Source organism: Dendrobates tinctorius, unplaced genomic scaffold, assembly GCF_039654945.1.
Source record: "Dendrobates tinctorius isolate UK_male_01 unplaced genomic scaffold, ASM3965494v1 ptg000007l, whole genome shotgun sequence".
Taxonomy (NCBI): domain Eukaryota; kingdom Metazoa; phylum Chordata; class Amphibia; order Anura; family Dendrobatidae; genus Dendrobates; species Dendrobates tinctorius.
In genome coordinates, this window is record NW_027361675.1 from 26,652,049 (window position 1) to 26,724,137 (window position 72,089).

General features: G+C 42.7%; 1 protein-coding gene and 1 long non-coding RNA gene across 2 annotated transcripts; one reads left to right on the top strand and one right to left on the bottom strand.

The window, feature by feature from the left end:
- Nucleotides 1–5,266: 5,266 nt before the first annotated feature.
- PITHD1 (PITH domain containing 1) lies at nt 5,267–49,422 on the bottom strand. The gene is made up of 6 exons (XM_073572930.1): nt 49,197–49,422; nt 34,944–34,987; nt 34,797–34,874; nt 22,786–22,890; nt 10,037–10,145; nt 5,267–5,890 (listed from the first exon to the last, which is right to left on the bottom strand). The coding sequence occupies exons 1-6, from the start codon at nt 49,386–49,388 to the stop codon at nt 5,789–5,791; spliced, it is 630 nt and encodes a 209-aa protein (XP_073429031.1). The 5' UTR covers nt 49,389–49,422; the 3' UTR covers nt 5,267–5,788.
- Nucleotides 35,423–36,030, top strand: LOC141086874 (uncharacterized). Its single transcript, XR_012231651.1, has 2 exons — nt 35,423–35,653; nt 35,803–36,030. It is a non-coding gene; the product is annotated as an uncharacterized lncRNA (long non-coding RNA).
- Nucleotides 49,423–72,089: the final 22,667 nt, after the last annotated feature.

Below are 72,089 nucleotides of genomic sequence, written 5' to 3' on the forward strand. Positions count from 1 at the left end.
ACAGGACTGAGAAGGGGATTTCCAGAGAGAGGAAATATAAGGAAAGACTCCCAGGGGGAAGTGCAGACACCCAGGAGGAAGAGAGAATCTGGAAGAACTCAGGAGAGGACAGAGGAAGGAGAAGCTCAGGAAAGACAGAAGAGAAAGAGATGGCAAGCAGGAGAAGGGGGTGGCCCTGCGAGGAGAGCTGCAGGACGGGACGGCAGTGACTAACTGAGGTCTGGGGTACAGGACGGCTGGACACCGAAGAATGAATAGGTGTTGCAGCAGGCAGACTTGGACGGGGGAAATGCTGTGGCCGTGGGCCTAACGGCAGCCACAGTGAAGGAACCCAGGGGTCTTTTCGGACAGAAGCTGAAAGAAGGTGACGGGTACCCAGGCCAGGGAGCAGAAGCTGTTGTGTCTGCTGTGGCTGTCAAGCGTACACCGAATAAAGTTTGGACCTGATTGAAAGGATTTCTGCATCTGTCTCCCATCTGTTCCGCAGCCGAAAGGGTCCACCCCCCCCCCCCCGTCGGCACGTGTACTACACTATTGAAGATGGAGAAGCCCGAGTCTCAACCTCACTATGCTCCTCTTAATCCCTGGTCTGTCCCCTCCACCATCCCATGGAGCCTGGAACAGAAATGTAATGTGAACAAGACACACAAGACAAAACAGGGATAACCGAAACCCTCTAGCATACAAAAGCTCCAGCCAACAATAGACGGATAGGGACAGGGAGGAATAAACTATATTGGAAACAGGGCTCAGGAGATAAACATACACGTAAAACAGAACAGCTCTATAACAAGTTTTCTCCAAAACACTTAGCTTACGCACACCGCCAAGAATACAAATCTCCAATAGCAACAACAAACTCCTATACAGCACAGCATCTCCTAAGAGCAAGGAACCAGAGTTTTCACTGGCAGGACAGAGAGCGTCTGGCCAGGTTTTATAGGACGTTTACCTATTTTAAACCCCTAAAGTGATGATTATAGGGAATAATATCTCCATCACACACCTAAGCGGATTCCCTGCAGATCCATTCGAGGGAGCAACAGTGGACTCAGGCCCCAATTATTTGCATTCTTTTATTATCTTTTTATTTTATCATATACTTGACATTCTTTGCACCAAATTCTTAAAAATGGTTCTCGAATCTTGGTCATTTTTGTAGGCCAGTATTGCAAAATATCACAAAGTTTGCACAAATATGAATGGCATACATAAAGAAGTCTCAGTCCAAGGAGAGACTGAAGGCTATTTATATCAATGTTTTTTAATTTTATAAAGTTGCTTTTGATGAATATGCCAAAAGCATCTGGAAAAGCCACATTGGTGTAAAAATGGTAAAAGTAACCAAACAAACAAAAAAAACAAAAAAAAACAAATCTAATTTGTTGCAAATAAAAAAAAAAAAAAATCAGTTATCTATGCCAAAAACTTGAAAAATGCACTGATGGATCGGACCTTCAATGTTCTACTCTAAAGATTCATATGTGGTCTCATGGCATTATTTGTCGTGCTAGGATATTATTTATATTTTATTTAAAGATGACTAGTCAGCTATCTTGACATATTTAGAAACAAAATAAAAATCATTTTCTGTAACAAATTTAGGAATATCTTCTCTTTGTACCCTAAATGGTGTAATTCCTTTGTTAAAATACATTCACCTTGTCATTTGGGTGCGTGCTTACTCAGATACTGACCAATCAGTGCTGATGTAGACATACCCATTTGGTAAAATGTTATGCATCAATAATAGATTATTAATAAATGATTCATACAGATCAGAGACCATAGGAGGTTCTTCCCACAGATACATTTTGCTATATGAAGACTGAATCAGGAATGAAAGATAAATCAGGAGGCTCTAGCAAACATAATCCGTCTTTTGTATCCTCGCCACTGGATTATTGTAATGCCCTATATTCAGATCTGCCAGGCAAGGAATTAAAGTAACTGCAGATGGTGCAGCCAGATTGTGTAGTAAAGTGTAGCCATATTACAAATAGTACATGAATGCCTCTGGTTAGCTAATCTCTAAATTACATACAAAGGCTCCTTTAGACAAACACTTACTGGATAGACTCAAAGACAAATTTGCTGAAAGTTCTCCCTTATAGAAGTCAGTATTTCAGCAAAAAATAGTTCCGAAAATAGAACAAGCACTTGCCTAAAATTCCTGTGACTGTCACATTACAGGATTATTAGATATCCATAAGCAAACACACAGTGGGGCAGACTTACTAAGCTACATGTACCAGAATTCTGCTTGTGTAACAAGGCAGCAGAGTGGTAGTAATGGGCGAATCCCTTAAGCAACAGTCCGTGATCACCCCTGCACCTTACCTTGCACATGAAGAGATGAGTACTCACTGTGTCTGCTGGAATTCTAGTCCCATGAAGCACCACAGAGTCAGTCTTTGTTCCAACGGTTAAACTATACTAAATGGTACGATATCCATAACATCCAGAGGTACAGTTCACACAGCTCAAGGATTTCCTATGCTTTCCCTGCTGTCTCTGTGGACCATTTGCGTCCCATCTGTGCATTAGGCATCATCAGTTCCCATCCTGGTCTCGGACCCCGAATTCCTTCTGGGGACAATGCCCGTTCCCTACTGCTCGCCAAGCTTGGAGCAACTGTCTTCCCCACAACCGGGGAACTCTTTGCACCCACCCTGCCCTGGCATCTGCCCTCTATGCAGGAAATGCTTCCCTATACCCATGTGGGTCTTCACTGTCACCCTCTTAGTTTACCACTGGAGTGGTGCCATTAATCCAAGTTCCTTCCACTTGGCTGGTAATGAGAATTGTCTTCTGATATCTGCGGGGCTCCGATCAGTCTCCTTCATGTTGTGATCTGCCAGATTGCTCCAGTTTTTGCTGGGTGATCTGGAAGTCACAACTCATTGTACAGTAAATCCTAGAGAACCAGACCGAGAGAAGCTGAAGTTAAAATATGGTTGCGTGGGAGCTGAAATATATATACAGCAAATATACAGCTCTGGCAAAAATTGAGACCACTGCACAGTTTTATAAAAATCAGCTTCTCTACATGTCTGATAGCCATTCCATTCCAGTGTCAGTTGAATTCCAACCAGAGTACACCTCATTCTAGTTAGGCCTGTTTCACACATCCGTTTGTCACCATCAGTCAAAATCTGCAGTTTTGGAAAAAAAAAAAAAAACGGATCCGCTTTTTCCCTCATTGACTTTCATTATCGGCGGATTTTGACTGACGGCCGTCCATAGCATCCGCATTTTTGCGGATCCGCCAATATTTTGGCGTCCGCTGACCGGACGGACCCTGCAACGTTTCTCTCTCCAGATCCGCCATTTTCTGTTTTAACCCGCAATTCTGTCTGGCTGCTGGATGAAAATCTCTCATCGCACGATCTCCATGCTCTCACCCACATCCCGTGAGATGATCGCTCACCGCAGATGCCCGCTCACTGCATCCGCCGGTATTAATTTCCCCCCCCCAGGCACGGCTCCTTTAAATTTCTAACATCGGCAGATCCGTACATCCGACGATCCGCTGACCCCCGTCTGTCAGTCCGCCTGCGGATCCGTTTTCCGCTATTTTGGCGGATTGAGACCGACAGAAAAGGCTGATGTGTGAAACAGGCCTTAATGTGCTTCCGATTAGGTGATCACCTAAGCCAAATCTTATTTAACCAAGGAAAGTATAAAAAAAAAAACCCTGCTATGCTGTTCACAATCCTCTTGCAATAGGACAAGCTGGATGGCAAAACAAGTGCTAGTAATATCCCAAAAGTAATAGGAATGAAAAAGTCTATCAATGAGAAGCAAAGGAGAGCCAGGCTGAAGTTTGCCAAAGACCATAATGATTGGACCATAGAGGACTGGAGTAAGGTAATCTTCTCTGATGAGTCTAATTTTCAGCTTTGCCCGACACCTGGTCATCTAGTGGTTAGACGGAGACCTGCAGAGGCGTACAAGCCACAGTGTCTTACACCCACTGTGAAATTTGGTGGAGGATCGGTGATGATATGGGGATCCTTCAGCAAGACTGGAATTGGGCAATGTTGCCCAACTCGGAGGACTGGTTTTTCCTGCAGGACAATGTGCCATGCCACACAGAAACACAATCAATGTGTGGATGAAGGACCACCACATCAAATTCCTGTCATGGCCAGCCCAATCTCCAGACCTGAGCCCCATTGAAAACCTCTGGAATGTAATCAAGAGGAAGATAGATAGTCACAAGCCATCAAAGGAGAACTGCTTACATTTTTGTACCAGAAGTGGCATAAGGTCACCCAAAAGCAGTGTGAGAGACTGGTGGAAAGCAGCCAAGATGCATGAAAGCTGTGATCAAAAATCATGGTTATTCCACAAAATATTGATTTCTGAACTCTTCCTGAGTTAAAACATTGGTATTGTTGTTTCTAAATGATTATGAACTTGTTTCCTTTGCATTATAAGGTGTGCAAGCACTGCATTTTTTGTTATTGTGACCATTTCTCAAAATAAATACAAACTTTAGTGCTTGGAAATTTGAAGACATGTTGTTGTCAGTAGTTTATAGAATAAAAGAGCATTTTACTCAAATATACAAATAAAGAGAAAAATCAGCTGTATATACAGATTCTGAGCTGTGTGTAACATCACCACCTGCTAATCAGTGGAGAGTCATGACTATATTACAAGGATGCTGCACTAAGGGTGTGTGCACATGCTGCGGATCCGCAGCGGATTTGGCCGCTGTGGGTCCACAGCAGTTTTTGCTGCGGTGTACAGCAGCATTCTAACCTATGGAAAAAGAAACCTGCTGTGCAGACGCTGCAGAATTTTCCGCACGGATTTGCTGCAGTTTCTGTCTGCGGATTCCGCTGCGGTTACCTATCTCCTCCATTGTGAAGATGAAAAACCGCAGGCTAATCCGCAGGTCTTTCGACCTGCGGATTTTACAAAACCCACGCAGCCAAATCCGCAGAGCATTCCGCAGCATGTGCACATACCCTAAAGCTCCTGCAGCTAAATCATTGATTGCAGTGAAACAGCCTAGTAAATTACATCTCTGGAGTCAGGGTATCTTCTCCTACATTATGGTGCTCTCAGATTACATAGCAAAAACCTGCCAACAGATTCCCTGTAAACCAAGTCATTTGCAAAGTTGCTTCACTGTTATTAGATGCATCAGGTCAATACTAAAAAGTGTGCATTTGAAACTTTTAATTTTTTTATTTATTTATTTTTTTTTTTTAAAGGACAACCCTAGGTGAAAAATGTATGAAAGAAATAGGAATCAGTGGAAAAAAGCTTTATTAATCATAGATTTAGATTGCAAATAACCACCATCCAAACCAAGTTTCAGTAAGAAGCATGACACTATATATTTGAATTTTTTCAATTGTATGAGGTGTATGCATGTAAACATCTGCCGATGTCCATTCACCCCCCTTGAAGAAGAAGAAAAAAAAAAAAAAATGCCCCCCCCAGCTACCATTTCTTGGGTCTCCGCCTGGTCTACAGAGCGAGACCATTTTGATGTAGACTTAGCTGATATGCTCATATTGAGACTTCTTCACTATTGGCCAAGGAGACCTGGAAAGTGGCAGCATGGGACAGATAAGGCAAGAATTAGTCATTTTTATACTATAAGCTTTTAGTGAACAGTTTAGACACAGGACAACCTCAATGCGTGCATGTCGCTTCTGAAAATTTTTTAGACTGTTACATTTCTGAGATAATGTAAAAAAATTGGCATTTCTCATGTCAACATTATCAGATCAAGATTTTTTTCCCTGCAGAGTTCCTCAACACTAATCTAGGAAATAAAGTGGGATTGCGGGCTGATGTGCGTTATATCATGATCAGCAGGATTGGCGGCAGATTCATAGTTGCAGATTGTCACTTCATGGCGATGTGCCTGCAAATAGAAAACAGGACAATGAATCCAAACAGTTGAAGCCTTAACCCTGCATGCTGTACGGTTTGGGTTAGGATTCCATTTTAAACAATTGCGGTTTAACATTGGAAACAATAGCATGAAATGGGTTTTATCCAGTGGACACCTACAGTATTTATGCATTTAAAAAAAAAATAAATAAAAAAAAAAAAAAGTAGGTTCGGTCAAAGTGGATTTGAACGGTCAACTGACCAAATGTGAACCTGAATAGGCCAAAAGAAAGTCTTCATAAAAACATAAACCTAAGCCCCTATGCAACTTCATGGCTCACTAGTGGGTCCCTACCATTTCCTATAAAGCTCCGGGAATCTTAATGTGTGTTTTTAAACCACACACAGATGTTTTAGGCAAGACTCTTCTCAGAAGGGACAAAGCAAGCCTTCTTGGAGTTCAGCCACATACTCACAAACAGCCAAAAAACAGCCACCACACAGCACTGGACCATGTGAACAGATCACAAAAGCTCACTGTTGCATGGGCTCCAAGAGAACAGACTGAGACTAAATAGGATTCAACACATTATGAGGGCAAAGATTGTAGTGTCAGGATGCGACATTGCAACAAAAAGTAAATGAGCCCACACTGACTTGCAAGGCACTAGAAATCCAGCAGGTTTGGATTTATGACATGTTGCACTTGCGACTTCCACAGCTTTAGATTAGGCTAGTTTTACATTTGCGTATGGAGGTGCTGCAGTGGTCTACCGAATAAGAATCATAGAATTGTAGAGTTGGAAGGGACCTCCTGGGCCATCTGGTCCAACCCCCTGCTCAAAGCAGGATTCGCTAAATCATCCCAGTCAGATGTCTGTCCAGCCTCTGTTTGAAGACTTCCATTGAAGGAGAACTCACCACTTCTCGTGGCAGCTTGTTCCACTCATTGATCACTCTGTCAAAAAGTTTCTAATATCTAATCTGTGTCTCCTCCCATTCAGTTTCATCCCATTGCTTCTAGTCTTTCCTTGTGCAAATGAGAATAAAGTTGATCCTTCTACAATGTGACAGCCCTTTAGATATTTGTAGACAGCTATTAAGTCTCCTCTCAGTCTTCTCTTTTGCAAACTAAACATTCCCAAATCCTGCAACCTTTCCTCATAAGACAGGGTTTGCAGACCGGTCACCATTCTGGTCGCTCTTTTCTGAACTTGCTCCAGTTTGTTGATGTCTTTTTTAAAATGTGGTGCCCAAAACTGGACACAATATTCCAGATGAGGTCTGACCAAAGAGGAGTAGAGGGAAATAATGACTTCACGTGATCTAGACTGTATGCTTCTGTTAATACATCCTAGAATTGCATTTGCCTTTTTTGCTGCTGCATCACACTGTTGACTCATTCAGTCTGTGATCTATTAGTATACCCAAGTATTTTTCACATGTGCTGTTGCTTAGCCCTATTCCTCCCATTCTGTATATGCTTTTTAATTTTTATTGCCCAGATGTAGTACTTTGCATTTTTCCCTGTTAAAAACCATTCTGTTAGTTGCTGCCCACTTCTCCAGTTTATTTATATCTTTTTGAATCCTCTCTCTCTCTTCTCTAGTATTAGCTATCCCTCCTAGCTTTGTGTCATCAGCAAATTTAATCAGTTTACCCTCAATTCCTTCATCTAAATCGTTGATAAAGATGTTGAATACAGGGCCCAGGACAGAGGCCTGTGGTACCCCACTTGAGACATTCTTCCAACTGGATGTGCAGCCATTTACGACCACTCTTTGGGTCCGGTCACTAAGCCAGTTATGAATCCACCTAACAGTTGCCTTGTCCATTCCATACATAGTCATTTTTTCAATGATTGTATGAGATACTTTGTCAAATGCTTTGCTAAAGTCAAGATATACTATATCTACAGCACTTCCTTGATCCACCCAATCAGTGATTCCGTCATAGAAGGAAATTAAGTTAGTCTGACATGACTTATTAGTTACAAACCCATGCTGACTCTGTTTAATCACTTCATTCTTATCCAGGTACTGACATACATGTTGTTTAATAATTTGTTCAAAGATCTTTCCTGGTATAGAAGTCAGACTCACCGGCCTATAGTTGCCTGGGTCCACCTTCTTCCCCTTTTTGAAGATAGGAACAACATTTGTTCTTCTCCAGTCTTCTGGGACTTCTCCTGTTCTCCAAGAATTTTCAAAGATTATGGAGAGGGGTTCAAAAATTTCTTCTGCCATCTCCTTCAGTACTCTGGGGTGTAATTCATCTGGATCTGGAGACTTGAATTAATTTAGGTTAGCTAAGTGTTTCCTCACTATCTTTCTGTTTATAGATATCCTGGATTCTTCTATTCCCTTAATAGGACAGTGAAGAACAGTTGATGTTACATTTCCTTTCTGAGAGAAAACAGGATGTTGAGAAGGCCAAACTTTTAAATTCCTATTTTGCATCTGTCTTACCATTTCATCATTTTCATCCTGTAAAAATCCTATAGCATCTTTGACTTTTTTTTACTTTTGACATCTCTTGCAAGCCTCAATTCATGGTCAGCTTTAGCTAATCTGATTTGTGCCCTGCAGGTTCTGCAGACAGCATTATATTCTTTAGATATGCCTCCCTCTTTCCATTTTATAAACATTTTTTTATTCCTTTTTAGCATGTGCTTAAGTTCTGTGTTCATCCATCCTGGCTTCCTTAAATGCTTCCTATTCTTCCCTCTTTTCGGAATTGTTAACAATTGTGCTTTGAGAATTTCATTTTTCAAGATTTCCCATCCTTCCTGGACATTTTTGTCTTTAAGGATATCCAGCCATTGGATCCCTCCAATTCTCTTTCTGAATCCCTTAAAATCTGCCTTTCTGAAATCTAACCTTGACGTCTGAGTCTTCACAGGTCTTCCTCCTCTAGTTATCCCAGCCACTTTTACCTCCTCAACCATTTCCTCCCTGTTTATAAGGATTAGATCCAAGGTAGCAGTTCCCCTTGTTTTCTCCCCTACCTTTTGGAAGATAAAGTTGTCAGCAAGAGAGGATAAGAATTTCCTTGACCTGTTGGTCTGGCCTGAGAGAGATTCCCAACAAATGTCTGGATAGTTGAAATCTCCCATGACCACTGTGTCATTTTTTGGAGAACTTGGCCATTTGATGCATAAAGAGTTCATCCATATCTTCAGCTTGCACAGGCGGCCTGTAGTAAATGCCTACAATGGTGTCCTTTCCATTGTTCTGTCCTTGTATTCTTACCCAAACAGTTTCCACAGAACTCCCAGTCTCTGAAGCTTGGATCTCTGTGCAGATATACGCGTTTCTAACATACAATGCGACACCTCCTCATCGTTTATCAAGTCTGTTTCTTGCAAATAAGTTGTATCCTTCTAGTCTTGTATTCCAATCATGTGTATTGTCCCACCAAGTTTCAGTGATTCCAATGACATATTTCTTTTCCTGTGTTAGTAGCTCCAGTTCTCCTTGTTTGTTGCCCATGCTTTGTGCATTAGTATAGAAAACATTTTAGTTTGTGATTGGTTTTAGTTTGTGACTTCCTCCATGTAGCTCCGCCCACTGCCGCACTTCCTCCAGTCAGCTCCACCTACTTCTGCATGCCTGCGTATCCCATCTTTATGATTTGGTACACAGGTCGTTAAGATGTATGTGGATGCCTTCGCATGCGTCGTTTTGAAGATGTGGCGATCGCATCAAATTCCAACATGATGCGTTCGACGTGGGTCGCCGGCGCCGTCAAAACGCATGCGGAGGCATCCGCATACATCCGCAAGACCTGCGTACTCACTCAATGTTAAAGATGGGATCTGCAGGCCGCATGCAGAAGCATGCGGACACAGGCGGAGCTGAGGAGGTGCAGCAGTGGGAGGAGCTTCACAGAGGAAGTCCACAGATCTCCGCAGCGCCTCCATACACAAATGTGAAGCCAGCCTTATCCAGCCATTTTCTGTCTGTAACCTCATGGAATTACAAGAAAACTTCAGCCAATGCCACTATCCTGCTGCTGTAAAACCACATGCATGACAGGATGATGTATAAGATATGCAGTGTGGCAGTTTTGAACATTCTACATACACCACTAATACTTAGATCACACTTATGAAGTTTTTTGTTCCTTAAATTTCAGCAGCAGAAAAGTAATGCAGCGTATTTCAATATCCATTTACCTCTGTCCATTCTCCTCTTAAACCAATGTAGTAAATCTTGGTGTTTTCAGCTCCAAAATTTTTGGAAATATGGATAGATAAATGATATACACTTGAAAAGCGAGAAATTCTGTTTAGAAAAGAAAAAAAAAAAAAAAAAAAAAAAAAAATATATTTCAATAAACCACGAGTAAACCTATAACCCCATCCGTTTGTTTTTTGTTTGGAAAATGTCTCACATGGTAGCCATTTGGCCATGCCACATTCATTTACCAGTGATTACTTCCTAGTTAATTCAGAAGTTAACAGATTTGGACTTCAGTCTATCACCCAATTTCACATATAGGAAGAAGTTTACCCTATCCACTACAGAATTACTGTATAACAGGAATACAATACTTTGGGCTGGTATAAAAAAAAAAAAAAAAAAAAAAAAAAAAAAAAAAAATCCAAATCACGCCTTTAACCTCAAAATAAGAAAAAAAAAAAAACCACATGGTATGGCAGCATTCAGAAATTTCCGCTCAAAATATAAAATTAACGTAAAACTGTAGATTGTGTAATGAGAGGAAATAAAAACACCAGAATTACGTTTTTTAAAGCTACAAGAAAATGCAACAGGCGATGATCAAACCATGGGCATCTATGCCAAAATGGTATCATTTTTTTACTGTCAGCTTGGTGCACAAAAAAAAAAAAAAAAACCCCTCACCTAGCACAAAACGAAAAATAGAGATCAAAACAAAATTTTCCTCCCTTACAAACTTTAGTATCTTTAAGTGGTGGAAAACATACAAATATGCATAGGTCCTTTTTTTATCTTCGAACTCTTAATGACCTGGAGAATTATAAATCACCAAGTTATAATCATTTCGAGAACATTGGGGGAAAAAAAAAAAAAAATTTTTTAAAGGAATTGCATTTTTTTTTTTTTTTTTTTTTGCACAAATTCTCCCCCCCAATCTTCCAGTATGGTATATAGTAAATCAATAGTGTCATGCAAGAGTACAACTCGTCTCGCAAAAAGTTATCCCCGGAAGAATAGAAGATCATGGCTCTGGGAAGGGGGAGCAAAGAAAAAAAATAAATAAATTGCAAAGTGGTGAAGGTGTTAACATGGCGATTTTCTATTTTTCCACCTCTTCCAGGAGCCATGAGTTAATTACTTAATTTTATATCCGTACGGGTACTTGTTTTGTGTGTCCCCAGTTGTACCTTTGAATGGCAACTTTCCTTCTACCACAATGTACTGGAAACAAAAAAAATTGTGGAATTGCACTTTTTTCCTAAGTTACCATGTTCACTGTATGGTAAAACTGGCCTAGCAATATGGTTTTTCAAGTCAGTACGAGTACAGTACGCAAGAAGGTTTTGCTTTTGTTGCCATTTTCTGAGTCCAGTAACAGTTTCATTTTTCAGGATGTGAAGGCTTCTTTTTTGTGCCTTCAGCTGATTTTTATCGATGCCATGTTGGGGTACATGCACTGCTTTGATCGCCTCTTATTGCAATGCTGCAGTGGGCAAAAAAAAAAAAAAAAATATATATAATTTCCAGTAATTCAGTTTGATAACCCACTACAACAGCTCACTGGAGGATGCAACCACTCCTTAATAGGAAGAGGAAACACAAAAAGGAGGTCAAATAGTTCCTCCCACATCCTCCCTCCAGTGTTAGTGTTATTATAAAGGCCCACAAGAGTATCAATGCTTAAAATTATATATCATTATTGATTGAATAATGCAAGAAAAAGGGAAGGACTCATCCGTGCTGTCATAGGTTATTAGAAACTGAATTACCGGTAAGTCTAGTTTTATTTTCTCCAATAACTACCCCAACAACAGCACACCGGAGGGTTAGAAGAGTAATGTTTTAGGGAGGGACAATAGTCTGGAGAGCTTTCCTCCCAAAAGGTTAAAATCTCTGAAGTTAGATCTGGCCTGTGATGATGTCTGAGAAACGTATGGACTGAGGACTAGGTATCAGCTCTGCTCGATGGAAACCCTGGCTTTTTTTTTCAGCCAAGGAGACAGATAGCGATCTAGTAGAGCGAGCTTCTCTGGAGGTGGAAGGCCTTGGACCTGGTATGCTTTAGCAATTGCCCTTGATCTAGTTGGCAATAGTAGATTTGGAAGTCTGTGTGGCCCTGAAGCTGAACAAACAGATTATGGTCTCTTCTACACTTCTGCATTTCTTGGAAATAATGAAGGACCACTCCACGTATGTCCAGTGTACACAAATCATTTGTTGCATTCTGACAGGAGGGAAGAATTCTCTTTAGATCTGTGGAACTCAGACAACCTGGGGTAGAAACGATGTGTCCAAACAAAAAAAAAAAAAAGAAAGTATGTCCTCTAGGATTCACAAGTATAGTTCGTTAATTGAGAGCCTGTAGTTCGCCCACCCCTCTGGCTGTGGTTATGGCTACAAGGAAGGTCACCTTCCAAAAGACTGTCTAGCTTTATAGATAAGGGCTCAAATGTAGGAAGTGTCAGCCCTTTAAGAAAAAAAAAAAAAAAAGACAATATTAAAAGAGGTCCCAAGGGGAGCCTGGGTCGCTATTCTAGGACAAAGGCGAGAAGCTGCCTTTATAATCTCTTCACCCAGCGATACTTGGCCAGGCTCTGGTCAAAATAGGAACTCTATGCTGCCAGTTGGACATTGAGGGTACTGGGTTTGAGACCCTTTTCTAGGACTTCCTGCAAAAAGTCTAGGATCTGAGCAATGTTCAGTTGACGTGGGTCTGGATGTTCAGGTGCAAGCCACGATATAAAAAGTCTTCCATATCTTATAATATATGGCATTTGTTACTGGTTTCCTTTTTTGAAGAGTTCTAATGACCATTGATTAAAAGACCCTTCATTTTCAAAATTGAGAATTCAGAAGCCGGCCAGGTATAGCTTCTCAGTGTCTGGATGATGAATTGGCCATTGGTGAAGGAGGTCTCTAATTGGAGGAAGGATCAGGGGGCCATCTATACTCAGGCAGATTAAGGTGCCGAACCAGCTCCTTTTTGTCCAGAACGGTGTTACTAGGATCACCTTGGTCCTTTCGGATCTTATGGTTTGCAGGATTCTTGGCAAGACTGGAAATGGAGGGAAGATATATGACAGATTGCCCACCAGTGGAAATTCAAACACGTCCACACCTAGGCAGGCATAGTCTGGATTTTAGTAAAAGAACTGAGCTACTTTCGCGTTCTGATATCCTGCAAGAAGGCCTACCTCTGGGTGACCCCATCTTTTGGTTAGTATCTGAAGACTTCAGGATTTAGACTCCATTCTCCTGGGTGATTCTCCTGCTGAGGGGGGGGAGGGGGGAAATCAGCCTGTACATTGACCAAACTTTTTATGTGGAGGGCTGAAAAAGGAGAAAAGGCATTCTTCAGCCCAGGAGAATATTCTTGCAGAGATTGATTTTAGGTCCTAGTGTCATGCTTTCTTGGTGATGGAGGTGGGCTACCATAGTCATTGTCTGAGTACATGTTTACATGGGTATCCTGGATCAAAAGATACTGCCAATCTGAGCACTTCTAAAGCCTTCCGTTCTCTAAAGTTGGAAGATTGTTGGCTGATTGCTCTTGACCAGAGTTGCTAGGATACATCTTGGGAGACCATGGCTCCCCATCCCCTTCTGCTGGCATCTCTTATGGTGACCATAGGGTCCTGGATCCAGGGGACTCCTCTGTTCAGGTTCCTTGGGCTAAGCCACCAGAGGATAGAAAGGCTTTTACTCAAGATGGTACTGGAAGTCTTGTTTAGGGTATTCTGGGGATCCATCTCAGTTTGCAAGAATGTGGGTCAGTAATGTTTTGGTATTTGCCTGGGCCCAAGCTACAATCTGGATACAGGATGTCAAGGAGTACCTTACGGACAACAATTTCCTGCTTTGCAGTGTGCGTATCCTTGATCTTAACTGGATCCATGTTTGGATAAGATACAGGCGCTTCTCACAAAATTAGAATATCAAAAAGTTAATTTCTGTTCAGTGCAAAAAGTGAAACTCATTATAGAGAGTCATTACAAACAGTGTGCTGTATAAACAAACAATTGAAAAGGTCAATGATTATGGCTTACAGCCAATGAAAACCCAAAAGTCGTTATCTCAGTAAATTAGAATACTATATAACACCAGCTTGAGGATTTTAACATCCGAAATGTTGGCCTACTGAAATGCATGCACAGTAAATGCACTCAATACTTGGTCGGGGCTCCTTTTGCATCAATTACTGCATCAATGTGGCGTGGCATGGAGGAGATCAGCCTTTGGCACTGCTGAGGTGTTATGGAAGCCCAGGTTGCTTTATAGCAGCCTTCACATTGTCTGCATTGTTGGGTCTGGTGTCTCATCTTCCTCTTGACAATACCCCATAGATTGTCTATGGGGTTAAGGTCAGGCGAGTTTGCTGGCCAATCAAGCACAGTGATACTGTTTTTAAACCAGGTATTGGTTGGTACTTTTGGCAGTGTGGACAGGTGCCAAGCCCTGCTGGAGAATGAAATTTCCATCTCCAAAAAGCTTGTCAGCAGAGAGAAGCATGAAGTGCTCTAAAATTTCCTGGTAGACTGCTGCCCTGACTTTGGTCTTGATAAAACACAGTGGATCTACACCAGCAGATGACATGGCTCCCAAAACCATCACCAATTATGGAAGCTTCCAGACTCTGGGACCTTGATTTCCAAGGCCTAGTGTGAAGAGTGGAAAGGCACACAATCCAAGCTGCTTGAGGTCTAGTGTGAAGTTGATATCATTCAAAGTTACAACTCGTCCTGCAAGACACAAGCCCTCACATGGCCATACTGACGGAAAAAAGCGTAGTTAATTACCGTTAACGGTATTTCTGAGCCCGTGACAGCACCACGCAGAGATAGGATCCACCACATGGGGGACAGGAAACCTACAGATAAAAAGGCGGTACCTCTCTTCCACATCAGTTGTTTTACAGACCATTAACGGAACTTCAGCCTAATACTAACAACTTTAAGAAAAAATTTCTATAATCATTAAACTGCATAGAGGAGACACCAAGTGACTTTTTGACTAAACTATTTACAACAAGTGCTCACCCCACGCGTGTAGGGAGCGAATATACAGGTGCAGTCATGGGCTCAGAGAAATACCGTTAACGGTAAGTAACTACGCTCCTATTACCCCCCCATGACGGCACCACAGAGAGTTGCAGAGACTATTGGGGGGGAAACCACTGCCTCCAGCACCCTTCTACCAAAGGTTAGATCTGAGGAGGTGGCTAGGTCCAGCCGACAGTAGTTGAAGAAAGTTGAAGGAGAGGACTAAGTGTTGGCTCTACATATCTGCTCAATGGAGACACCTGTTCTCTCTGCCCAGGAAGTTGACACGGCTCTTGTGGAATGGGCTGTTATTCTGTCTGGAATGTCCGCGCCCTGTGACAAGTACGACAAGGTGATGGTATCTCTTATCCACCTCGCCAGCGTGCTCTTGGCCCCTGGAAGCAGACAAAAAGACCTATCCTTTCTATACTCCCTGGTGGCCGCTAGGTATTCAATTAGGCATCTCCTAACATCTAATGTGTGTAGAGTCTTCTCCCTTGTTTTTGGGATTGGGGCGAAAGGAGAGGAGGGAGATTTCCTAGGTTCTGTGGAATCAGGACGCTACCTTTGGCAGATAGAACAGACCCAGCCTAAGTACCACCCTGTCATCCAGGATCTATGTAAATGGAGGGAACGCCGACAGGGCCTGGATATCACCGATTCTACAGGCCGATGTCAGGGCTATCAAGAGGGAGGTCTTAAGAGATATCAGTTTTAGTTGAGCCTCTTGTAAAGGTTCAAAAGGGAGGCTTGGTCAGGGCTGAGAGCACCAAGTTTAGGTCCCAGGGAGGAGTGTTTAGGGAAGATATACATCTGGATCTACTGGCTGCCTTTATGAACCTGGCCACCCAACGGTTCCCTGCCAAGTCATAGTTGTATAGGGCCCCAAAGGCCGCCACCTGAACCTTTAATGTGCTGGTAGCTACACCTTGCTCTAAGCCCTTTTGTAGGGACTCTAAGATCTTTGATACTGGTATGCTCCCACTCGGACATGTCCTAGATACCGAAAGGAATTTCCTCCAGATCCTCCCATATAATTTAGTGGTTACCGCTTTCCTACTCCGTAGCAGGGTAGACACCAAATTTGAGGAGAAACCTCTGCTGGTTAACAGAGCCCTTTCAAATTCCAGGCCGTCATATGTAGATTCTCCACCTGAGGGCGCAGCACTGGGCCCCGTGAGAGTAAGTTTGGGATGTCCGGGAGGACCCAAGGGTTGGAGATGGACATTCTCCTCAACCAAGAGAACCAAGTCCTTCTTGGCCAGAAGGGGGGCTATTAGAATTACCATTGCTTTGTCTTCCTGAATTTTCCTCAGAACTGATGGAATTAAGGCTATTGGTGGAAATGCACATGCGATGGGAAAGCACCAGGGGATCATGAGGGCGTCCAGGGCTACTGGGTTCCCGGAGGGGTCTATGGAGCAGAAGGTTTTCACCTTCAGATTTGTCCTGTTGGCAAATAGGTCTAGATCGGGTTTCCCTCATAATTTCGTGATCTGGTTGAAAATTTCCTGGTTCAACTCCCAAGCTCCCTGTCTCAGCTGTGTGCTACTTTGGAAGTCCGCCATGACATTGTCTGCCCCTTTTATGTGGAGTGCTGTCAGTGAGCCTAGGTTTCCCTCTGCAAACTGGAGAATTGACCTTGTCACTACCATTAGGGTGCGGGATCTTGTACCCCCCGATGGTTTAAGTAAACAACTACTGTGCGGATGTCTGAAAACACCCTTATGTGGTGGGTCCTGAGGGATTCCACAAAATACAGGAGGGCGAGCTTTACCGCTAGCAGCTCTTTCATGTTCGAGGAGGCTGCCTTTTCATCCTCTGTCCAGATCCCCTGAGCTACCCGATTGCGTCTGTAGTAAGGACTCGAGATACAGGTATTACCCAAGGGACCCCCCTGGATAGGTTTGATGATTCCGTCCACCACTGTAGTAAGTGAGCCGTTAAGGGTGAGATGTCTAACCGCCCTTCTAAATCTCTGTGAAAGGAGATTTCTGCCGCTAGTGTTTCCGACTAGAGATCCCTTGTATGAGCTTGGGCCCACTGCACGGCTGGCATACAAGCAGTCATTGATCCGAGCAGGGACATGGCCTTCCTCAGTGTTGTTACTGTATGAGTTATTGCTCCTGTTGCTATTTGTTTTATGTGTAGCATTTTCCCTTCTGGGAGATGACACTCTTGCCTGAGGGAATCTATGGTTATGCCCAAATACTCTTGTACTTGGCTCAGAACCATCTGTGATTTTGGCAGATTTAGCAGCCAACCTAGGCTGTTCAGAGAATTCATAGTCCTGCTCAACTGGTCCCTGCAGTGGGACGGGGAGTTGTCTATTACTGGGAAATTGTCCAAGTATGCGACTATTAGGACATCCTGCTCCCTTAAATGTGCCATGACCTCTGCTATGATTTTTGTGAACACTCCCAGGGCGATGGCCAGCCCAAATGGGAGAGTTTTGAATTGGTGTTGCTTTCTCTCCCCCCATAGTTACTGCTATCCTGAGAAATTGGCGGTAGTCCGCGTGTATGGGGACATGGTAGTATGCGTCTTTTAAGTCGAGTACAGTCATGTAACAGAATGGAAACAGTATTTTCACTGCAGATTTTATGGTTTCCTTTTTGAACAGATGGATCAGGCACTTGTTTAACTTTTTCAGGTTTATTATTGTCCTGAATGTCCCATCTGGCTTCCTCCTCAGGAAAATAGGGGAATAGAAGCCTTCTCTTTCTTGGCGAGGGACCTCTTGCAACAATGATTTCTCCACAAGGGTCTGAATCTCCTGTTGAATCGCGGCTTGTTCTTCCGCTGACTGCCTCTGTGGGGTCACTACAAAAGAGGGTTTGGGTGAGGTGTAGAAATTTAATTTGACGCCTGTTTTTATGATGTTTAAGATCCATTGATTGTTTGATATCTTTTCCCAGGTTGGGAAGAGGGCCAATCTTACTCCTACCTGGGAGACACCTTCATTGGGGTTGCCTTTTGTCTGCTGGTTTCCCCAAACATGAACCCCTTTTCCTCTTCTATCTTCCCACTTATCCTGGGAGTTTTTAGGCGGCTTCCTCTGGATAAAAGTTCCTGCTCTGAAAACGCTTAAAGGGGAAATTGTATGGGTTAGGGAAAGACTTTTTATCCCCTGCTTTGTCAAGTATATCATCCAGTGTAGGCCCGAAAAGGAATTCACCTTCACAGGGAATGGAGCAAATTTGTTTTAGTTTGCAGGTCTCCCGTCCAGCATTTGAGCCATAGGGCCCTTCTAGCTGCGTTCAAGAATGAGGCTGCCCTGGCTGTTAGCCTGATTGGAATCTGCGGATGAGTCCGCTAAAAAGGGCGCCGCTCCCCTCATCCATGGGACAGAGTCTAGAATCGCTCCCCTGAGTTTTGTTTTTCAGCTTGTCCACCAACTGATCCAACCACACCATCAGGGCTCTAGCTGTGCAAGTGGTGGCTATGGGGGGGGGGGGGGGGGGGGGTTTCATCCCTCCTCCAGCTGCCTCCCAGGAACATATCCGATATTTTGTCCATGGGATCTTTCAGTGTCCCCATGTCCTCAAACGGCAGAGAATTTTTTTTTGAGGCTTTTGCTATGGCTTGTTTTGGCACTTTGTCCCAAAATGAACAGCTTGGGTCTTTGAAGGGATATTTTCTTTTGGGGGCTAGGAGGCCTTTTTTCTCTCTGGTCTCTCTCTCTCTCTCCCTCTGTATTAGCGCCTGAATTTTATCGTTCATAGGGAATGATCTCTTCTTCTGCTCTAACCCACTGATCATGGCATCCTGAATGGTCCTTTTGGGCCTGGTGTCTACTAGTCCCATAGTGGTTCTGACTGCCTTTATTAAGTTATCCGTTTCCTCTGTAGGGAAACAGCTGCGACATCCCTAGGCAGAGGACGAGGAGTCGGATGACGGGCTGTGTGTTTGATGAACAAGATTCGCTCTCCCTATCGCTGTGATCTCTGACTCGGGATCCCTGCTTTTAGGCTTACTATGCTTTTTACTTTCTCCCTAGAGGGATTTGAAGGTGTTCTCTACTTGATGTTTAATTAGGGTTCTAAGGTCAGAGGCGAAACTTAGGGATTCCTTGCATATAGTGTGCTCAATGGGTTGGCAGAGCCTTTTCCCCCACTCCGTGGGAAGCTCCTCTTTACAAAATGGGCAAATCTTGTGGTTGGCCTTTTGCATGCAGTTCTTCCCCTATAAGAGAAGGACAGGCCCTAGTTACAGTATATATATTCACGTAGCTCACTCACCCACCAGACTGAAGGATACAGAGTTTGAAGGGGCCCCCGGATCTGCAAGAGGCTTGTCTTTTGGGACCCCTGTCCCACCAGACTCTTAGCTGCGTTGGGACACTGAGCGGCTGCTGCGTTGCTGTGACCGGTTCCCTGTGGGATCCTTCTTGCGGTGCTTTTGCGGCGATTGCTGCTGGAGTCCTGCTTCAGAGGCCATGTCCAGTGTGTTGCTCTTCCTGTGGCTCAGAACTCATGTTCCCAGGAACAGGCAGCGTTGTGCTTCCTGCGTGCCTTTAACCAAGTGGCCGGCGTGTTTTTTTTCTTTTTTCTGGGCACTCAGCGCCTTTGCATCCCTAAGCCGAGCACGCAGGTTTCTAAGGTACACATCTGGTAACTAAGTGACGCGCGCCACTTAGTAACCCGATATTTACCTTAGAGACCAGCGTCCTCACTGGTGAAGCTGCCTGTTTGGCAGCTCACCAGCGATCATGTAGCGATGCACCAGCGATCCTGACAAGGTCGTATCGTTGTGAGGATCGCTGGTGCATCTTTATGTGTGACGGGGCCCTTAGAGTCCATGCACATCTTGCCCAACTGGGGAAGAAGTGCCGAGATGCGACCACCTACTTTATCGGAGTCATGATTTGTTTTGACGCTGGCCTTGGGGGGAGATAAATATTTCTGCCCAGCCCACCTTTTGGATTGCTCCACTGACCCAACATTCCTTTCCCTCTGTATTGAGGCATTTGCTCCTGAGAAGGTTGAAAGTCTCTTAAAACATCTAGGTTCAGGTAGAGAAGGCCACGGATAAGAAGGCTCTAACAAATCCTCAAGGTCTGCAAAAAAAAAAAAAAAATTGGAGCAACTGGCTGATTTAAAAAAAATAAAAAATAAAGATATATATAATATATTCTTTATTTCAGACCATTAAAATAACAAATATGTCCATATCGATATAAAAACCAGAGATCACATTTTTATATATTCAGCCAGTTGATCCAGTTTTTTCTCTGTATTATCCAATGATCAGACAGAATCTGGGTCTCTACTGTGGCATTCAAGGCTACCAGGCACAGGTTACACGGTGAGGCATTATTCCCTTTCGACCCTTTCTTATTGAATCAAGGACTGCATTTCCCTTTAAAATCTTGAAGTGGGGACACCACAAAAAAAAAAAAATTTAAGTTGTACTCTATTCCCTTTAACCAGAGTGCACATCTCAGTTTGATAAGTCTGATGACCTTGCTGCCACCCTTACAGGTTCTGCAGATGTGTCTGCTAGAAATTCCGTTTTGTTTTTTTGTAGGAGATGCAAGGATGCCAGAATGTCTTCTCTTGGAGTACCCAAAGACCGATGTCCTGTTGGCTTATTCAGCTGGAAAAAACAGTGCTGCTGAGGTTTCCCAGGATTTCCTTAAAAGGCCATCCATTTTGCACACTAATGGGAATCCTCAAACGGCAAGGTTATTTTCTTGACCATTCCAGCAATCTGTAGATCTAGGTTTGGTACTTCTTACCATCATCCACCAGGACCCTGTCTCAGCAGAAGTGCTCAACCTCTTTTCTGGGGGAATCCCATTTCTCCAATACTAGGTCCTGAATATTCTTAAGTGTGGGAAATCGTAGTTTCTTTTTTGAACGCAGACCGCCGAACATCTTGTATTGTTGGGAAGTCTTTTGTTCTACCTCCACGGTTCTCCTTACAGCCATAAATCTTGAGGAAAAATTCTTATGATGAGAGGCATCAGTGGGAATGTGAGGCTTCAGATCTGCTACCTTGTGCAGGTTTCTTGTTCCCTGGAAGAGGGGAGAATGATAATAGCTATAATATACCATACCAGCAACATGAAACCAGACCCCCAGTGCCAGACTACGTACTGGGACTGGAACAGCACTGAGCTCTGCAGATGCAGAGCAGGAAGAACCTGAACCTTCCATGTTAACACACAGGATCAGTCCTACCTAAAAATGTCTTCTTACTCAGGGCTCTTATATGGTGACCAGATACAGCGCCATTTTCTCATTAGCGGATCTTCTCCCCCTGGCCAGGTGTGAAAGTGAAGATCCTGCAGTCACAGGCAGTGCAATTAACAGGGCTTTCCCGGCAATGTGTTCCAGTATGGAACACAAAAATCCGTAAGGGAAGTCAAAACTGAACGCCTGGCAACTGACATCACTTCTAGGGCCCAGTGTGAAGTGTGCTGGAAGCAACCCAGCCATCCGTTCCAGCGTGCGGGAAACTGGAGTTTCACTCCCTGAGAGGAGGAAGAGGTGGGCTGTAGAGCTCAGTGAAGCCACCAGCCTGAGGAACCCCCTCAGACCTTGGTGGGGACTGGAGGGAAGTCCCCAGTCCTTCAATGAGATGAGAGCAGCATTCAGGGAGGAGCGGTAGGCCCACTCATTCCCCAATCTTTAAATTTCCCTCGGTGCCTTCTGCTGGCACAACCACAGATGATCACTTCATCCCTGATAGGAACAGGAAAAACCACTGGAGGGAGGATGTGCGATGGACCATTTGACCTCTGAGTTTCTTGTCCCTATTGGGGAGGGGTTAAATCCTCTGGTGTGCTGTTGTGGGAGAGGGTTATTAGAGAAAAATGTAATTCTTAGAGTCCATCCAATACGTATGGGATCCTCCCCATAAGCCATACTGTATTTCAACCTTCTATCTTCTTTTGTTCTCTGGACATAATGTGCCACCACAGGTGTGTGACAGCAGCAACCCCCCCCCCCCCTTTATCCATATGCAAAACACATGGTCAGTGTGCATGTGTATGGGGAATTCAGAAAAGATAATTATTAGTCATACAAACATTCACTAACAGCCATTAAAGCACATCAACATCTTAGAGATCCATTCACATCAATATTTGCATCAGCATTTGAGAGAAACCAGAAATAGAACCTACAAGAAGATATTGAAAGATTTTACTTTATTACAAAATACTTATTCAAGTTACTGACCAAAACACTGCAGTGTGGAATAGGCCACAAACACTTGATGCAAGGTGACATACCAATTTTGGAGGGGGAATAAGTGGCACAAATATCTAAAACAAATTATGCTTTCTCCTCTGAAGACATAATGGGCAGTCCAGAAGAGTTGCTGGATGACAGCCGTTTAGGCACAATTTGATTAAAAAAAAAAAAAAAAAATAATAATATTGATCTGCACCTGATAATCCATATTCTGCACTTTTAATGTGGCGATTTATGAAGTGTAAACATAAAATTTCTTCAAACACCATACATACAACTGAAAGTCAAAAAATAACTTGCATATTTGCTGTGTGTGATCATACCCTAAATGACACAAAGTGTAACATTTTATTATTGTTCTCACACTCCCAGGAGACAAATTAACTTTCATAGGATCAGCGTCCTTTTACTTACCTTCCATCAAAAGGTGTGGAGATCTTACAAAACCTATTCTATAATCACCAAGAATATTTATGGGTAAACACGCAAGATCGTACGTACTTTGTAGGATATTCTAGCTCTCCCGTGGTGTCAACATGAAGATTGAAAACCTGGTCAGCTTCCCTTCCAACGTCGTCAAAGCTCATGTGTGGAACATTCTTAAATCTGGAAGAGGCATGCATAGTATAAAGAAACCGATTAGGGAAGAAAAAAAAACAAACCAAACAAAACAATTGCAGTTTAACCCCTTCACTACCAAGGGTGGTTTGCACGTTAACTCCCGGGCCAATTTTTACAATTCTGACCACTACCTTTATGAGGTCATAACTCTGAAACGCTTCAATGGATCCCAGTGATTCTGACACGGTTTTCTCGTGACATATTGTACTTCATGTTAGTGGTAAAATTTCATTCAAATAACTTGCGTTTGTGAAAAAAAACAGAAATTTGGCGAAAATTTTTAAAATTTCGCAACATTCCAAATTTGAATTTTTATGCCCTTAAATCACAGAGATATGGCACACAAAAAACTTGATAAGTAACATTTCCCACATGTTTACTTTACATCAGCACAATTTTGGAACCAACATTTTTTTTGTTAGGAAGTTATAAGGGTTAAATATTGACCAGCGATTTCTCATTTTTGCAACACAATTTTATTTTTACGGACCACATCACATTTGAAGCCACTTTGCGGGGTCTATATGATAGAAAATACCCAAAAGTGACACCATTCTAGAAACTGCACCCCTTAAGGTGCTCAAAACCACATACAAGTTTATCAACCCTTTAGGTGCGTCACAGGAAATTTTTGAATATTTAAAGAAAAAAAACTAACATTTAACTTTTTTTCACAAAAAAAAAAAAATACTTCAGATTCAATTTTTTTTATTTTACCAAGGGTAACAGGAGAAATTGGACTGCAAAAGTTATTGTGCAATTTGTCTTGAGTACGCTGATAAGTTGATAACTGATATGTGGGGGGGAAAATCACTGATTCGGCGCATGGCAGAGCTCAGAAGGGAAGGAGCGCCGTTTGACTTTTTCAATGCAAAAGTGGCTGGAATTGAGATCGGACACCATGTCGCATTTGGAAAGCCCCTGATGTACCAACACAGTGGAAACCCCCCCACAAATGACACCATTTTGGAAACTAGACCCCCCAAGGAACTTATCTAGATGTGTGGTGAGAACTTTGAACCCCCAAGGGCTTCACAGAAGTTTATAATGCCAGGGCATCCCAATTTTTTTTTTTATTTTCCCCCAAGGGTACCAGGAGAAACTGAACCCCAAAAGTTGTTGTCCAATTTGTCCTGAGTACGCTGATACCCCATATGTGGGAGAAAACTACTGTATGGGCACACGACAGGGCTTGGAAAGGAAGTAGTGACGTTTTGGAATGCAGACTTTGATGGAATGGTCTGCGTGTGTCGTGTGCGTTTGGAGAGCCCCTGATGTACCTAAACTATTGAAACTCCCCACAAGTGACCCCATTTTGGAAGCTAGACCCCCCATGGAACTTATCTAGATGTGTGGTGAGCACTTTGAACCCCCAAGTGCTTCCCAGAAGTTTATAACGCCCGGGCGTGAAAATAAAAAAATCTTTTTTTTCCACAAAAATGATATTTTTGCCCCCAATTTTTTATTTTCCTAAGGGTAACAGGAGAAATTGGACCCCAAAAGTTGTTTTACAATTTGTCCTGAGTAGGCCGATACCCCATATGTGGGGGTAAAACACTGTTTGGGAGCATGGCAGAGTTTAGAAGGAGCACCATTTGACTTTTTCAACACAGAATTGGCCGGAATTGAGATCAGACGCCATGTTGCATTTGGAGAACACCTGATGTGCCCAAACAGTGGAAACCCCCAATTCTAACTCCAACCCTAACCCCAACACACCCCTAACCCTAATCCTAGCCCTAACTCTAACGGGAAAATGGAAATAAATACATTTTCTTTTAATTTTATTATTTTTTCCTAACTAAGGGGGTGATAACGGGGGGGTTTGATTTACTATTTAGGGCGGTTTTTATGTTTGGCAGCTGTCACACGCTAAAAAACACTTTATTGTAAAAATAGTTTTTGCATCACCACATATTGAGAGCTATAATTTTTCCATATTTTGACCCACCGAGTCATGTGAGGTCTTATTTTTTGCGGAACGAGTTGACGTTTTTATTAGTACCATTTTCGGGCACATGACATTTTTTGATCGCTTTTTATTTTGTTTTTTTGGGATGCAGAATTTACAAAAACCAGCGTTTCATGAATTTCTTTCGGGTGGTGCGTTTACGCCGTACCGGGTGCGGTAAAATTTATAAGGCGGTTTTATTCTTCGGGTCAGTACGGTTACAGCGATACCTCATTTAGGTAGTTTTTATGTTTTGGCGCTTTTATGCTATGAAAACAATTTTATATAAAAAATTATTTTTGCATCACTTTATTCCGCGAGCTATAACTTTATTTTTTCACTGATGCTGTGTGGCAGCTCGTTTTTGCAGGACAAGATGACGTTTTCAGCGGTACCATGGATATTTATATGCGTCTTTTTGATTGCGTGTTATTGCACTTTGTTCGGCGGTATGATAAACGAAGCAAAAAATAATTTTTATTTTTTAAGGGGTTCGCTTAAGGGGTTAACTATTGGGACAGTTTTATAGGGCGGGTCGTTACGGACGCGGCGATACCAAATGTGTACTTTTGTGGGGGTTTTTTATTTCCAAAAAATGAATTTATTGGGGAATATATATATTTTTTTTTTTAATTTAGCGATTTTTTTAAAATTATTTTTACACTTTTTTTACTTTATTACAATGTCCCAGGGGGGACATAACTGTCCTGTGACAGATCGCTGATCTGTCACATCACAGATCACTGTGACAGATCAGCGATCTCTCACAGGCAGTGCAGAAGGCTTCCTCATGCCTGCGCTTTGCAGGCACTGAGGAAGCCGGCTCCCTGCAGGCCCCCGGAGGTCCCCACCGCCATATTGGATCCGGGGACCTGCAGGAAAGGAGCCCCCCGCAGCAGCACTGCATACTGCGCTGCCGTGGGGGGGGCTCAGGGAAGCATGGAGGGAGCCCCCTCCCTGCCGATGCTTCCCTTTAACCCCTGGTACACCGCGATTGTGTTTGATCGCGGTGTGCAAGGGGTTAACGTGTCGGGGGTGGTCCGTGACCACCCCTGACACATTGTGCCGGGTGTCAGCTGTGATAATCAGCTGACACCAGGCCGCGATCAGCGGCGCTCACCACGTGGGCGCCGCTGATCGCTGTGACGTAATATTCTGTCCATGGTAATTAGGTCCAGGATCACATGGACGGAATATTACGTCCATTGTAGGTAAGGGGTTAAGGGAACCTGTCAGAAGGATTAACCCTGCCACGATCCTCTACACTTCACAACCATGATAACCTCATACCCATTCATCCAGCCCCCACTCCCCCAACCCCCTTACCTGGAGCCCTATGGAACGCACACTCTGTCTGCAACAAGCTGTCATTTATCCATGACCTCTTTATCACCAACAAACTCTCCTTCCTTGCCATCACTGAAACCTGGCTCACTCCCTCTGACAGCCTCTCCAGCTGTGCTTTCCTATGGCAGATTCCATCTCTCACACCCCTCCCCCCAGAAACAAACGTGTTGGAGGAGTTGGCTTGCTCCTGTCTGATACCTGCTCCTTTACCTCAATTCTTCTGCCACCCTCCGCTACTCTTCCCTCGTTCGAGGTGCACTCCGTCCGCATCTATTCCCCCTCCAACTGGCTGTCATCTACAGCCCTCCAGAACTAGCCATCTCCACCTCTCGACCACTTCACCACCTGTCTACTCCATTTCCTTTCTGCTGACATCCCCACCATCATCATGGGCAACTTCAACATCCCCATTGATACTTCCACCCAAGCTGCCTCTAAACTTCTATCGCTCATGGCTTTCCTTGGCCTCACTCAATGGTCCTCTGCGGCCACTCACAAAGATGGTCACACGCTGGACCTCATCTTCACCCGCCTCTGCTCCCTCACTAATCTCAATAACTCACCCCTCCCCCTGACTGACCACAACCTACTGACATTCTCTTCTCTCTCCTACTGCGCAACCCCCGCTCCATAAACTCGCTCACCCTCGCAGGAATCTCAAACACCTCAATTTACAATCACTCTCCGAGTCCCTTCTCCCTCTTACAGACATAGCTTCCCTTCATGACACAGATGCTGCCGCCACTTTTTACAACACCACAATAACAGCAACACTTGATTCGGCTGCCCCCCTCATGCAGAGCAAAACTCGAACAAACATGCAGCCCTGGCTGACCAGCCTGACCAAAGAACTGAGACGGGTTTCCAGGGCCGCTGAGCGGAGATGGAAGAGAACCCATTCTACCGAGTACTTCAGCGCATACAAGCAGTCCCTTGCCAACTTTAAGTCCACGCTCTCTGCCGCAAAACCAACTTACTTTGCATCTCTCATATCCTCCCTGTCTCAACCCTAAACAGCTCTTCAACACTTTCAATTCTCTACTCCGTCCCACAGCACCTCCTCCCTCTCCTCTCATTTCTGCTGAAGACTTTGCCTCCTTTAAGCAGAAGATTGACACGATCAGACAAAACTTTGGCCCCGCAGCCCCCAATGCCCCTCAGCCCTGTTCTGCAAAAGCCAGCTTCTCCACCATGACAGAAGATCAGCCCTCCACCCTTCTGTTAAGATCACACCTCACTACTTGTGCCCTCGACCCACTCCCGTCCCACCTCATCCCCAACTTGGCCACAGTCTTCATCCCATCTCTAACACACCTCTTCAACCTTTCACTTACAAATGGTGTCTTTCCCTCATCCTTCAAACATGCCTCAATCACACCCATCCTCAAAAAGTCCTCCCTTGACCCTGTTTCTAACTATCGCCCGATATCTCTTCTCCCTTACGCCTCAAAACTACTGGAACAGCATGTATATCTTGAACTGTCCTCCCACCTCTCCTCCTGTTCCCTCTTTGACCGGTTACAATCTGGCTTCCGACCGCATCACTCAACTGAAACTGCCCTAACTAAAGTCACTAACGACTTACTAACCACCAAGAGCAAGCGACACTACTCTGTCCTCTGCCTTCGACACTGTAGACTATTCCCTCCTGCTACAGACTCATCTCTTGGCATCACAGACTTGGCCCTATCCTGGATCTCATCATACCTAGCAGACCGAACATTTAGTGTCTCCATCTCACACACCATCTGCTCACATCGCCCCCTGTCTGTCAGTGTTCCTCAAGGCTCTGTCCTAGGACCCCTACTATTCTCCATCTACAGCTTGGGACAGCTCATAGAATCCCACGGTTTGCCGTATCACCTCTACGCCGATGACACGCTGATCTACCCATCCGGACCCGACCTCGCCTCCTTACTGACTGAAATCCCACATGGTCTGTCTGCTATCTCAGCCTTTTCTTCTCGCTTTCTCAAACGGAACATGGACAAAACAGAATCTTAAAGCCCCCCCCTCTACCCCTCCACTAGACCTATCCATCAATGTCAATGGCTGCTCTTTCCCCGGTCCCGCAAGCTCAGTGCCTTGGGGTGATCCTTGACTCTGCGCTCTCTTTTAAACCACATATCCAAGCCCTCGCCTCCTCAAACTCCAAAATATTTCCCAGATCCGCTCATTCGTCAGCCACAAAACCACAAAAACACTAGTGCATGCTCTTATCTCCCACCTCGACTACTGCAACGTCCTACTCTCTGGCACCACTCCAGTTTATCCTGCACTCTGCTGCCCGACTAATCCACTTGTCCCCCCGCTATTCCCCAGCCTCCCCCCTATGCCAGGCCCTTCACTGGCTTCCATTGCCCAGAGGCTCAAATTTAAAACCATGACATACAAAGCCATCCACAACCTGTCTCCTCCATACATCTGACATGGTCTCCAGGTACCTACTCGCATGCAACTTTCAATCATCTCAAGATCTCCTTCTCTACTCTCCCCTTATCTCTTCTTCCCACAACCGCATACAAGACTTCTCCATGCTTCCCCCATACTCTGGAACTCTGCCGCAACACATCAGACTCTCACCATCAACAGAAACCTTCAAGAAGAACCTGAAGACCCACCTGTTCTGACAAGCCTACAGCCTGCAATGATCCTCGGTCTACTGAGCCACCACACGACCTGCTCTACCCTCTCCTACTGTATCCTCACCCATCCCTGTAGACTAAGCCCTCACGGGCAGGGTCCCCTCTCCTTATGTACTTGTGTGTCCCTTGTCTCACACGATTATACTGGTCTATATTTCCCCTTTTCACATGTAAAGCACCGATGGAATAAATGGCGCTATATAAATGCATAATTGTGCACAGTAACCTACAGTGTCAGGTCAGCACAATTATACTGATTAAAATGATACCTTGGTTGATGAAATCCGTCTTGTGGTTGCTTAATCTTTACTTTGAGATACGCGTTAATGATATGTTTGTGCTCGGGGGGGGGTTCATGTATTGCACTGCTTAGCCATTTGTGTGTATGGCTTCTGACAGGTCATTGATCCCTGAGTGACCTGCCCCTAGACATATATAGCCAATAGCTGCAAGCATGGGGTGCCATTTTGGGGATTATTTATAGCATCAAATAAAATTAAATGCAAACTATACATGCAATCATGCTGCAGTGCACGTACTGCCTGCAGAGGGTGACATATTATATTAGATCTTAGTGCAATAAACTGGGACTTCCTCAACGGATGAATGCCATAGATGTAGGGAATCGGTGGTGGATTTTTGGTACCTTATCTGGAGCTGTGGTAGCATACGGGGGTATTGGAGAGATGTCATGTATACGTTGTAACGAATATTGGGAATACTGATTGAATGCACTCCTGAATTATGTCTCCTGGGTGCTATGGATGAAGAGATGTGGGTTCATTATGATAGAATATTTCTTCGAGAGGCTTCATTTATGGCTGGGAAGCCAGTGGTGTTGAGATGGATGGGAGGGAGATCCCCCTTCGAGTAATCAATGGAAGAAATTGGTAAATGACAATTCCTTACGAGAACATATATAAAAAAAGAAGATATCCCCAAAAGTTCCATAGGATTTGGGAAAGGTGGTGTGACTGCCCTTTGACACTTTGCTCCTAATGGTCTCTTCGATTTTGAGATATGGTCCATGATGTGTGTCACTTCTAGACCATGCAAGCTTTGATTTGTGAATTTCAGAATGTGTATCTTCCATAATCCGACCTGATACGAGCTCAAGGATCCTAAATAGACCCTGTAAGCTAAAAGATGGAACGAATGTTACACTGTACTGTGTAAGAATATTGCGTTGTAACTGTTTTGTTTGTTACTTATTACCGAAATATGATATCATGGTTATGTCACTATGAATAACTGACTATATTGTAATGTTCTATGTTTGATATACTATGTTGTGGAATCCTTTAATAAAAATATTTTTTAAACTGGGACTTCCTGAGAAAAATATACAAGATAATATGGGAGACATTTATTAGCATCCTGAATAGGACCTGTGCACAATATATACTGTATGGGAATAAACATGCTAGAAATAGGAGGAAACAACTATGGCTAAATAGAGCTGTGAGGGGAGCAATAAGTGACAAAAATAAGGCATTTAGAGAATTAAAGCAAGTACTGTATATACGCTGAGATTTTCAGCCTATTTTTTTGGGCTGGAAGTTCCTCTCATACCTGGGGGTCGGCGGGGGAGCGTCTGATCATACTGACCCCTCCTGGCACGTCTCTGCAGCCTCCCCCCACTTTTCCCTTCCTTCAGCGGTCACGTGGTACAGTTCATTAAACTCAAGAGTATGTGCAGTTTGCAGGCGCTAGGACTCTTTTCCCCACCACCTGTACACGAGCACGATGCCAGGGAGGCATGAAGCAAGCAGGAGGGTGGCGTCGCAAGATGGGTGTTGCAGGTCCGGCGCCTCCCATCGGACCGCCCCCCCAGTGAGTAGAATAAAACTTATTTTTCTTATCTTGCAGGTCAGATCAGGGGGCTTATCTACAGCATTATAGAATGCTGTAGATAAGCCCTGAAAGGCCACAACAGCTGACAGATTTGCTTTAATAGGTCCCCCCCCAAAAAAAAATAAAAAAAATAATGTTTTGCAAATTCTTGAAAAAGAAAAAAAAAAAAAAAAAGTGTGAAAACTTACTGCTAGCATTTTAGAAGGTTTAAAAATATAACAAAAGAAACATTTTATAAGTGGTGCTGGTGTAAAGCAGACATAAGGGAAATGTTATTTATTAAAGGGGTTGTCCGGGCTTTTCACATAATCTCAGTACATATCTGGGCTGCAGAATGCTGACAATAAGTAATTTTCTCTGTCACTTGTTTGCACAGTTTTCTAGATATTCTGAACAGAACGTCCAAGGGGGGGGGGGGGGTTGTTCTGGCATTAATATGAGAACTAGTCGTAACCTCCTACTGTACTCCAAACATGCCCTCTATAGCAACAACCCCACCCTCCATAGCCTACAGGCCCTCCCCATCCACATGAAGAAGCCCTCATCACACAGTAACAAATCCTCCCCCTCTAGCAGTCTCACTGCAGAGAGCAGACCACCCAGCTGCTCCTCCCCCAGACACACGCTGAACAGTGATCTATGGAAAGTGAAACTAGTGAGGGAAAAACCATCCTGTATTCTGGGCCACTCCATGATTACAATACAAACTCATTATCAGTGATTCCGTCCCTCACTGTCCCAGGCTGCTGGCAGCAGTGAGAACAGACTGTGTGATGGCCAGTGATGGGGGTCTGCAGCTTCTAATCTGCACAGGGGATGGCAGTCACTGATGTAATCATTTGTGTGACAAAGCCTCTGCTGTGTGAATGAGACAGCTCTGTGTCATAGAATCATAGAATCATAGAATCGTAGAGTTGGAAGGGACCTCCTGGGCCATCTGGTCCAACCCCCTGCTCAAAGCAGGATTCGCTAAATCATCCCAGTCAGATGTCTGTCCAGCCTCTGTTTGAAGACTTCCATTGAAGGAGAACTCACCACTTCTCGTGGCAGCCTGTTCCACTCATTGATCACTCTAACTGTCAAAAAGTTTTTTCTAATATCTAATCTGTGTCTCCTCCCATTCAGTTTCATCCCATCCCAGTTTCATCCCATTGCCTCTAGTCTTTCCTTGTGCAAATGAGAATAAAGTTGATCCTTCTACAATGTGACAGCCCTTTAGATAGTTGTAGACAGCAATTAAGTCTCCTCTCAGTCTTCTCTTTTGCAAACTAAACATTCCCAAATCCTGCAACCTTTCCTCATAAGACAGGGTTTGCAGACCGGTCACCATTCTGGTCGCTCTTTTCTGAACTTGCTCCAATGATGTCAATGATGTCTTCACACAGCAGCAGATTTGGTGCAGTGTGTGAGCACTGTGTATCTAATGACACAAATACTGATGGAGCAGCCTGTCCAATCAGCAGCTGTAACAGTGTGAAGTGTTGGGGGGGGTGTATGTATGGAGATATATGATACTAAGGATTCTGACTATAAATAAAGGGCTTGTTTGTGTTGTTGAGGAGCCCTTCCTTCATTCCTTCCTAGCTTTTCACTATTCCTTTCTGACCCTGGCATGCCTCCAGCCTGTGTAAGGTGTGTGCCTGTATCCTATCACTTTCTAATGTTTCTAGCAGAAATACATAACCGATGCACGCGGACCATTCACAAAAAAAAAAAAAAACCCCCACACAAAAGTACACCTATTTAGTTTTGCTGCGTCCGTAACAACCCACCCTATAAAACTGTCCTACTAGTTAACCCCTTTAGCGAACCTCTTAATAAAAGACAAAGCAAAAAAACAATGCTTTATCATACCGCCTAACAAAAAGTGCAATAACGCGCGATTAAAAAGACGGATATAAATAACCATGGTACCGCTGAAAACGTCATCTTGTCCCACAAAAAATGAGCCGCCATACAGAGTCAGTGAAATATAAAAGTTATAGTTCGCAGAATAAAGAGATGCAAAAATTTTTTTAGATAAAATAGTTTTCATTGCATAAAACCGCCAAAACACAAAAATGACATAAGTGAGGTATCGCTGTAATCGTATGACCCGAAGAATAAAACAGCTTTATCAATTTTACCACACGCGGAATGGTGTAAACACACCCCCCCAAAAGAAATTCATGAAATGCTGGTTTTTGTTCATTCTGCGTCCCAAAAATCGGAATAAAAAGCGATCAAAAAAAGTCACGTGCCCGAAAATGGTACCAATAAAAACGTCAACTCGTCCCGCAATAAATAAGACCTCACATGACTACCGAAAACATGGAAAAATTATAGCTCTCGAAATGTGGTGATGCAAAAACTAAGATATTTTCATTTTCCCATTAGGGCTAGGGCTATGGCTGAGATTAGCGTTGTAGTTAGAATTGGTGTGGGGGGGGGGGGGGGGGGGGTGTTCCACTGTTTAGGCACATCAGGTGCTCTCCAAATGCAACATGGCGTCTGAGCTGAGTTCCAGCCGATTCTGTGTTGAAAAAGTCAAACGGCGCTCCTTCCCTTCCAAGCTCTGCAATGCGCCCAAACAGTGGTTTACCCCACATATGGGGTATCAGCCTACTCCGGACAAATTGCAAAACAACTTTTGGGGTCAAATTTCTCCTGTTACCCTTAGGAAAATAAAAAATATTGGGGGCAAAAATATCATTTTTTTGTGGAAAAAATATGATTTTTTTATTTTCACGCCCGGGCGTTATTAACATCTGTGAAGCCCTTGGGGGTTCAAAGTGCTCACCACACATCTAAATAAGTAAATAAGTTCCTTGGGGGGGGTCAAATTTCCAAAATGGTGTAATTTGTAGGGGGTTTCCACTGTTCTGGCACATCAGGGGCTTTCCAAACGCGGCATGGTGTCCAATCCCAATTCCGGCCAAAGAAGTCAAATGGCGCTGCTTCCCTTCCGAGCTCTGCCATGCACCCAAATAGTGGTTTACCCCCACATGTGGGGTATCAGCGTACTCAGGACAAATTGCACAATAACTTTTGCGATCATTTGTGTGGAAAACATGAGATTTTTTTAGTTTTACGGCTGTGCATTATAAACTTCTGTGAAGCCCAAAGGACAAATTGCACAATAACTTTTGCAGTCCAATTTCTCCTGTTACCCTTGGTAAAATTAAAAAAAAAAAAAATTGACCTGAAGTAATTTGTGTGAAAAAGTTAATTTTTGTAAACATTCAAAAAATTTGTGACACACCTGAAGGGTTAATAAACTTCTTGAATGTGGTTTTGAGCATCTTGAGGGGTGCAGTTTTTAGAATGGTGTCACTTTTGGGTATCTTCTATCATATAGACCCCTCAAAGTGACTTAAAATGTGATGTGGTCCATAAAAATAAAGTGGTTTTGCAAAAATGAGAAGTTGCTGGTCAGCTTTTAACCCTTATAACGTCCTAACAAAAAAAAAAAAAAATTTTGGTTCCCAAATTGTGCTGATGTAAAGTAAACATATGGGAAATGTTACTTAAGTTTTTTGTGCGCCATGTCTGATTTAAGGGCATAAAAATTCAAAGTTGGAAAGTTGTGAAATTTTCAAAGTTTTTGCCAAATTTCCGTTTTTTCACAAATAAACGCAAGTTACGTAAATTAAATTTTACCACTAACATGAAGTACAATATGTCACGAGAAAACAGTGTCAGAATCACCGGGATCCATGGAAGCGTTCCAGAGTTATTACCTCATAAAGGGACAGTGGTCAGAATTGTAAAAATTGACCCGGTCATGAACGTGCAAACCACCCTTGGGGGTAAAGGGATAATCAGACAGTTTAAAAAGGCTTTGAAATCTGTAAAATTTGATATTTTTATAATAAAACGCAGAATAGCGACACATTTACCATCATAAAGTACAATCTCAAAATCAGTAGGATATGTTGGTGTTCCAGAATTATAGAGTTGTACATAAAGTGACACTAGTCAAGATTTTTAAAAAATTGGCTTGGTCACTAAGGGGTTAATAGATTTTCTAAGCAGGAAGAAAAAAAAAAAAAAAAAATATATATATATATATCTCTCACTAAACATTTTGTTCCCCTCAGTCTAGTGCTACTCACAATCTAATTTCAGAAGGGTGCTCATCGCTATCCTCTCCAATGAGAATAATCCCTTTTAATTTCACATTGCCAGTGAACCTAACAGAAAGAACAAGGGTTAATAAAAAAAGTGACAAAACTGAAAACCTCCAAATAAGACATACTCACGGGATGTTGAACAGCAACTCTGCATCGTCATCGCTTTCTACAAACTGGACAGACAAGAGTCATATTAAACTTATGCAAACTCTAATACTGCTTACATACTTAACTGTTTAATCCTCAAGTATTTGGACAGTGACTGAAGCTGGGTGATTGTGGCTCTACATGCCACCATTTTGGATTTAAAATTTAACAGCTAAGGCTGGTTTCACACCAGCGTTTTTGTGCGCACATGAAACGCGTGACAAAATCGCATACTAATGCTGCTTATTTTTGCATAAAGTGAAAAAAACAGCGTGTATGCGTTTTCCAATCGTTTGCGTTTATTTTGCGCATGAAGGCACTAATCACCAGATGGAACTCCATGAAAAATTATTGCATCAGACTACACCAATTGGACAGCAGTGGGTGTGTATGGGAATTCTTTTAATAGACCCTGTTTGCAGCTACAGTGTTCACATAGCTTGCTTATGGGAGAGGGAGAGGGAGAGTCAGCATCGGCATTTATGGATACATCCAATTGTTGAACTCCGTGGAGCGTACCACACCCTCTACAGTGAGCTCCAGGCAAACCCAGAGAAATTTATGGACTATACACAGATGTCCCAACAAACCTTCATGTATTTGCTTGGACGTGTCCAAGATGCCATCCGGAGACAGGACACACATCTCCGTAATGCTATTTCTCCTGAGGAACGGCTACTGGTGACTCTACGGTATGTAATGATATTAACAAAACAATGCCTGGCTTCTTATGGTTCTGCCATGAAATCTTCCATAGCATGCATATTTCTTGGTCGGAAATGTAAAAACACTTTTTCTTTTATGTATAGAAATTGACACCTTTGTTTTGTCTGCTTATCAGATTACTGGCAACTAGAGAGACCCCATCTTCACTACACTTTCAGTTCTGGATCGGAATCTCCACCTTGTCGGGTATTGTTGCCGACACCTGCCGGGCTTTGTGGAACGTTCTTGGTCCTGAATATATGCCCCTGCCCACCGTAGAAAAGTGGATAGAAATTTCGGACAACTTGCAGTTTTCCAAACTGTTTGGGAGCTGTGGATGGCAAACACATCCGGATAATCAAACCCAAAAGAACTGGCTCGGAGTACTATAATTACAAAAAGTACTTCTCTACAGTACTCATGGCCATTTCTGATGCTGACTGTGTTTGTGGCAGTGGACATTGGTGCTTTTGGTCGTGGGAATGACTCACAGGCCTTTAAGAACTCAGACATGGGCTGCAGGTTGTATGGAAACCGATTTAATTTCCCCATGCCACGTCCTCTTCCCCACACCGAAGCTCCACCACAGCCCTTTGTAATGGTTGGCGATGAAGCATTCCATATGTGCCAGAACCTCCTGAAACCATACTCCAGCCATGACTTGGACCACGAAAAAAAAAAAAAAAATTTATAGGCTGACCAGGGCAAGAAGAACTGTCGAGTGTGCATTTGGTATTCTGGTGTCCCGATGGCGCATTCTTGCCACAGCAATTAATCTAAAATTGGAAACTGTTGATGAGGTGGTGAAAGGTGGATTTTGCAAGTGTCTAGACAGTGTTTACTCCAAAAAGGCATCTTGTGATAAGCGCAGATAAGCGCCGACGTGCGTTGAGCAATGCGATTGTCAGCGCTCCCATAGGTTTTAATATTATGTTTTTGTGCATTCTGAGCACACGCGCAATTTTTGGGGCGTCGGACGGAACAAAAAATGCAACATGTTGCGTCTGGCGAGATCGGGCGCATACCTTGAAAAAACGCTGCGCATGCGAATCGCTGATGGACGCTGACATGCGCTAAACATTGCGCACACATGTTAAAGATAGGGGAGACATGCACAAGCGCATAACAGCGCACAAGGTGCAGCGCTTAAAAACACTAGTGTGAAACCAGCCTACGATGCAACTGAAGAGTAGACTTTCAGGTTTAATTAAAGAGGTTGAACCAAAATATCCTGCGAGACGTTTGGGAATTGCAACCATTTTTCTACAAAGCCTCACTTCAGGGGCTCAAACATAGTTGGACAATTTAACTTTACCATAAGTAAAATGATCATTTTTAAATACTGTGTAGAGAATCCTCTGCAGGCAATGACTGAAGGAAGTCAGGTAGGTCGCCAGACGCTGGGGCTCTTCCTTTGTGATGCTTTACCAGGCCTTTACTGCAGCTGACTTTAGGGTCTTGCTAGTTTGTGGGTCTTTTTGCCTTCAGCATGTGAAATGAACGCTCAATGGGGTTGACTGCCATAGCAGACTTCTGGGTTGCTTTCGCAGTGTTTTGGCTCATTGTCCATCTGGACTGTGAAGTTCTGTCCAACCAACCTTGCTGCATTTGGTTGAATCTGAACAGATCATATAGCCTTGTACACTTCACAATTCATCAGTCACAACAATAAACAAACCCAGTGATAGCCATGCATGTCCATGTCACCACACTGCCTCCATCATGTTTTACAGAGGATGTGGTGTGCTCTAAATCATGAGCCGTTCCAAACCTTCTCCCTACTCACTTTCTTCTGCTCATCATTCAGGTTGATCTTCGTTTCATCTGTCCAAAGAATGCTATTCCAGAACTGGGATGGCTTCTTTAAATTTTTTTTTTTGCAAAGCCTAAATCTGGCTTATTTTTAAGGCCAATTCATTGTTTGCACCTTGCAGTGAACCCTCTGTATCTGCTCTCATTAAGTCTTCTCTTTCAGTATTTAAGTCTAGCATAAACATCTAATTCCTGGAGAGTGTTCTTCACTTGGGTGGATGTTGTGAAGGGGGGGGTTTCTTCACCATGGAAAGGATTCTGCAATCAGTGACTGTTGACTTCAGGGGATGGCCAGGCCTTTTTGACTTCCAAGCTTTTTTTTCTTGCAGAAGATGCCAAAATGTTGATTTGGCCACTCCTAACAATTCTGCCATGTCCGATTGATCTTCCCCCCACCCCCGTCAGCCTAAGGATGGTCAGTTTTTCTTCCATTGAGAGCTCCTTTGACTGCTTGTTGTGGGTTCACAGCAGGCGTTTCCTCCAGCATGATCAGTTTGGCAGTGGGTCAGTAATGGAGTGGGGGAGGCATTTTTTTTTGGATGGCCACACATTCCTCCATGTGCTAGCCAGAGGTATTCTGACTGCCATTAGGTATCAGAATGAGATCCTCAGACCCACTGAGACCATATACAGGTGCAGTGGGCCCTGGGTTCCTTCTGATGCATGACAATGCTAGGCTGCATGTGGTGGAAGAATGTCAGCAGTTCCTGCAAGATGAAGGCATTGCTGCTTTGGACTGGCCTGCCCGTTCCCCAGACCCAAATCCAACCAAGGACATCATGCCTCTTTCCATCCAGCAACGCCATGTTGCACCAGACTATCCAGGAGATGACTGATGCTTTAATCCAGGTCTGGGAGAAGATACTCATCAGGAGCATGCCAGGTGTTGTAGGGAGGTCATACATGTACGTGAAGGACATACTACTGAGCATAATTTTCTTGTCCTGAGGCATTTCATCTGAAGTTGAATCCGCCTGAAATTTGATTTTCCACTTTGATTTTGAGTATCATTCCAAATCTAGACCTCCATGATATATTAAAATGAGCAATGTAAAACTACATTATATTTTATTGTTCTCAATGCATTCCACTATAATGAATAAAGATTTGCAACTGGAATATTTAATTCAGTGATATCTAGGATGTGGTATTTTAGTGTTACCTTTATTTTTTCGAGCAGTGTACAACCCAGCTTATGCCACCAAAGTTACAAATTACCTACTAACTGCTAAAGCAAACAGGCAATTCTCCATACTACTCCTATACCTGTCCTCGGCTTTTGACAGTCAATTATTGCTTCACACTACAAATTCACTCATTCTTAGCATCAAAGACCTGGTCATTTTCAGGATATCCTCATAGCTGACTAAAAGCGCATTTAGAGTTACCAATTCCCATACTCTATCTTCACAGCACCTGGAACTTTTTCCAGTACACCAAGTGGTAAAAGTCAGTAGTGTTGTTCAAAAGTACAACTCGTCCCTCAAAACTCATACCTTCATACGGCCACATGGACCGAAAATTAAGAAAAAAAAAAAAAAGTTACGGCTCTGGGAAGAAAAGGGAACAAATATTGAAGATCCCAAGGTGGTGAACAGGTTAACAAGCCAGTCGATAATTTGTCTCCCCCAAACATCTCCAACCTAATATCCCAATACCGCGTGACATGTAATCTGCACTATCTTCCACACAACTGTGAAATACCATAGGAAAAAGGAGCATAAGATGAAATGCAGATAAAAATATCAAATTTTATCATACAAAGTGCATAAAGCCATAACAATAAAGTGCCAATCAAATGCAGAAACCATACACCCAGGACAACCCACCCCTCCCAAAAAGATGGAAACAATCAGGGCAAGAAATCCCATGTAAAACCATATATGTCCGAAATACTAAATCCCATATGCAAAAATTGCACCCAGTGGCTTAACAGGGGAAGTAAGAAACTCCTAGACTGGATATGGGGGACAGGAGCAGAGTCAATGTATCATTATAAGCAGTCCACCAGAGGCTCAAAAATAAATAGCCATACACCCCATAAAGAGTACCAAACAAACGGAAGCTAACCAACAGATGAGAGGCCCGGCAGTGTACCCCCGACACGCGTTTCGCGGCAACACAAGACCGCTTTATCAAGAGGATTTCTTACTTCCCCTGTTAAGCCAAAGGGCGCAGTTACTGCATATGGGATTTAGTACTTCGGACATATGGTTTTACATGGGATTTCTTGCCCAAATTGTTTCCATCTTTTTGGGAGAGGTGGGTTGTCCTGGGTTTATGGCTTCTGCATTTGATTGGCACTTTATTGTTATGGCTTTATGCACTTTGTATGACGATTAATAAAATTTATTGATATTTTTATCTGCATATCAAATCATGCTCTTTTTCCTCTGGTATTAATAGGTTGTTGAAGTTGATGTAGTCTGTTTGGGCGGGGGGGTGCACTTTTTCCCCACCTCCTTGACACCTCATTATGTTTTTGGGATCTCTGTTAACTGTGGAATTGTACTTTTTTTAGGGAATTTCACCACTTAGAATTTTCCCTGTTTTCCAGTACATGGTATGTTAAAACCAATAGTGTCATTCAGAAGTACAACTTGTTCTGCAAGAAGACAAGCCCTCACATGACTATATTGACAGGAAAAAAAAAAAAAAAAAAAAAAAAAAAAATGATTGCTCTGGGAAGAAGGGGAGTAAAATACAAAACTGCAGAAGTGAAAATACCTTTAAAGGGAACCAGTCACTTCAGAAAACACTGTGCAGGTAAAAAGCATTTCAATGCTGTTTGACTGCCTTGCTGCAAGTGCATCCACTTGGTGAACACAAGCTCGTTTCCTCCCGGCTTTCAGTCAGAAGTGTGCACGGCGCAGCAACAGTCACTCACAGCACTGCTAACTATAATGAAAGGTGAGTGATGGCTGCAAGAACACCCTGGCATTGTGACAGCTGACTCTGCAGCGAATCTGTTCAGACTTGGCATTAATCTAAGTTCCGGGGTATTCTTACAGCCACTGCTCACAGTATGACGAGTCATTACTATATCCTCTTTAGGACTATGACTGAAAGCCAGCAGCTGCTGAGAGGAAAGCTTCATTTTCTCCCAGCAGCCGCATTTTCAGTAAAGTGCTTTGGTAGAATTATAATGCCATTTACCTACAGTTTAACCCTGTATCTGAAAGTTAACAGTATTTTCTGAAGTGACAGGCTCCCTTTCAGCTCACCAATAAGCAGATCCTTACCTCTTATTTCATGTGGACACCAAGTATAGTGTTCAAACAATCACATTGTGACTAGTTTAAATCTGGAATGTTCCAATACATTAGAATTATTCACACAATGTCTCCAGGTGATGCACAACAACAAGGGAAGGCGTAATGTGCACCATTTTGGAAAAGCACATGCCATCAAGAGTGTGCACTTCAGCAATACAACTAGTATATGGAAACATGCAGCTGTGCCCCGCTGACGGTAGATAACAGGTGTCACCTTAGACAGGACTACATCTGCACCAGTGACTGTCACTACAAGTGATATTGGGACAGGCAAGCATCCAAACTAAAGTTATAAGGACACTGCCAGATATCATGCTGGATGACAGATGTGAACGCTAAAACTCATCAGTGGGGCCATTTTTTCATTTCTGCTCTTTCCTCTCCTTTTTTCAAGAGCAATAATTTTTCTTAATTTCACACCAACATCACCATAAAGGGCTTGCTGGCAGCCTGATTCTCCAGATCAGTATGGCTACAGCATTACTACAGGTAAGGGCTCGTATTTTTTTTTTTTGGGGGGGGGAGGCGGGGGGGGGGGGGGGTGAGGAAGTACTAAGAACAAAAAATGACAGTTGTAAAGTTTAAATTTATTTTTTACCTGGCATTTAACTTCAGATTTAAATAATTTAAAGAATGATGGGGTGAATTTTTACCGTCACTAGAATTTTTTTTTTCCCCCTTTAGGTCTCTCCTAGGGGAAATGAACTTCTAATCATTTAGTTGCTTACTGCAGTAAGTAGTGTGAACTGGGCATGCAGCAGGCACCCAGCTGCCATGGTGACCCATCAGGTCCCCGCAGTTGCTAGAATATGACAGATATATATTAAGTCTTCTGCCTTATTACGCAAGATGAAGTCTATGGTCTTTCTGCTTTGCTAATCACAAGTTGAGGATCAAGAAAAGCACTTCTGAGCAACTGCACTGCTACAGTGCCACAAATTCTTCAGAAATCCATATAAATATTTCAAGTTCTTTATTAAATGTACTACAAAAACCTACGCGTTTCAAGGAGACAAACCGCACCTCTTCAGGTTACAACTCTGTACTGTAACCTGAAGAGGTGCGGTTTGTCTCCTCGAAACGTGTAGTTTTTGTAGTACATTTAATAAAAAACTTGAAATATTTATATGGATTTCTGAAGAATTTGTGGCACTGTAGCAGTGCGGTTGCTCAGAAGTGCTTTTCTTGATCCTCAACTTGTGATTCTTAGTGGACGTTTCCACCTACACGAGCTCTGCAGCAGCTATACAACTGCAAAAAATGTTGTGAGTGGTTGTGTCTGAACACAACCCATAAAGGGTGAGTACTTCATAGTACTTTTTCATTTTCATTGATTTATACCAGGTGAAGCCCTATGTCTGTGCCCCCTCCCTTGTTTTTGCTTTGCTAATCAGAAATTCCAGGTCCCAACAATCTGACCATATGCCTTTATAGCCACCATAGAGCAGGTGCTATACATAAAGAGTCCATGCTGTCATCCACCACCAGGAGACGCACCATGTAACAGTTTCTAACCGAAGGGCACTTAACAGGTATGCAGGGTATGATTGCTTGATGCGCCATAATAGGTGGCCCACATAGCACAGCTATTGTACATAAACGTTGGTCTATGCTGTCATGCGCTACCTGGAGGCATACCACATGACCACCACCAATGGGGACTTAGCAACATGTAACCATTAATCAGTACGCCATTCTTGGAGATCAGGATCTGGTTATGGGAGAGCTTGATTATTTCACTATAAACAAAAATTTTGAGAATAATAGACTTAATATTTTACATTTTTGGGCTACAATAGCAATTGTGTTCAGTCATATGGGAAATATACACATGCACTGAATATGTACGTTGTATTGTACTGCACATCTTATAAGGCGTGAGACTAATGATCAGCTATTGTCTCAGCACTAGAGTTGAGCGATACCGTCCGATACTTCAAAGTATCGTATCGGATGGTATCGGCCGATCTTTAAAAAAAGTATCGGTATCGCCGATTCCGATACCGGAAGTCCCATTCAAGTCTATGGGACTTCCGGTATCGGAATAAGAAAAACCCTTTCCTGCCCTTGTACAGCCTCTCTGGGGTCTGTACGGGCCTTTCGGGGGGCTGTGCCGGCCTGCCAGGGGGTCTGTGCAGGCTCCGGTGGTCTGTGCCGGCCTGCCGGTGGTCTGTGCAGGCTCCGGGGGGCTGTGCCGGCCTGCCGGGGGGCTGTGCCGGCCTGCCGGGGGGCTGTGCCGGCCTGCCGGGGGGCTGTGCCGGCATCGTCCGATGGGACTACAAGTCCCATCGGGCGATGCCTGCTACCATGACAGTGATTGACACATTAGCCAATGATGGGACAGTAGTAGTCCCATCATCCGGCTAATGTGTTAAATGTAAAAAAAAAAAAAAAAAAAAAAAAATTACATGCTACATACATACAACATGCATACTACATACATGCTACATTCATACTACATACTACATACATACTACATATATACTACATGCATGATACATACATACTGCATGCTACATACATACCACATACATACTACATACATACTACATGCATGCTACATACATACCACATACATACTACATATATACTACATGCATGCTACATACATACTACATGCTACATACATACCACATATATACTACATACATACTACATATATACTGCATGCTACATACATACTACATGCATGCTACATACATACCACATATATACTACATGCATGCTACATACATACCACATATATACTACATACATACTACATATATACTGCATGCTACATACATACTACATATATACTACATGCATGCTACATACATACTACATATATACTACATGCATGCTACATACATACTACATACATACTACATACATACTACATACATACTACATACATACTACATGCATGCTACATACATACTGCATGCTACATACATACCACATACATACTACATACATACTACATACATACTACATATATACTGCATGCTACATACATACTACATATATACTACATGCATGCTACATACATACTACATGCATGCTACATACATACTACATGCTACATACATACCACATATATACTACATACATACAATACATTCATACAATACATACATAGACATACAGTACATATAACAGAGTAACATACTTACCAATACTTGTCACATTGTTCCCCGAAGCCATTGTCGTCTACGGAATAAATATTAACATAACAAACCACAAAAATACTCACCCACGATCCGAAGCAGTCCACGAGTGTGTCCCACGACGATCTTGGGTAGAGAACGGCAGCATCAGATGATGCTGCCGTTCTCTACGGGCTGCAGGAATCCAATGACGGAAGGTAGGTATCCTTCCGCACTGTATTCCTCCGCCACTTTAAAAAAAAGAGTCCCTAGTCTCACTTTATGCCATTGCTGTGTGGGAAATTCCCACACAGCAATGGCATAAAGTGAGACTAGGGACTTTTTTTTTTTTAAGTGGCGGAGGAATACAGTGCGGAAGGATACCTACCTTCCGTCATTGGATTCCTGCAGCCCGTAGAGAACGGCAGCATCATCTGATGCTGCAGTTCTCTACCCAAGATCGTCGTGGGACACACTCGTGGACTGCTTCGGATCGTGGGTGAGTATTTGTGGTTTGTTATGTTAATATTTATTCCGTAGACGACAATGGCTTCGGGGAACAATGTGACAAGTATTGGTAAGTATGTTACTCTATGTTATATGTACTGTATGTCTATGTATGTATTGTATGAATGTATTGTATGTATGTAGTATATATGTGGTATGTATGTAGCATGTAGTATGTATGTAGTATGTATGTAGCATGCATGTAGCATGTAGTATGTATGTAGCATGCATGTAGCATGTAGTATGTATGTAGCATGCATGTAGTATATATGTAGTATGTATGTAGCATGTAGTATATATGTAGCATGCATGTAGCATGCATGTAGTATATATGTAGTATGTATGTAGCATGCAGTATATATGTAGTATGTATGTAGTATATATGTGGTATATATGTGGTATGTATGTAGCATGTAGTATGTATGTAGCATGCATGTAGTATATATGTAGTATGTATGTGGTATGTATGTAGCATGCAGTATGTATGTAGTATGTATGTAGTATATATGTAGTATGTATGTAGCATGCATGTAGTATGTATGTAGTATATATGTAGTATGTATGTAGCATGTAGTATGTATGTAGCATGCATGTAGTATGTATGTAGTATTTTTTTTTTTTTTTTTTTTTTTAACATTTAACACATTAGCCGGATGATGGGACTACTACTGTCCCATCATTGGCTAATGTGTCAATCACTGTCATGGTAGCAGGCATCGCCCGATGGGACTTGTAGTCCCATCGGACGATGCTTGCACAGACCCCCGGACATCAGCACAGCCCCCCGGCAGGCCGGCACAGCCCCCCGGCAGGCCGGTACAGACCCCCACAGGGTGCACAGACCACCGGCAGGCCGGCACAGCCCCCCGGCAGGCCGGTACAGACCCCCACAGGGTGCACAGACCACCGGCAGGCCGGCACAGCCCCCCGGCAGGCCGGCAGAGACCCCCGGAAGGCCCGAAATGACGGCGCATCATGATGCGCACACACCGCGCATCATGATGACGTCAGGCCGTCAATCAACTGAACTTCCGATTCCGATGCCGAATTCCGATATTGAAAAAATATCGGAAGTCGGTATCGGAATTCCGATACAGCAAGTATCGGCCGATACCCGATACTTGCGGTATCGGAATGCTCAACACTACTCAGCACTGCACTATAAGCGCCCGTCTGCTATACACCATTGTTACTGGGAAAAAGTCCAAGGCTCAAACACATCGAGGCTTGCGACTTGCATACAGGAACGCTGAAGTAAAATGCGCCACATTTATTAAGACAAGTACTGACTCCAGCACATATGAGGCTGAGAAAGTCAGATCAGGAGGTCAGCAGTCAGTACAGATTTGTGAAATCAGTGTTTGGGGGGGGGGGGGGTCCTGATGGCTCAAAATAGAATTTAATGAGAACCCTTCATCAGGTTCAGGCAATATAATCCAAAAGGTGCTGTGCTGCATATTTATTAAGTACCTTTACTTCAGAAATCTGCAGCCCGGTTATGATTTCACCATTAGAAGTTTTGGTGCATAAGCTGTTCGTACATCGGGGTGGGCCTGTGGATAGGGTCTTACACTCCGCCACGGCCACTCAGCTATGTCTGGTGTAAGTATCTTCATATTGTTTAAAATTCGGCACCTGCGTCGTCGTAGCCACAGCTGGCCCTTGCGCACAGATCAATCTGGTTGAAGTCTTCAGTAAAATGGTGTCTGCGCATGCACACATTGACCTCCCAGTTTAATGACAAACTAAGATCTCAATCTGGCAAGCAAAGCCACTAGTGCCATTTTTCTGAAGCCTGCCGGGAGGTTAACGTACGCATGCACCGACACCATTTTACTGAGGCCTTCAACCAGATCGATCTGTGCAAGGGTGACGAAGATTTTTTTAAACAGTATGTAGAGATACTTACACCAGAGGTAGCCTAGGGGCCATGGCAAAGATGAAGACCTTACCCCAGTCCTACCCTGATGCACGAAAAGCTTATTGTATCCAAACTTTAGTACCTTTAGTTAACCGCTTTGACATCAGACATAATAATATGTCCATGTGACCTGGGTCTATCTGACCAGGGACAAATTACTACATCTGAATGATCGCCCGCACACACAGGTGGTGTGCGGGAGATCGTTGCCAGGTGTGAGCAGATTTTGACAGCTGACACCCGACACCAAGTGCCAGTAGCAGTCACAGACCACTCCCGGCACTTTAACCCCCGTTATGCTGCGATTGAACGAGATCACAGCATTCCAGGAGCTGGCAGAGGGCTCACAGCCTCTCTGCCTTTGGATCGGACACACCACGGCGTGACATGGTCCCGTTCATTGCCATGGTGACCCGATGTCATCATGACAACATCCGAGTCACCAGAGCTGGGAAACATGCTGATCGCAGTGCATGATCAGCAACTTTCCCTGTCAGTGCAGAACTGACAGTTTCTACAGCATGGGGATGCTGCGACATTTCCATTCTGCAGCAGTAATCAGCCTGCAAAACAGTCCCACTAAGGGACCAAGTAAAAAAGTTTAAAAAAAAAAAAAATCAAGTAGAGGTACACATTTTCGGTACTGCCACGTCCACAATGACCAGACCTATAAAACGGTCCCACTAGATAACCCCTTTGGTGAACACTATAAAAATATATGCTTCATATTGCCGAATAGTAGAATAATAAAACCCAATAAAAAAAAAAAAAAAAAAAATTTATAATTAATAATTATAAGTCACAAAATAAAGCAATGCAAAATAATTGTTTTGTCTATAATACAGTAGTTTTGGGGTAAAACTGCCAAAATGTAAAAACGATATAAAATGAGGCAGCGCTGTAATCGTAGTGAACCGAAGAATAAAACTTCCTTATCAATTTTACCACATACAGAATGGCATAAATCCCCCCACACGGGGAAAAAAAAATTCCTGAATTGCTGATTTGTTTTTGCCGCCTCACAAAAATCAGAATAGAATGCGATCAAAAAAGTTGTGTGCCCAAGAATGGTACCAACAAAAATGTGAACTCGCCCCAAGAAAAAACAAAACCCTAACATGACTGTGGGCTAAAATATGGAAAAATTATACCTCAAAATATGGTGATGCAAAAACTTTTTGCAATAAAAAGTCTTAGTGTGTGACAGCATCCAAACACAAAGACCCCCATTTAAATCTGGTATCACTAATCGCACCAACCCAAAGAATAAAGTCGCCTAATTATTTATACTGCATAAGGAACGGCGTAAAAACAAAACAAAAAACACCACACACAATTCTTCCCCTGCTGTTGATTTGTTCATCCTGCCTTCCAAAGAGAGCACATTTATCCTGCGCTTGCATCGGGATTTCCATGTAAATCTCTGAAAACTGTAATTAGACCTACCGGTAATTGTATTTCCAGGAATCCATCCTGACTGCACCATGGAGGACTTCCTTTTTATCCTTACTGGGACAGGAAAAAAACAGGGGTGGAGATGGGAGGGTCTTTTTAACCTCTCATTGTTTCCTGTCCAAGTAAGGGCGTGTGCACTGATCTTCTAACAATTAGGGGCTCCGTATATTGAGTCTGCAAACTGTTCTAGAAAAATGTGCGCCCCAGGAGGCAAATAGCATTCCATTCCTCCCGAGTCTCTCCGTGTGGCTAAGTAGTACTCTACAGCCACATACGGGGTATTGTCAGACAAATTTTGGTGCCAATTTTACCCACTAGTGTGAAAATGTAAAATCTGGGGCTAAAAATTTTTGGTGGCAACAATGTAGTTATTTTTTCTTCACTGCCCAACTGTATAAAATTCTGCGACACACCCATGGTGTCAATACGATCACTGCAACAATAGATTAATTCATTGTGTAGTTTTTAAAATGGGATCACTTAAGGGGAGTTCTGCTGTTCTGGCCCCTTATGGGCTCTCCCAGTGGGTCCTGGCATGTGCAAACCAAAACAGTAAAATCTGGCGCTCCTTGCTTTGAGCTTTGCACTGCGCCTGAAAAATACTTCCCCGATTACAGGTAGGGTATTGGTGAACTCAGGAAAGAAATGGACCACATTTTCTTAGAAAAAAAAACAAAAAAAATTTGGCTAAAACAACATTTTAGTGGTAAAAATGTAATTTATTCTCTCTTCACCGCTCAGTGGTATAAAATTCTGTGAGGCACATGTCATGTTAATATCACTGCACCCCTAGATGAATTCATTGAGAAGTGTAATTTGTAAGATGAGTTCACATGTGACATGGCACCCTCAAACCATTCCTGCAAAATCTGAACTCCAATATGGTGCTCCTTCCCTTCTGAGCTTTGCACTGTGCCTCAAAAGTAGTATTCCCCCACATATGGGGAATTGGCATGCTCAGGAGAAATTGCACAACAAACTATGGTGCAATTTCTCCTGTTACCCTTAAGAAAAAGGCAATATTTTATATTAAAATTAGTAAGGAAAATTAGATTTTACTTTTACAGCTCATCATTATAAACTTGTGAAGCACCTGTGGGTTCAATGTGCTCACCACACATCTAGATCAGTTCCCTGAGGGGTCTGGCTTCCAAAATGGTGTCACTTCAAATGTGAGATCAGACAATTGATTATTTCACAAGTAACTTTGTGGTGATCAGTATGAGGTCACCTGCTACATTCACTACAGGCCACCAGTATATGATGGAAGGGAACAAGATGGTGAACTGTTAGTCTGGGAATTATGGTGTTGCCATAGAAACTACAGCTTTCACTTTGTAATAACAGGTTGCTAATGACAACGTTTAGTCACGTGGTCATGTAGCGACCACCTGACTGCACACACTACAGGATAACGGCATAAGTCAGTCACCAGGCTCCGGTCTCCACGATCTTCCCAGGCCTTGAATACTCCCTTCCCGGTCCCCTCCAGGCTTTCATTCAGGCACTGCAGCTTGTTCAAGTCTATCTTCTTGTAGAGTCCGTACTCCAGCCCCCTCTCTGGCGTCTCTAGCCGCTCAGCCCCACAGGCGCAGCCTCCACCATGACTGTGCCCGTGCGACATAGTCTCTGCTTTCTGAACGTGTACGCAGCCATCTTGCGACTCCTCTTATATATAGTCACCGCTAAGCGGCCATCTTAGTACTCTCAGGAACGTCATCAGGTGTAACCAATCACAAGCTGCTATCGCACTTGGCGCCTGACCTGAGGTGAAAGCTCTCTATAAATGGTGCTCCTCGTCACCCACAAGTAATGAAGGATGAGAAGCCCCTTTACTGCAGAGACTGGCTGGTTATAGGGGTGCGAGTGCCCCGTGTCTGCCACTGTCTGGCACATGAGAGTACAGTATGGCTGCAGCTGTATGGCAACTGTTCTCATGTAGTTTCTTCACTGCAGAACCTACAGCAGAGGAGGTGCCACAGTGATATCATTCTACAGCATTATCTACCACACCAATATTCTTATCAATATCTGCCTACAGCAATATCTACATTATTATCCACCACACCGATATCCTTATCAACATCTACCTACAGCGATATCTACATTATTATCTACCACACCGATATCCTTATCAATATCTACCTACAGCGATATCTATATTATTATCTACCACACCGATATCCTTATCAATATCTACCTACAGCGATATCTACATTATTATCCACCACACCGATATCCTTATCAACATCTACCTACAGCGATATCTACATTATTATCTACCACACCGATATCCTTATCAATATCTACCTACAGCGATATCTATATTATTATCTACCACACCGATATCCTTATCAATATCTACCTACAGCGACATCTACATTATTATCTACCACACCGATATCCTTATCAACATCTACCTACAGCGATATCTACATTATTATCCACCACACCGATATCCTTATCAATATCTACCTACAGCGATATCTATATTATTATCTACCACACCGATATCCTTATCAATATCTACCTACAGCGATATCTACATTATTATCTACCACACCGATATCCTTATCAATATCTACCTACAGCGATATCTATATTATTATCTACCACACCGATATCCTTATCAACATCTACCTACAGCGATATCTACATTATTATCTACCACACCGATATCCTTATCAATATCTACCTACAGCGATATCTACATTATTATCCACCACACCGATATCCTTATCAATATCTAGCTACAGCGACATCTACATTATTATCTACCACACCGATATCCTTATCAACATCTACCTACAGCGACATCTACATTATTATCTACCACACCGATATGCTTATCAATATCTAGCTACAGCGACATCTACATTATTATCTACCACACCGATATGCTTATCAATATCTACCTACAGCGACATCTACATTATTATCTACCACACCGATATGCTTATCAATATCTACCTACAGCGATATCTACATTATTATCTACCACACCGATATCCTTATCAATATCTACCTACAGCGATATCTACATTATTATCTACCACACCGATATCCTTATCAACATCTACCTACAGCGATATCTACATTATTATCTACCACACCGATATCCTTATCAATATCTACCTACAGCGACATCTACATTATTATCTACCACACCGATATCCTTATCAACATCTACCTACAGCGACATCTACATTATTATCTACCACACCGATATGCTTATCAATATCTAGCTACAGCGACATCTACATTATTATCTACCACACCGATATGCTTATCAATATCTACCTACAGCGATATCTACATTATTATCTACCACACCGATATCCTTATCAATATCTACCTACAGCGATATCTACATTATTATCTACCACACCGATATCCTTATCAACATCTACCTACAGCGATATCTACATTATTATCTACCACACCGATATGCTTATCAATATCTACTACAGCGATATCTACATTATTATCCACCACACCGATATCCTTATCAATATCTACCTACAGCGATATCTACATTATTATCTACCACACTGATATCCTTATCAATATCTACCTACAGCGATATCTACATTATTATCTACCACACTGATATGCTTATCAATATCTGCCTACAGCAATATCTACATTATTATCCACCACACCGATATCCTTATCAACATCTACCTACAGCGATATCTACATTATTATCTACCACACCGATATCCTTATCAATATCTACCTACAGCGATATCTACATTATTATCTACCACACCGATATGCTTATCAATATCTACTACAGCGATATCTACATTATTATCTACCACACCGATATGCTTATCAATATCTACCTACAGCGATATCTACATTATTATCTACCACACCGATATGCTTATCAACATCTACCTACAGCGATATCTACATTATTATCTACCACACCGATATCCTTATCAATATCTACCTACAGCGATATCTACATTATTATCTACCACACCGATATCCTTATCAACATCTACCTACAGCGATATCTACATTATTATCTACCACACCGATATGCTTATCAATATCTACTACAGCGATATCTACATTATTATCCACCACACCGATATCCTTATCAATATCTACCTACAGCGATATCTACATTATTATCTACCACACTGATATCCTTATCAATATCTACCTACAGCGATATCTACATTATTATCTACCACACTGATATGCTTATCAATATCTGCCTACAGCAATATCTACATTATTATCCACCACACCGATATCCTTATCAACATCTACCTACAGCGATATCTACATTATTATCTACCACACCGATATCCTTATCAACATCTACCTACAGCGATATCTACATTATTATCTACCACACCGATATCCTTATCAACATCTACCTACAGCGATATCTACATTATTATCTACCACACCGATATCCTTATCAACATCTACTGTTATGAATGAGTAACCGTAGGAGGCAAAAACAGAAATACTAGCTAAGTCCAGAAAACCAGAGAAGTTGGCAGCTATCGGATTGCAGACCCCTGAACCTAACAACAACAACTAGCAGTAGCCGTGGGGGGTTCCTACAGTGCCCTAGACCCCTCGATCACAGCCGGAGAACTACATAGCCTAAAGACAGAAAGGGAAATCTAAACTGCCCCAGAGCAGACCCCCAAAGCAATAGGCAGCCCCCAACATATAATGACGGTGAAGCAAGATGAAAAAACACTCACACAGAAAGAAAGATAGGCTGAGCAAATGATGGGGCCCAAGCTAACTAAATAGGACAGGATAGAAAAGCTGCTGTCTGCAATCCGCCAAAACCCTCTCAAAACAAGAGCCAACAGACTGATCGGGAAAAAAGCCCCGAAGACGCTAGGCTTCAAAAAGACTATATCAGTACTCAGGTATTTTCTGAAGACAGAGCAAAAAGGAATTCAGCTCACCCAGCAGGGAGAGGCAGAAATCCAGAAAAACAAGGCAAAACAAAACCAAAACACAAATGCAAAAAGAAGAGCAGAAAACTTAGCTTTTGAGGAGCAGGAATCAGACTGGTCTCCAAGAATCCCTCAGAGAAACCACCCGCAAGGCAGAAGGGCGTCGGCTGCCTTATATCCAGTCAGCAATTCCAGTCACCTAGTAATCATCATTCTGCTCAGGTGCTTTGTAATCAGCCTCACTACCTTCCTTTACCAGAAGAGGGAGTTCATCAGACCTCAATGGTGAAGGGGAAAATGAACTCACAACAGTACCTCCCCCTTGAGGAGGGGTCACCGAACCCTCATCCACGCCACCAGGGCGATCAGGGTGAGCCTGATGAAAGGCACGCACCAATCTTTTGGCAAGAATATCAGAGGCAGAGACCCAGGAATTATCCTCCTGACCATAACCCTTCCACTTAACACATTATGAATTTTAAATGTGACAGGAAGAGCCAAACGAAAAGAGACCGGATTAATAATCTCCAAAATCTTGTAAGGTCCAATAAATCTAAGCTTAAACTTAGGAGAAGCCACCTTCATAGCGATATTTTTTGATGATAACCAAACCATATCACCAACCTTAAACTGGGGACCAATGGTCCTATGTCGGTTGGAAAACCGCTGGGCCTTTTCCTGGGAGAGAGATAACTTATCCACCACTTGGTCCCAGATCTGGTGCATTCTCTCCACCACAGTTTCAACACCTGGGCAGGCAGAAGGCTCCACCTGCCCTGAAGAAAATCGAGGATGAAACCCAAAGTTACAAAAAAAAGGTGACATCAAAGTGGCAGAACTAGCTCTATTATTTAAAGCAAATCCGGCCAAGGGCAAAAATGAAACCCAATCATCCTGATCAGCGGAAATAAAACATCTCAAATACGACTCCCAAGGTCTGGTTTGTTCTCTCCGTCTGCCCATTGGTCTGAGGGTGAAAAGCAGAGGATATGGACAACTGAATTCCCAGCTTGGAACAGAAAGTCCTCCAAAATCTAGACACAAACAACTCCTCTGTCAGATACAATGTTCTCAGGAATCCCGTGCAAGCGAACCACCTGTTGCAAAAACAGTGGCACCAACTCAGAGGAAGATGGCAACTTAGGGAGTGGTACAAGATGAACCATCTTAGAGAACCTATCACAAATCACCCAAATAACAGTCATTCTCTGAGAGACAGGCATATCAGAGATGAAATCCATTGAAATATGGGTCCATGGCCTCCTGGGGACCGGCAAAGGCATCAACAACCCACTAAAGCGAGAACAAGGTTTAGACCGGGAGCAAGTCCCACAGGACTGCACAACATTCCTGACATCACAAGACAAGGCGGGCCACCAAAAAGACCGACTCACCAGATCTCTAGTACCAAAAATACCCGGATGACCAGCCAATGCAGAGCAATGAACTTCAGACATCACTCTCTTCTTCCACTGGTCAGGAACATACAACTTTCCACTGGGACAACGCTCAGGTTTGTCCTCCTGGAACTCTTCCAGAGCACGTCTCAAATCGGGCGAGATGGCAGAAAGAACTACCCCTTCGCCTAAGATGGTAGCAGGCTTGGTCACCACAGGAGAATCAGCAAAGAAGCTCCTAGAGAGGGCGTCTACCTTGACATTCTTAGTGCCAGGAAGAAAAGAGACCACAAAATAAAAACGTGTAAAAAACAAAGCCCACCTAGCCTGTCTAGGGTTCAAGCGTTTGGCCGACTCCATGTAAATCAAATTCTTGTGGTCAGTGAGGACTACGACTTGGTGTTTAGCTCCCTCCAACCAATGTCTCCACTCCTCAAATGCCCATTTCATGGCTAACAGTTCCCGATTCCCCACATCATAGTTACGTTCAGATGGAGAGAACTTTCGGGAAAAGAAAGCACAGGGATTCATTTTAGATGTTACAGGATCCTTTTGGGACAAAACAGCTCCTGCACCAGTCTCAGAAGCGTCCACCTCTACCTGGAACGGGAGTGAGACATCAGGTTGCCGCAAAACCGGGGCAGAAGTGAATCTTCGCTTCAGCTCCTGAAAGGAAGAAACAGCCTCTGGAGACCAATTCAACACATCACCACCCTTCTTAGTCAGATCAGTCAATGGCTTGGCAATACTAGAAAATTTTGCTATAAATTTCCGATAAAAATTAGCAAAACCCAAAAACTTCTGGAGGGCCTTCAAAGAAGTGGGCTGAACTCAATCATAAATGGCCTGTACCTTGGCCGGGTCCATTTCAATAGTTGACGGAGACAAAATAAATCCCAAAAATGAAATCCTCTGTACCCCAAAAAGGCATTTCGATCCTTTGACATACAGGGAATTCTCCCTCAAGATCCGGAACACAGTCCGAACATGTTCCACATGAGAATCCCAATCCTTGGAGAAGATCAAAATATCATCCAGATAGATAATCAAAAATTTATCCACAAAGTCTCGGAAAATGTCGTTCATGAAGCACTGGAAGACAGAAGGGGCATTAGTGAGCCCAAAAGGCATCACCAGGTACTCAAAATGTCCCTCCGGATTATTAAAAGCCGTCTTCCATTCATCCCCATGCTTAATGCGGATAAGATTATACGCCCCCCCTGAGGTCAAGCTTGGTAAACCAGCAAGCACCTTTAACTCTGGAGAATAGATCCGAAATCAGGGGTAACGGATACTGATATTTAATAGTAATTTTGTTGAGGGCACGATAATCAAAACAAGGCCTTAATGAACCATCCTTTTTAGCCACGAAAAAAAAACGGCACCTAAGGGTGAAGAGGATGGTCTAATATGACCCTTCTCCAACGCCTCCTTAATATAGGATCGCATAGCCTCGTGCTCGGGTACAGATAAATTGAAGAGCCGACCCTTGGGAAATTTGCACCCCGGGCTCAGTTCAATTGCCCTGTCATAACTCCTATGAGGAGGCAAAGACGCAGACTCATTCTCACTAAATACATCATAAAAGTCCGCCAAATAGTCAGGAACATCATGCAACTGAGGAGAGGTGGAAAAAACCGGAGCCTCACTAAGGGCACACCGACAACCCCAACTCACCACAGACACAGATTTCCAATCCAAAACTGGATTATGAATTTGCAACCAGGGAAACCCCAGAACAATGGTATCATGCAAATTATGCAACACCAAAAATCTGCAATTTTCTTGATGGTCTGGGGCGACCCGCATTACCACCTGGGTCCAAAACTGAGGTTTATTTTTCACCAAAGGAGTAGCATCAATCCCTCTCAAAGGGATAGGCGTCCGCAGAGGTGTCATCGGAAATCCACAACGTTTAGCAAAATCCAAGTCCATTAGGTTCAGGGCTGCTCCCGAATCCACAAAAGCCTTGGCGGAAAATGTGGACAGGGAGCAGATCAGAGTAATTGCCAGAAGAAACTTAGGTTGAACACCACCCACAGAAAACGTGTGTGCAAAACGTTTCTCTCGTTTAGGACAGACAGAAATAATATGCGAGGCATCTCCACAAAAAAAACACAGCTTATTACGCCTTCTGAATTCCTGACGCTGCTCCCTGGACAAAACTCTATCACATTGCATAGGTTCAGACACTTGTTCAACAGGTGGCAACACCTCTCGTGCAGTCCTGCGTTCACGTAAACGCCGATCAACCTGAATGGCTAATGACATAGTATCGTCAAGACCAGAGGGAACAGGAAATCCCACCATAGTATCTTTTACGGCTTCTGACAAACCCTTCCGAAAGAGAGTTGCCAAGGCATTATCATTCCAGGTAGTAAGGACCGCCCACTTTCGGAATTTTTGACAGTACAATTCTGCAGAATCTCGACCCTGGCTCAATGCCAACAGGGTCTTTTCAGCCTGATCAATAGCATTAGGTTCGTCATACAACAACCCCAAGGCTTGAAAAATGCGTTCACATTAGTCAGAATAGGATCATCTGGTTTCAAAGAAAACGCCCAATCCTGGGGATCGCCACGCAGCAAAGAGATGACAATTTTAACCTGCTGCGCGGAGCTCCCTGATGAGTTAGGCTTCAAGGCAAAAAATAATTTACAATTATTTTTGAAATTCAAAAATTTAGACCGATCCCCAGAAAACACATCAGGAGTAGGGATCTTTGGTTCAGCAGCATGTGAATGAGCAATGTAGGCGGAAATTCCCCGCACTTCCGCAGCGAGCTGCTCCACACGATCAGACAATTGCTTTATCTCCATTGAGAGAAAAAAAATTTCCCCTACGGCCTCAGAGATATAGAGGAAAAAATAAACACACCTTTTTTTTTTACAATTCTTTCCTGCTATTGAGTACCCTAGAATCTGCGGTATGGCGGGTGATTCTTTTATGAATGAGAAACCGTAGGAGGCAAAAACAGAAATACTAGCTAAGTCCAGAAAACCAGAGAAGTTGGCAGCTATCGGATTGCAGACCCCTGAACCTAACAACAACAACTAGCAGTAGCCGTGGGGGGTTCCTACGGTGCCCTAGACCCCTCGATCACAGCCGGAGAACTACATAGCCTAAAGACAGAAAGGGAAATCTAAACTGCCCCAGAGCAGACCCCAAAGCAATAGGCAGCCCCCAACATATAATGACGGTGAAGCAAGATGAAAAAACACTCACACAGAAAGAAAGATAGGCTGAGCAAATGATGGGGCCCAAGCTAACTAAATAGGACAGGATAGAAAAGCTGCTGTCTGCAATCCGCCAAAACCCTCTCAAAACAAGAGCCAACAGACTGATCGGGAAAAAAGCCCTGAAGACGCTAGGCTTCAAAAAGACTATATCAGTACTCAGGTATTTTCTGAAGACAGAGCAAAAAGGAATTCAGCTCACCCAGCAGGGAGAGGCAGAAATCCAGAAAAACAAGGCAAAACAAAATCAAAACACAAATGCAAAAAGAAGAGCAGAAAACTTAGCTTTTGAGGAGCAGGAATCAGACTGGTCTCCAAGAATCCCTCAGAGAAATCACCCGCAAGGCAGAAGGGCGTCGGCTGCCTTATATCCAGTCAGCAATTCCAGTCACCCACTAATCATCATTCTGCTCAGGTGCTTTGTAATCAGCCTCACTACCTTCCTTCACCAGAAGAGGGAGTTCATCTGACCTCAATGGTGAAGGGGAAAATTAACTCACAACAATCTACCTACAGCGATATCTACATTATTATCTACCACACCGATATCCTTATCAATATCTACCTACAGCGATATCTACATTATTATCTACCACACCGATATCCTTATCAATATCTACCTACAGCGATATCTACATTATTATCTACCACACTGATATCCTTATCAATATCTACCTACAGCGATATCTACATTATTATCTACCACACCAATATCCTTATCAATATCTACCTACAGCGATATCTACATTATTATCTACCACACCGATATCCTTATCAACATCTACCTACAGCGATATCTACATTATTATCTACCACACTGATATCCTTATCAATATCTAGCTACAGCGATATCTACATTATTATCTACCACACGATATTCCTATCAATATCTACCTACAGCGATATCTACATTATTATCTACCACACTGATATCCTTATCAATATCTACATTATTATCTACCACACCGATATCCTTATCAACATCTACCTACAGCAATATCTACATTATTATCTACCACACTGATATCCTTATCAATATCTAGCTACAGCGATATCTACATTATCTACCACACCGATATTCCTATCAATATCTACCTTCTACCTACAGCGATATCTACATTATTATCTACCACACTGATATCCTTATCAATATCTACCTACAGCGATATCTACATTATTATCTACCACACCGATATCCTTATCAATATCTACCTACAGCGATATCTACATTATCTACCACACCGATATCCTTATCAATATCTACCTACAGCGATATCTACATTATTATCTACCACACCGATATCCTTATCAACATCTACCTACAGCGATATCTACATTATTATCTACCACACTGATATCCTTATCAATATCTAGCTACAGCGATATCTACATTATTATCTACCACACGATATTCCTATCAATATCTACCTACAGCGATATCTACATTATTAACTACCACACTGATATCCTTATCAATATCTACATTATTATCTACCACACCGATATCCTTATCAACATCTACCTACAGCAATATCTACATTATTATCTACCACACTGATATCCTTATCAATATCTAGCTACAGCGATATCTACATTATCTACCACACCGATATTCCTATCAATATCTACCTTCTACCTACAGCGATATCTACATTATTATCTACCACACTGATATCCTTATCAATATCTACCTACAGCGATATCTACATTATTATCTACCACACCGATATCCTTATCAATATCTACCTACAGCGATATCTACATTATCTACCACACCGATATCCTTATCAATATCTACCTACAGCGATATCTACATTATTATCTACCACACCGATATCCTTATCAATATCTACCTACAGCGATATCTACATTGTTATCTACCACACCGATATCCTTATCAACATCTACCTACAGCGATATCTACATTATTATCTACCACACCGATATTCCTATCAATATCTACCTACAGCGATATCTACATTATTATCTACCACACCGATGTCCATATCAATATCTACCTACAGCGATATCTACATTATTATCTACCACACCGATGTCCATATCAATATCTACCTACAGCGATATCTACATTATTATCTACCACACTGATATCCTTATCAACATCTACCTACAGCGATATCTACATTATTATCTACCACACTGATATCCTTATCAATATCTAGCTACAGCGATATCTACATTATTATCTACCACACCGATATTCCTATCAATATCTACCTTCTACCTACAGCGATATCTACATTATTATCTACCACACTGATATCCTTATCAATATCTACATTATTATCTACCACACCGATATCCTTATCAACATCTACCTACAGCGATATCTACATTATTATCTACCACACTGATATCCTTATCAATATCTAGCTACAGCGATATCTACATTATCTACCACACCGATATTCCTATCAATATCTACCTTCTACCTACAGCGATATCTACATTATTATCTACCACACTGATATCCTTATCAATATCTACCTACAGCGATATCTACATTATTATCTACCACACCGATATCCTTATCAATATCTACCTACAGCGATATCTACATTATCTACCACACCGATATCCTTATCAATATCTACCTACAGCGATATCTACATTATTATCTACCACACCGATATCCTTATCAATATCTACCTACAGCGATATCTACATTGTTATCTACCACACCGATATCCTTATCAACATCTACCTACAGCGATATCTACATTATTATCTACCACACCGATATTCCTATCAATATCTACCTACAGCGATATCTACATTATTATCTACCACACCGATGTCCATATCAATATCTACCTACAGCGATATCTACATTATTATCTACCACACCGATGTCCATATCAATATCTACCTACAGCGATATCTACATTATTATCTACCACACTGATATCCTTATCAACATCTACCTACAGCGATATATACATTATTATCTACCACACCGATATTCCTATCAATATCTACCTACAGCGATATCTACATTATTATCTACCACACCGATATTCCTATCAATATCTACCTACAGCAATATTGATAAGCAGGGATTTGAGAAGCAGGAAGCTCATCTGCATATTTCCGGTGCATTCTGGGAAGAGGAGAAGAGTCGCCTTAAGCTGATCGATCGCTGGGACTTGCCGGGTCTCGCTGTTTGAGGACATCGCAAAACCAAGGATTGTAGAAGCAGGAAGCTTCCACCCATCATAGCCTGCATCAGCAATATGGAAGAGAAGAAAATCCACATGGTTACCTGCAACACATGCTACATGTTTACGGATCTTCCGGCCCAAAAACTCAACTTTACCTGTCAGAAGTGCAAACTTGTTGCCCTCTTAGAGGAAAAGGTAAAAGGACTGGAAAAAAGAATAGCAACATTGAAGGTAATTAAAGAACATGAGGACTTATTGGATGAAGCAGAAGCAACCATTCAGGATTTGGAAAGTGAGAAAAGCTTCAGAGCACATACAGAGGCTGAAAAGTGGAGCCATGTGACGAAAAGAAGCAAACGGATCAAGTGGTCATCACCACCCACACAGCTTAGCAACCAATATGAAGCCCTCATGCTGGAGAACAAAAATGGCACAGCTCAGGATGATACCGTATCTACAAGAGAAGACACACTATCAACAAAAGTTACTCTGTCAACAAAAGCGGAAACAAATGACACTCAAAAACACTCACGAGCAACAAGCAGTGCGTCCGGAAAGAAAAGAAGAGTGGTAGTTGTGGGCGACTCACTACTAAGAGGCACGGAGGCAACTATCTGCAGGCCGGACATAACCGCACGAGAAGTATGCTGCCTCCCAGGAGCAAAAATCAAGGATGTGGCCAACAGGATACCAACTATCCTCAAATCCAAGGACGACTACCCTTTCCTACTGATACATGTAGGCACAAACGACATGGCAAGAAATGACCTACCAACTATCTGCGAAGACTTTGAAATTCTGGGGAAGAAAATAATGGTACGGAACGTACAGGTTGTTTTCTCATCAATCCTCCCAGTCGATGGCCATGGCATCAGAAGATGGAATAGGATATTAGAGGTGAACAACTGGCTACAACGGTGGTGCAGGCAGCAAGGATTTGGATTCTTGGACCATGGCGTGAATTACCTCTACGATGGACTTCTCGCAAGAGATGGGATACACCTCACGAAACCTGGGAAACACACATTCGCCAGAAGACTTGCCACACTCATCAGGAGGGCTTTAAACTAGAAGAAGAGGGGATGGGAGGAAAAACAGCAGACAAGAACATGCAGCAGAAGGACAAACTAATCAAGGATACTAGATGTGGTAAAGAGGACCCCAGACAGGGTACTCAGAAGGAAGCTAAGAAAAATGAAGCAAAACTTCTTTCCTGCATGCTGACCAACGCAAGAAGCCTGACCAATAAGATTGAAGATCTGGAGTTGGTAATGTATGAGGAAAAATACGACATAGTAGGAATAACTGAGACATGGTTAGACGACAGCTATGACTGGGCGGCTAACTTGCAAGGATATGATTTGTTTAGGAGGGATCGTAAAAAAAGGAAAGGGGGTGGAGTCTGTCTATATATAAAGTCCACTTTAAAGCCCACACTAAGAGAAGATATACAAGAGGGAAATGAAGAGGTGGAGTCTCTATGGGTGGAGATACAAGGAGAGAAAAGTAATATAATCCTCATAGGGGTTTGTTATAAGCCACCAAATATAACAGAAACCACTGAAAATGTATTATTGAAACAAATAGACAAAGCAGCAAATCACAATGAGGTGATTATTATGGGGGACTTCAACTACCCTGACATAGACTGGGAAACTGAAACCTGCGTATCTCAGAAAGGAAACCAATTTCTGTCAGTAACCAAGGATAATTATCTGTCACAACTTGTGCAGGGCCCAACTAGAGGGACAGCCCTTCTGGACTTAATTTTAAGCAACAGGCCAGATAGAATAACAGAAGTACGAGTCGATGGGCACCTAGGGAACAGTGACCACAATATAATACAATTCCACTTGTCCTTCAGTAAGGTGCCCTGGAAGGGGGTTACGAAAACGCTGAATTTCAGGAAAGCAAAGTTTGATCAGCTTAGAGAGGACCTTCGCCGAATTGATTGGGACAATGTCCTCAAAAATAGGAGCACAGAAAATAAATGGGAAATATTTAAATCAGTTTTACACACCCACTGCGAGCTAGCCATACCGTACAGAAATAAAAGGGCTAGGAACAGGAGAACACCAATATGGCTAAATAAGGATGTAAAAAGGGCAATAAATAACAAGAACAAGGCATTTAGGAAGCTAAAACAAGAAGGCAATGAAGAAGCATTAAAAAGTTATAGAGAAAAAAATAAAATGTGTAAAAACCAAATACATTTAGCAAAAGTGGAAATTGAGAGACTCATTGCTAAGGAAAGTAAAACAAACCCCAAACTATTCTTTAATTATATAAACAGTAAAAAGATTAAAATTGATGGTGTCGGCCCTTTAAAGAACAATGAGGGTGAAATCATAGAGAGAGATGTGGGAAAAGCAAATGTTTTAAATACTTTTTTCTCAACAGTGTTCACACAGGAAAAGGATTTGCCAGGGGAAATGCAGAGTGATAATGTAAACTCCCCATTAAGTATTACCTGTCTAACCAAGGAAGTGCAGAACCGCCTTAGTAAGATTAAAATTGACAAATCACGGGGGGGCGTGGCCTGCGGCGCATGGAGAAGGAAGCACAGTAGAACTTCTCCGGTGCTTATTGACCCCATACAGCGGCACACAGCTACTTAAAGCAGCGGCTCCAGACCCGTCAGGCAGCGGAAGACAGAGGGACCGTGGGGCCATGAAAGAATTGCGAAGCAGCAGAGGCAGAGGGAGGAAAAGTCCCCTCAAACTCACTCAGTTCTACCCAGCAGCGGAGGGCGCGCAAAATGGCGCTGGGAAGCACAAGCGCGGCATGGAGGCATTGCAGAAAGCCACATCACGCATGAGAGGAGAGGTAGGAGAGACCCCGCAGGGGATTGAGGAACGGAGACATAAGGGGAACAGCCCCTCTGAACGGGGCAGGGATGACCTTATAGGAGTGGATTCAGGGGATCCCACGGCACAAGAAGACAGGGACCAAGGGGAGGACCATGAAATTCGGTCCCAGGCTTCCCCTCCTAGAAGAGGCCTGAAAGCCACAAACAGCTCCACAGAACACAAGCAGAGCGTTGCACTAGCTAGTGCGGGAGAACCATTAACTGAGCACACTATGAGACAGCTTATGTCTGAAATAATGTCTAACTTCAAAAAGGACATGCAGAACATGCTTAGATCTATGCAGAGGGACATCAATGTTATAGAAGAACGCACATCCCACATAGAAGATAAGATGGCGGAATTGACCACAGCGCACAATGAGGTGGTGGACTTGGTGGTATCCACAGATGAAGAGATAGATGTACTTAAACTTAAAATAGCGGATATGGAAGATAGGTCTTGACGCAATAATGTCCGTCTGAGAGGCATTGCGGAAACGGTTAAAACAGATGACCTCAAAGAATTTCTTACTGATTATTTCTCATGCCTGTTGCCGGACACCACACAGCTAGATTTGATTATGGACAGAGCCCACAGGCTTCCTAAGCCAAACCGTCTCCCGGCTGCGATACCAAGAGATGTTATAGTCAGAATACATTTCTTTCATATAAAAGAGAAGGTGTTGGAGGCTGCTCGTAACCCACCGTCCCTGCCCGACCGCTTTAAAGACATAGCTATATATGCGGATCTATCTGCATTTACCCTAGCACGCAGGAGAGCGTTTTCATCATGCACAGGGATCCTGAGGGAACACAATATCCCGTATAAATGGGGGTTCCCAGTGAAGCTGGTGATAACAAAAGATGGGCGCAAGCATGTGGTGAATAATCCGGAGCAAGCCTTACGCCTTTGCAAGGAATGGAATCTTCCTTCTGATACTAGGGACAACCAAGGGAAAAACCCACTACCACGACCAATTGTGTAGGAATGGTCCAAAGCGTGATTAAGATGTAACGAGGAACTGGTTTAATCTCACAGATCAGGATATGGAAACCTGGAAAAGGATTTCTGCTAATTGACGTTTTTCAGAAGAACTCTTATGGTTTTGAATTTCGGTTCTATAGGTTGTGAGCGGCAAGCCCTCTTAGGGAACGACAGTTCGGGTCTGAGAAGTCGGGTGTCAAGTATGGCAGGACCCCCTCGATTATGGTTAGCGGGACTTGGACATGGATTGCCTAACAGGATTTTCTGATCTTCGGTTTTTTTTTGTTTTTTTCTTCACATCGACCTCTTACAAGCAACCTTTCGGATTGCTCATTTTCTATTACCTTTTAAGGTTTTATTTTTTGTTTTTCTTGGGACCCGGTATTTTTTCTGTTTCCGGTTCCTATTGGGGTCATATGTCAGAACCCAGGTCACATCTGGTTCGCTAGACTTTTGCTGGGTTTCTGATTCCCGTGGAAGGCAGCCTGCACGGGCTCCCTATTTTTGTGCTCATGAGAGCAAAGTTTTTAGTTTGAATGTTATTTCTGTCTGTTTTTGTGTTTATCTTTTTCTTTATCTACAGTGGCAGCTTTTTCCAGTCGGATCTACAGGGGTGGAAAAGGGGGGCGTGAAGCAATTTGAAAAAACGATAGGCGTGGGCACCAGTAACCTAGATGAGTATGAGTTTGAATGTCTGACACTATGTTATGTAGACCCACGTATGGGAGGAGGGAAAAAACACACACATCAAATTCCAAAAAACAATCATATGAGAAATAATGTGATATCTGAGTATGGCACTAAAGTGATCTACCTTTCCAGTACACACAAAACAAGGGGGATAAAATATACTCAGCATAGACTCACAGCAATCTTGACCAAATTTATAGATGGTGATTAAATTTATATCAGTGAATGCCAAAGGCTTAAATTCCCCATACAAACGGTCAACTTTATGGAAAGAAGCACTGAGGAACAACGCAGACATACTGTGTGTACAGGAAACTCATTTAAACAGTGAAGACACAAGTAGATTAAAACATAAAAAATTCCCACACGTGATCCTGGCGCCGGCAGATAGGAAAAAAGGTGGGGTGGCGATTGCAATAAGGGACTCTGCGGCCTTTTCCCAAATAAACCAAATTACAGACCCACATGGAAGATACATTATATTGCAATGTATAATCAACAATATTCCATATACGTTGGTGACCATATATGCCCCCAACAAAGGACAATATACCCACATCAAAAAGATAATAGTAAAGGCCATTAAAGTCAAGAAAGGCTCTCTAATTCTGGTTGGGGATTTCAATGTGGTGTTGTGGCCCAACATGGATTCCACATCTAGATCGAATAAACTTAACCCTAGCCCGCTTACAAAACTGCTTCACATACAAGAACTATACGACATTTGGAGACTAAAGAATCCTTCCACAAGAGATTACACGTTTCTTTCTCACCCACATAACACCTATACGAGAATTGACTTTTTTTCTAGTTGATAAGTCGGTAATTCCACAAGTGTTAAATGCCAAAATAGGAAATATAACATGGAGCGACCACGCTCCTATCACACTAGAAATAGAGGAAAAGTACACAACAGATAGATCTCCAATTTGGAGGCTTAACACCTATGTCCAGAACCACCCCACTTACGCATCACAAACGCAAGAATCCATCCACGATTATTTTATACAAAATGATAATGGAGAAGTATCAGACACAACTCTATGGTGTGCACACAAAGCGGTACTGAGGGGACTGTAATGTATAATAATTAGATCTGTCTCTTTAAGCAAGCCAGACTTATGGGACTTGGGGGGTGGAGACAAGAGGGATGAGAAGGGAAGTTTCAGTTTCACTTCTGTGTAGCATGGGAATGCAACTGTTATGCTGTGTGCTGGAGGACGAAGAATAAAACATATCTAAAGTTTAATACCTTGAATTCTTCATAACGTGTGGATATTACAACTGGCGACGAGGATGGGATATAATCACCTACTGCTGTGAGTACAGACTATATTTTACCGCTTCACACGCCAGCACCACTGAGAGACTCTATCATGGCTGACTACTTGCATACATTCCCACAATTTGATATGACTGATGTCATTAATCTCTCCCATAACTGGAGAAAATGGCTAAACAGATTTGAGAATTTCCTAGAAGCCATGGACATAAAGGAGGAGAAAAGAAAGAGAGCTTTGCTCCTGCATTGTGCAGGCCCAGGAGTCTATGACATATACAGTACGTTACCTGCAGCAGAAACAGACACATACAGCAACTGCACTAAAGCTCTCACTGGCTACTTCAACCCCAAACAGAACATCAGATATGAAAGATATAAATTCAGGATTGCCAAGCAGCTTCCAGAAGAGTCCATAGACACTTATGTCACACGGCTGAAAGAGTTAGCACATGGATGTGCCTTTACAGATGTAGATGATGAAATCCTAACTCAAATAATTGTCACCTGCTCGTCTAATAACCTAAGGCGTAAGGCTCTGCAGCAGGATATCTCTCTACATGATTTGCTCAAAATGGCCCGTGCTATACAAATAGCAGATCATCAGGCTACCGTAATGGAGAATGGGGATAAATTACATGTGCATAATCTCAAACAGAAAAATTTACCAGACAAACAAGCCCAGAAACAGAAGAAATGTTATAGATGTGGACAGGATTTCCCTCACCACCAGAACAAATGTCCAGCTATGGGACAAACCTGCAGTAAATGTGGAAAAGGGAATCATTTTGCAGCTGTTTGCAAATCAGCGTACTACAAGCCTCCGCTGCCTATGACAAAATCTGCAGATGTAAAAGTGATAAATCAGGACACAGAAGAAATGTCTGCGACTGAGAACTATGTGTTCACTACCTCTGTCACTGGTTCAGTACAGTCTCCCTGTGTTTCACTCTCAATCTGCAACACTGACATTACCTTTACAATAGATACAGGAGCTTCAGTGGATATCATAGATGGCACTACATATGAACAATTGAAAACAAGGCCAGTCTTACAACAAGTGCAGACTAAAATCTTTCCTTATGGATCTAAAACACCTCTAGCTATAATGGGACAATTTGATGCTGAAATTAGATATAAAGAAAACAGGCAGAAAACCACTTTCCACACATTACAAGGATCGGGAGACTGTCTTCTCAGCTATCACACTGCCTTGGAGCTAGGGCTCATCCAGATTATTCATACCATAACTGACCCTGCGGATATGGATGTACAAACTATGGTGAACAGCTTTCCCTCCCTATTTAGTGGTTTGGGAAAACTAAAGGACTCTCAAGTACACCTTCATGTGCATGACAATGTTCGTCCAGTAGCCCAGCCTCACAGGCGTATTCCATTTCACCTGAGACAGAAGGTAGAAAAGGAACTCCAATTGCTCATGGATGAGGACGTTATTGAAACTGTTTCTGGTCCCACTCTGTGGGTCTCTCCACTTGTGGTAGTTCCAAAACCAAAGACTCCTGATCAAGTGAGACTGTGTGTTGACATGCGCCTGCCCAACACCGCTATCCAGAGGGAAAGACATATCTCACCTACGATTGATGACATCATTCATTTATTAAATGGAGCCACCGTCTTCTCAAAGCTCGACCTCAATAAGGGATATCATCAATTAAAACTGAGTCCAGAGTCCCGATACTTGACCACATTTTCCACCCATGTAGGCCTCAGAAGATACAAAAGATTGACTTTTGGAGTCTGCTCAGCAGCAGAAATTTTTCAGGATGCAATAAGGAGTGTCATTCAACACATCCCAAATGCCTTTAATTACAGTGATGACATATTGGTTTTTGGTAAAACTCAAGCTGAGCATAATCGTGCTCTATATGCTATCTTCGAATGTCTGCTTTCTGCTGGACTCACTTTAAACAAAAAGAAGTGCGAGTTTGACAAGGGTTCATTAGAATTCTATGGTCACATCTTCTCGGCAAAAGGAGTACAACCAGACCCCAAGAAAGTGGAAGCTATCAGAACAGCCTCAATTCCACAGGATGCCAGTGAAGTGCGTTCTTTCCTTGGAATGGCAAGTTACTGTGCTAGATATATTCCGAATTTTTCAACAATCAGCAATCCACTACGGGAACTTACAAAACAAAGTTGTATTTTTCAATGGTCTCAAGACTGTCAGGCCTCTTTTGAAACAATTAAAAATGAACTCTGCTCGACAACCACTATGGCTTATTTTGATCCAGCTCTTCGAACTGAACTGATTGTGGACGCCAGTCCCGTGGGACTGGGTGCTATTCTAGCGCAGTACAAGGATAACAATCAAAATCCTCACATCATTTCTTATGCAAGTAAGAGCTTAACAAACACTGAAAGAAAATATTCTCAACCTGAAAAAGAAAGCTTGGCAGTTGTCTGGGGATGTGAACACTTTCACTTATTTCTCTATGGAGCTCCCTTCACCATTGTCACAGATCATCAAGCACTTCTTACAATTTTTGGAAATCCCAGAGCTAAAATGCCTGCACGAATTGAACGATGGGGCCTACGTCTACAGGACTACAACTATAACATTGTTCACAAACCTGGAAAATACAGCAATCCGGCTGATTATCTTTCAAGACATCCTACTAATGATGATATACCTGTGCATTCCTCCATTGAAGAATACCTACGTTTTGTTACAGATCATGCCGTGCCAAAAGCACTTTCTCTTGATCAATTTATAAATGAAACAACAAAAGACAAGACACTCTGTGCCCTAATACAAATCATCCAAAATCGAAGGTGGCATGAAATTCAAAAGGAAAAATTTCCTGATTCTGAGATTGATCTGAAAGAGTTAAAACTATTCTCAAACGTACGTGAGGAATTATCAGTCACTGAAGAACACCTCATTCTTCGAGGTACCAAACTAGTTGTACCTAAGACTTTGCGTAACTTAGTCATACAGATAGCACATGAAGGTCATTTAGGAATTGTTGGCACAAAGAAGTTACTCAGAGAAAAAGTGTGGTTCCCAAATATGGATCACTTGGTGGAAGAAAAGATTAGACGCTGTTCTACTTGTCAATTAATCACTCCATCATCAACCTTAGAGCCATTACAAATGTCTCCGTTACCCACTGCTGTCTGGGAGGAAGTGGCAGTCGATATATATGGACCATTGCCAAATGGCCAATACATTCTCGTAACAATTGATGAATATTCTCGATACCCTGTCATTTCATTTATCTCTTCAACATCTGCTAATAATGTTATACCAGAGCTGGACGACATTTTCTCGGCATATGGTATTCCAAGAGTGGTCAAAACAGGCAATGGACCTCCATTCAATGGACATGTGTTTACACAATTTTCTGAATACTTGGGATTCAATCACAGGAAAATCACACCTTGCTGGCCGCAAGCCAATGGAATTGTGGAACGTTTTATGCGCACTCTGGGGAAACGTATCAAGGCAGCGAGTCTGGAGCACATCCCACTGAAACAGTCATTATACAAATTCATGCGTAATTACCGCAATACGCCACACTCCACTACTAATGCTGCTCCAGCTCATTTAATGTTCAGCAGAACCCTGCGTATACGTCTCCCTGATGTGACCAGCCATCCCCGACCGAGTGACTCCTCAGTGAGATCCACAGATTTCTCCAACAAACAAGCCATGAAACGTTATGCAGACAGAAGGCGAAGGACACAGTCAATTGCCATCGAAAGAGGGGATGTCGTGGTGGTACGTCAAAGACCAACCAACAAGACCTCACCTGTATATGGTCCTGCAAAATATTATGTTACTAAAAGGAAAGGCAGCATGATCACAGCTGAACGAGATGGACACTCCATAACGCGAAATTCTTCATATTTTAAAGTCATACCGCAGAATGATGACAATGAACTCTCTTTGGTGGAAGATTTGGTATCCGATGGTGGAGAGGACCAACAAGAGGTAGCTGGTCCATCAATAATGAACCCTCTCAATGAGCCCAGATGTTATCCTACACGAGAGCGAAGAGCTCCATCGAGGCTTATTGAAGAAGTGTAATTACAGTTTTGTTTTGTTTTTTTTTTTGCTTTTTTTGTTTGTTTCTCTGGTTTTGGAATTGAACAAATAAGACAAAATGGACATATGATTTCTTTGGACGTTTTCATGTTGTTGCATTTATCAGTAATATGGGTTATTTATAGAAAAAAAAAAAAAAAAAAGGGGATGATGTAATGTATAATAATTAGATCTGTCTCTTTAAGCAAGCCAGACTTATGGGACTTGGGGGGTGGAGACAAGAGGGATGAGAAGGGAAGTTTCAGTTTCACTTCTGTGTAGCATGGGAATGCAACTGTTATGCTGTGTGCTGGAGGACGAAGAATAAAACATATCTAAAGTTTAATACCTTGAATTCTTCATAACGTGTGGATATTACAGGGACATTTTATAAAACAGGCTTCTCATTACAAAAGATCTACACAAACTGCAGTAAATGACATCCAAACCAAGTTGGGAAGACTACATAGAATGAATAAACAATCTCACTCACCCACAAGAGCGGCGGAAATCTCAGTTCTACATCAACAGCTTCATGAGCTTAATCTACACACATACGAGAAGGCCCTCAAAAAACTTAAAATGAAATATTACTGGCATGGAAATAAATCCGGGAAATTATTGGCCAAACAGGTGAAAATACGCGCGGCTAAATTCCGTATCCCATATCTAAATGGCCCCAATGAGGGGAAAATAATAGATCCTCAGCGAATTGCCAACGAATTTGCTAATTATTATGAAGCCTTGTACAACTTAAAAGGAGATGTCCAGACCCACCAACCTAGTGATGCAGAAATAGGGACATTCCTGGAGTCAGTAAGCTTACCAACACTATCAGCCTCACAGAAAGAAACCCTGTCCCAAAAATTCACAACTCTTGAAATTCATAGAGCTATTGATACTTTGAAAGCACATAAAGCCCCAGGACCAGATGGTATGCCAAACGATTACTATAAAAAGTATAAAAATTTAATTTCCCTGTACTTGGTAAGAGTGTTCAATGAGGCAACCGAGAACAAAGCCTTCCCAGCAGAAATGCTGAACGCCCATATTATTACCTTGCCAAAGCCAGGAAAGGACCCAGACACCCCGGCAAATTTTAGACCAATTTCTCTATTGAATACGGACGTCAAATTATTTGCTAAAGCAATGTCTTTAAGGCTCCTGCACGTCCTTCCAGAGTTGATCCATTGGGATCAGGTCGGATTCGTCAAAAATAGACAAACCAGTGACGGAACCAGACGCCTTGTTGATTTGATCGCTGAGGTGGAGGGGGGTCGGACGCCTTCTCTGCTCCTATCGCTGGACGCGGAGAAGGCGTTTGACAGGATCCACTGGGGATTTATGGAGAGGACGCTTGAGAAATTTGGTTTTGGGGGACCCATTCTATCCTCCATTATGGCATTGTATTCTAGGCCCTCGGCCCAGGTATATACAAATAGATACCTATCTTCGGGTTTTAATATTACAAATGGAACACGGCAAGGGTGCCCTCTCTCCTCACTGATATTCGTATTAATGATGGAACCATTTGCCCAAATGATAAGAATGGAGAAAGAAATTTGCGGGATCAACGTGGGCTCTGTGGAGAACAAGATAGGTCTATTCGCTGACGACGTCATACTGTGTGTCACGAATCCTGAGGTCTCCCTGCCCCATATATTTAGGATAACTACCCTTTTCGGCCATGTTAGCTATTACAAAATTAATCTAAGTAAAT

Excerpts from the sequence above, each read along its gene's own strand:
- PITHD1 (XM_073572930.1), bottom strand. The coding sequence starts at position 49,388 with ATGTCGCACGGGCACAGTCATGGTGGAGGCTGCGCCTGTGGGGCTGAG. Across the intron at positions 34,988-49,196 it reads ATCGTGGAGACCGGAGCCTG|TTTGTAGAAAGCGATGACGA; the intron begins GTGACTGACTTA and ends TTGTCTGTCCAG. Across the intron at positions 22,891-34,796 it reads CACCCTTCTGAAATTAGATT|ATTTAAGAATGTTCCACACA; the intron begins GTGAGTAGCACT and ends TGCCTCTTCCAG.